The 72089-nt window shown below is 42.9% G+C and overlaps 2 protein-coding genes across 2 annotated transcripts; both read left to right on the forward strand.

Annotated features, from left to right (window-relative positions):
• Positions 1-427: 427 nt before the first annotated feature.
• On the forward strand, positions 428-45971 carry LOC311521459 (alpha-1,3-mannosyl-glycoprotein 4-beta-N-acetylglucosaminyltransferase C-like; the record flags this gene model as incomplete). The annotated part of the gene is made up of 5 exons (XM_084629793.1): positions 428-729; positions 10927-11108; positions 14605-14752; positions 17205-18283; positions 45954-45971. Exons 1-5 carry the CDS (start codon positions 681-683, stop codon positions 45969-45971), a joined length of 1476 nt encoding a protein of 491 aa, XP_084485919.1. The 5' UTR covers positions 428-680.
• RASSF10 (Ras association domain family member 10) lies at positions 41641-43783 on the forward strand. Its single transcript, XM_084630594.1, has one exon. The coding sequence runs from the start codon at positions 42028-42030 to the stop codon at positions 43432-43434; it is 1407 nt and encodes a 468-aa protein (XP_084486720.1). The 5' UTR covers positions 41641-42027; the 3' UTR covers positions 43435-43783.
• Positions 45972-72089: the final 26118 nt, after the last annotated feature.

Raw genomic sequence — 72089 nt, forward strand, 5'->3', positions numbered from 1 at the left:
CCAACCTGTTGGATCATATTAAAGAAGTTCTGTATTAAAATCACAAATGAGTTTGATTCCCCAGAGTTTAAATTCCAGGGTATTACTAATTAAGAGGTCTCTTGGTTTTTGGTACTGTTTCTCTCCCTCTATGTGTGAAACTTGCAAGCTGCTAATTGTGTGAGTACATTCTAAGACAGAGTCTGTTCTCAAAGCAATTCACAGAGAGAGAGACTCAAAGCAATACTCTAACAACAGAAACAGCACCCAGAGACTCCCCACCCTTTTGTTGTATTAACAATTGTGATTAAAATAGAGATAGAGGATGTATGTGGATGGATGCTTGGTGTGGATAATAACTGAATGATCAGGGAGGGGCCAGCCTAAGAATCCAGTGTCCATCGGCTGAAGAAGGCGACAAGTGGAAATAACCAGAGGACCCCCCAGAGGGCAGACTGGAATCCACCCAACAGCCTCAAGAATGGGAGAACCAAAGAACAAGATAACATCTTGGAGCCGTCAGGAATGTGCTATCTGCTGATTGATTCAGCAACAGCATGATGAAGCAATTCCCATAGACTGGCATAGGAAGAAATTCCTATAAAAATAGACTCTAAAAAGTGAGAACTTTGGGGTCTGATTCTGCAAACCAACTTCCAGGAGCATCAGATGAGCATCTGACAAGGCCCTGCTCCCTCCTCATGTCCAGGCCACCTGGCCAGTGGCTTGGCATGAGCAACTCTAAGGCTGGTAACTATGATAACAACCTTGCAGAACCTGTGTGTGTGGGTGTGTATGTGTGTGTGTGGGTGTTTGTGTGAATGAATGTGTGAATACTTATGAGATTGAATGGAATGTTATAGCTATAACTAACTGCTTACTATGATTCTTTCTGTATTCACAGTAAATGTGGTATTTTGCCTTTTTCCCTTTAATAAGATCCTGCTGGTTTTTATTTTATTGGTACAACAAACCAAGAGGATTTATGAGCACTCAGAGCCCCATTCCTGGTGTGTTTGGAGAAAAAAATCCTGTTGCTATCCCATATAGCCAGTCCTCATTTGATCCTTCACTGGATTACAGGATTTACTGAATTGGGGTCAGAGTGAGATTGGAAATTTTCAGATGTAGCATCTTTCAGCTTCAAATATGTGTATGCATATAATATGCATTTGTGACTCTGCAGAGTCCCAGGGGAGCCAACTGAGGTCACTCAATTAAGGTGAACTGCAAAGAATGGGGCAGACAATCACCAAAGCTGGCGGATATTTCAATACTTAGATTTACCAAGCCAAAACACATTTACCAAAGCCAAAACAGCTTTTATAATACCTCACTGGTTACCCAGAAGCCAACAACACAGTTCCCTTAAAGTAACCCAGCCATAGGCATCCACCCAGACACCCAAGTCAAATATGATGAGGATTACTGAAACTCTTATTCATCCTATAAAAAAGTTCCACCAATCCCAAAGGATTGGACACATTATCTCCCAGGTTAATGAATATTCCGGATCTTACCCAAATACATGCTTACAGCCTATTTTTATTACCTAAACTAAAATTTATTTAAAAAGAAAAGAGAGAGAGTATTAGTTAAAAGATCAGTATACATACAGATATGAATACAATTATTGCGATTCAGATTCGTAGCAGACATGTTGAGCTTTGTAGATGCAAAGAGTTCTTTCAGAATTAGTTCAGAGGTTATAGTCCAGTGTTTATATTCAGGGTGATTCCAGGTTAGGACTGGAGATCTCAGCTTTGTGGCTTAAGCATCCCCTGCATGAAGCAGCTTTGAGATGAAAGGATCAGGTCTCCGGAGCCTTTTATACAGTTTTCAGGCCTTCTTTGACAGGTCAGAGTCCTTAGGCAAACAATAGGCAATTATGGGGATTTTGAAGTAGATGTATTTCCTAAGCATCACCGGTAATTAGCTACACAAATCAACGTAACGCAATCTATCCATTAGGCAGTCTATCACAAACTTTAAAGAGTTATATAGACAATAACATTATTTCACCAAAGATTCCTCTAAATGTTAATATTCCCTTTTGATCTCTGAATCAATAGCTATAGTGACAGACAGGAACTGTCTGTTTACATGGCTAACATTTAACAAGATATAAGTACACACATACAATTAGCATCACCTCTTATTTCTAACAATATAGGTTTGCATTTTAAAGTTCTGGCCTATCTATCGTGGAATGGCCCAAATTACCATTTGCATACTTTTCTAACACGACTTTAAAGGTTGGCTCTGGGTCATTTAGCCTGCAAGCTGCTTAACTCTTTCTGGCTATATGTCACACTTTGTATAAGATTTCTTGCAGTTATATAACAGGGGTAGCAACAACGATTTGCCTGGTCATACTCTGATCAGATAATGTCACAGCATGTATATATGTTACATGCATGTGTGTTATATATATATGTGCAGATATAGTCCAAAACAGAAATTAAGCTTCTTAGACCTCCCAAGCTCTTGGTCATGTAGACATGGCCCTAGATAGATAGATGGCCAAAAACATGGGAGGACCAAGAAGCTTAATTGTTCCTTTGGACCACATCTGCAAATCTTTGGCTTGTGGTCCAAAGCAGCTATTAGAATTGTTGGCCTTCCCATTCCTACCAAAAGGTGAAGTCTTCATGGGAAAGTATATTAAATACTCCAAGCATTTATTTCACTAGGCTGAAAAACAATTATTGCCTCCGGTTTGTAGCTCGACTACCAGCTCCTTCCCCAACCTACCATTATTCTAAACAATACCAAATAATTAATATTTCAAAATATTAAGTTAAGTTTTGACTAAATTACAAGTGTTATGGTTCTTGTAGGGGAAAGAATCAGTCTGGCTCCTTAATACTCTGATGATTTCTATGAAATTCAGATGATATTACAATCAACTAAGAAGGTAGCTTTAGCAATACTACTGCAGGTAGGCAAATGATATTACCATGGAGATAATAGAATCCGGATCTGTCAGTATTAAGAGATTGGTTTAGGGGGAAAACAAATTCCTTTTAAGAGCTGATTTATAGTCCCCAATGCAGCACATACTTAACTTTAAGCACACGAGTGTATCCGTCCCTCTTTAAAGTTAAGTATGTGATTAAGTGCTTTCCTAAACTGAGGTTTGAACAGTGATCTGGCAATGGTTTGGGGTATAGGAGAATTTTTTCTAACGAGGCGTGTTGTACTTTTAAAATAACAGTTTGTTGTTTTTTCTACTCTGACTTTTTCCTTTCTTCTTTTCTCTTCCTAAATCATTCTTTTCTTTTCCTTTTTGCAATACTTTCATTTTCAAGGAATTCCTTTTGGTCTGCATGTAATTTTTCCTTATGTTTTTGTTGAACTAGCCCAATTTTTGTGTCATCTGCAAACTTCATCAGAGATGATTTTATGTTTTCTTCCAGATCATTGCTAAAAATGTTAAATAGCCCAAGGGCAGCAATCTCTTTTTATTTTTCCCCCCTCGAACTTCCTCACTTTCCCTCATTTGATGTTATTAATTTATCTTTGCCTCTCTTTAAAACTCAGGAAGCCAGATGCAGCATTGGTTTAACTCCACTGAAGTAAGAGTGAAGAGAGTGACACCAAGGCTGCATTTGGCCCATTGACTTCAATGGGAGCTGTTGGAAGCATCTGACAATCAGGCTTTTCATTTAGGGGCCTACATATGGATTTAGAAGCCTAAATTTCAGTACTATTTTTTTAAAATCTTGCCCAAAAGTTCCAGTTATCTAAGATCCTGTTAAATTTAAGGAAAAACAAACAAGGATAATCAAATACTAAAACATCTGGAACACAAGCATTCATCATTCAAGCACATAAAAAGGTTGTTACAAGGAGGAGGGAGAAGAATTGTTTTTCTTAACCTCTGAGGATAGGACAAGAAGCAATGGGCTTAAATTGCAACAAGGGAGGTTTAGATTTGACATTAGGAAAACAATCCTAACTGTAGGGGTGGTTAAGCACTGGAATACATTGCCTAGGGAGGTTGTAGAATCTCCATCATTGGGGATTTTTAAGAGCAGGTTAGACAAACACCTGTCAGGAATGGTCTAGGTAATACTTAGTCCTGCCTTGAGTGCAGGGTACTGGACTTGATCACCTCTCGAGGTCCCTTCCAGTTTGATGATTCTATGATTCTACCATAGACTGTGCCTGTGTGTCTTGTACAGCACATAGCACAAATGAGCCACCAACCTGACTTGGCCCTCAGGGCACTATTGCAATACAATTATTACTAACAATAACTACATCAGAACCCAAAGCTTGGTCTTCTAATTCATAAACTATAGATGATATGGACAAACCAAAACTGAAGAATCATTTATCTCCATCTAGTATTGCTCAGTCTTCACTGCCCCAAAATATTTCCCTAACTTTTAAAAATCACCCTTCAAAAATGTATATCTAATCTCTGCAGATGCATTTCCTGTGCAGCATCTCGAAGCATTACAAATTTGTTTAACATAAAATACTTCTGCATGCCATATACTTCATATACTATGAAGAGTAAAGGACAAAGTTCTTGTTTTGATCCACCATTAGTATTAATTAACATTGGAAAGACAGGGAGGTGACACACCATTTCTGTCGTTAAAGACAAATCAAATTTAACATCCAACAAAGAAACTAAACTAGTGGTGATAGCCAAAGTTTTTGAAGAGTTGGGGGAGGGTGCGGGGGCAATTATTGGATAGTCATTTTAGAGTTGCCAACCCTCTAGGCTTGTCCTGGAGTCTCCAGGAATTAAAGATTAATTTTTAATTAAATATTGTCATGTGATGAATACGCCCAACTAAAATTGGCAACCCTAGGTCAGCTTGAACACCTTAAGTGGGCCTGACTTTGACAGGATTGGTGCTCAGCACTCTATGAAAACCAGGTCTCTTCAAGGTGTCTTAAGTTGGCTGCTCAAAATCACTAGTCACTTCTGAAAATTTAGGCCTGCATTTTGATCCTCTAAACCAGTGATTCTCAAACTTTTGTACTGGTGACCACTTTCACATAGCAAGCTTCTGAGTGCGACCCCCTTATGAATTAAAAACACTTTTTAATATATTTAACACCATTATAAATGCTGGAAGCAAAGCGGGGTTTGGGGTGGAAGCTGACAGCTCGCGACCCCCTCATAATAACCTCACGACCCCCTGAGTGATCCCGACCCCCAGTTTGAGAACCCCTGAAAAAAACAGAGGAGAATTCAGTTTTTATGTATTACTACGGATAATGAACATACAAAGTGGTTGGACTTGGTAGCAGGAAATACGAAAGTGTGGCAGAGACTGCAGGACACAAAGGAAAAGCAGCTAAGAAGCTGGATGAAATTAAAGTTTGGGATGTCTGAGTAAAAATCATGCTAATAACCCAGTTTTAGAGACAGCTGCAAGGAGAGTTAGTTATTCCTGCAACTGAGGGTGTGCGTGTGCTTCCAAGAGCTGTAGAAAGCAAACAGTGGGAGCTTGGCAAATCTATTTACTTTTAGCTAGCTGAAATATTTCCAGAGATTTTTACCAGCTTTTATGATTCAGCCTCCTCCCCTAACGCAGGCAAACTGAGTGGGCCTTGGAAGTGTGCGACCCACAAACATACAAACAAGATCATAGGCCCTAATCCTGAAATGATCTTACTGTAGGCCCTAGTCTCTCTGCACAAAGCACATTATAGGATTGGGGCCATAAACCATGTCTATTAATTTCAAGTGGAGTCTACGTTTCACCAGCTAGTTTACTTCACAGAATGCAGCAAGAATTCTGCCAAGGCGAGTGTGTATTTAGAAAACACAATGCAAAGCTAAGAGTTTTCAAAAGACAAAGATTAAGAGATGAAGTTATAGGGAAAATGTTACAGAAAATAAGAAGCGAGACAAGCACGAACAAAAAGGGAAGAGTCTAGAGAGAGAGGGAAAATGGTCTCCAGATGGAGGATGGAGGGGATGCCAAAAGTCATGAAGACTTTTTGATTTTAATCCCAATTTCCCAAACAGTGGATGTTGTTTATAAGACAAAATTGTTTGTATGTTACTGCCTAACGCCCAAAGCTCTGGAACAAGCTGGGGTAGCCACAGCAGGGTTCCTTTTTAAGCATTAAATCAACGTGTTACATCTGTCAAAATCCTGGGGAGCCACAGGCCGTGATGCCAAATTCTAGAGGCTGAACTCAGCAGGAGCTGTGTGGAAAATTTGTGCATTTAGAATCAAAGTTTGGTTTATTAGCTGTCACCCTCTGGAAATGCTTTGGAGAAGCTTCAGTCAAAACCCAGAAACCATGAAGTTTCCATCCGTCTTCTTCCCATTATATTTCTGATATAGTAGATGATCTGAAAAACCCTGCATAAAACCTTATTGCTGACACTGATGAGTGGGAGCGTTGATCTAATATGTGTCCTTGAAAGCACAGATGATCTTAGCGTTGTTGTTGTTGTTGTTGTAATTATAAAGAAGAAAGTTTCTAGCTCTTTTCTCTGTGCTGAAAATAAGAAAGTATTGTGAATTGAGTGCTAGGCCTGAAATGAATAAGCAGCTGCAGCAGGAGCCTTGTGAATGGGTGAGCAGCGATCATTCCTCACACCCAAGTACACATGCTATTAATGTAAAACAAGCTGGCTAAGTGTGAGGGATAGCCCAAACAATCACCTTGCTAATCTTCTTCAAACTCCTCAGGTCAGCCTTGCCCAGAGTGTTGTGATCATGGTGCATGGGGACTCAGTTATGTTGGGGAAGGCTGGTTTACCAAAAAACCCTAAAGCCAGCTCTGCTTGGTAATATGTTCAGTCATGTCTGATGCTGGGGCAGAGCTGGCTACTGTACATTCAGGCCCCCATTAAGCAAAGCACTGAAGCATGTGCTTAAATCGCATTGATTCTCACATGCTTATGTGTTTTGCTGGATTGGAGCTTCATAGATAAATGGCTCCTAGCCCTTGCGCAAATGGGGAGAGGGGTAGGAAACCGTGAGGATAACCCCAGTTTGTAATCCCAGCATGCTGTGGTTACACTGTGTGCCTTGGACAGATCACAGCCTACCGCAATGTCCCTATTTCTAAAATGGAAATAACTCTTGCCTATCTCACAGGGGTGCTGGAAGGATTAATTAGTGTTAATGGTTGCACAGTCCATTGGCAATGTAAAGCCCTAATTAGTTGTGATTGTAAAGCTTTTGTAATTAGGAATTTTTGGTTAACAGGTGTGATAGCAGTGTGTTTTTCTGCGGCAGTGCAAGCTAATGGTATGAAACAGAGGGCATAATATATTGGCACAGCAAACAGGTTTACAAGCTACATATACTGTGGTGTAATGATGCCTGGGAGTCACTGGATATTACTGTGACTTCTGTTTATTGAGAGATCTGCCATATAAAGAAATGCTTCCAAAAGCCAGCTGTTGAGGAAGTCAGGCATGGTGTATGTGTCCCTCCTCTTTATCACTGTGCTATGCTGTAATGGTTAGTGGCAGGAGCACAGGACTTTTGCGAAGCTCAGCAGTTTTGGGTCATTCAACATTTCTTTGATTTTGCTTTGATTTGCATTGGTCCTTGCCCCTGATGTTCCACTGTCCTTTTCAGGTTTGAACCAATCTGCAAACTCAGCCCAAACCACTGAGCTCTTCCTGGTTAAACTCCAAGCCATTAATATCTTTCCATCAGTCTCCTCTTCAGTGAGAAAGCATCCCCCAATCCAACAAAGTCAGAGGCTAGAAACCCCTTTCCACAAGCAATGTCTCTTACTGAAAGTGACAGGCTCCCCATCTTCTAGGGAGGGGGTAGCCACCCAGAGGCCATTAGCACCATATTGTTCATGCAACCAGCAGGCTTCCCCTACTCCTGGGTTCTGTCAGAATATGTCAATTGGCTCTCTCCCTGTATCCTGGTCCCCTATTGAACGAGAAGGTAGGAGTCTGGCAGCTCTGAGTGGAAAAGGAAGGTGCATTGAGAAGGCCGGGTCTTTAGCAGGCTGGATATCTTTCAGGGGGAGGAGAAACCTTTTCCCATGAAAACCTGAGTGTCTGTCAGCAGATGAGACTCGGGAGCAAGTCATGGGAGGAAACTGAGAAAGGGAGGGACAGAGGCAGAGCGGTGACGGTGTGAGAGGCACCTAGCAGAGGAGGCTAGCAGGATGTGTGTCAGGGAGCCATGTCCAGGCTCAGGGGTGGGAGGTTCCGTGGCAGTTGGGAGGCAGCTAGTCTGGGGGAGAGCCATGTTGTCGGTTGGGAGCCTCCATGCCACGGCGCCTTGAAGGAAGCTGCTTCAGGAAAATGGACTGCGCCTAACCACTGTGCTGTGCCTTCCTAGTCCTGCCGCTCTGGCTGCCTGAGTCACCTCTAGAGTGTCCTGCTGGTGTTCGAACCTGGACAGCCCAGTAAGCGCCTGCTGATGCTGTTTCCCCATGTGGGCCTTCAAACCTACAGCTGGGATGAGGGTAAAGGGAGATGAGGGAGCGACTGAAGCTGCTGGTGCCACAACCTTGGAGGTGGTGCAGGGGGCCATTATTCCTCAGGAGGCACAATGCCTCCCCGAGCAGCTCCCAGCGTGTGGGGAGAGAGGGCACAGACTGCTGCTGCTCCCCAGGCAGTGCCCACCGCCCTTGCAGCTGGCTAGCGGCACTAGCCCTAAGGGCTAATCATAAAGCCCAGGGACTGTACTCATGGCTGGAGCCCGTTCAGGTGGAAAAGCCACCCCCTGGCCCATGTTGGCTTTTTTAACAAGAGGGTTAACTTCACAGCCCGCAAAGTGTTAGTTAGTCTGGGCATTGCTGTCCTAAGGGACTAAGTGACAAATGTGTCCCAGTGCCGATCCAGTGTGTTAGGCAGAGGCTGATAAAACACTAGCTCAACATATTGCCAGCTGCAGGGGACCCTGACCCAGAGTTAAATGTGGCCTACCACTCTTCAGGGCACTGACTGTAACTTGCCCCTGGTAGTTCACATTCAGGAGACTATGTGCTCCCAGTGGATTTCTGACCTCTCCCCGTATAGTGCAAACAGGACATAAGGCTGGGATTTTTCAGAGGGGTTTTAGGTAGTGCTGACTGGAAAATATTGAAATATGGGGAGAAAAAGCATAAATATGTTAAATTTTTCCAAGGAAAATTTTTTGATTTTACAGCGAAAAGTCAAAAACTGAAATAACTTGGTCAGGACATGCCATTATAGTGCCTCATGGAATATTGGGTGCCTCATGCTCTGATTCTCATCTATAAGTTGGGCTACCTGATTGGATTACATTTCCTATGATGTGCCATGGTCTCACCTCATTCTGAAGGCAGTCAATTGCATCATAGGAGTGCCTGGCTGTGGTGCATTATGGGAGCTATAAAATTTGGCTGAGGAGACCAGCCCATAGAAAAGAAAAGGGACGTGAGGAAAATGAACTTCAAAAACCCATAAGGTCTGGTGGCAGACCATTTCTGATGAGCTATTTCAGTTTTTGGATGTTTGTTTTTGTGATGAAAAATAAAAAATTTTCACAAGTAGGCACTTTTCATACAAAGTTTTGTTTTGTCACCCCGCAATTTTCTATTGAAAAACAGTTTTGACAGAAATTTTTCAATCAGACCAACTCCTTATTGACTTTTCCAGTATTGCCAGTCCCAAGCACTGAAAAATCATACACCTCATTCCCCAAGATCAGGGCTATTGCAGTACAGAAAAAGATTCGCTATGAGAACTGATGTGGAAAGGTTCAGTAGTGTTCTCAGACAGTGCTGTCTATTAAATGCAAGGAGTTATCTCTGTGAGTAGCATTTCCCTCTCATATGTCCCTGGAATCTATTGGTGCACAGTCTAATTGTATTCTTGTAAAGTAGTGGTTCTCAACCCGGGGTACATGCACCCCTGGGGGTACGCAGAGTTCTTCCAGGGGGTACAGCAACTCATCTAGATATTTGCCTAGTTTTACAACAGGCTACATAAAAAGCACTAGCAAAGTCAGTACAAACTAAAATTTCATACAGACAATGACTTATTTATACTGCTCCAGATACTATACACTGAAACGTAAGTACAATATTTATATTCCAGTTGATTTATTTCATATGGTAAAAATGAGAAAGTAAGCAATTTTTCAGTAATACTGTTCTATGACACTTTTGTATTTTTATGTCTGATTTTTTGTAAGCAAGTAGTTTTTAAGTGAGGTGAAACTTGGGGGTACACAAGACAAATCAGACTCTTGAAAGGGGTACAGTAGTCTGGAAAGGTTGAGAGCCACTGTTATAAAGGATTTTCCACAGAGCCCCAGTGGGAGGAACAATGATACAAATCTACATCTCTTTCCCTTCCATGCCCCACTCAGAGTGAACTGACAGATCTAAGGTCATCTGAGCTCAGAATCAGAGAGGACAATCCACACCTATGTGCAAATTTCAGAGTAACAGCCGTGTTAGTCTGTATTCGCAAAAAGAAAAGGAGTACTTGTGGCACCTTAGAGACTAACCAATTTATTTGAGCATGAGCTTTCGTGAGCTACAGCTCACTTCATATCCGATGAAGTGAGCTGTAGCTCACGAAAGCTCATGCTCAAATAAATTGGTTAGTCTCTAAGGTGCCACAAGTACTCCTTTTCTTTTTACCTATGTGCAAAGGTACAAATTCAGCCCTGATGGATTCAATGGAGTGGCACCTGCTAACCCCAGATTTGAATATGACCCATTGACTTCCGTGGAATTGCAGTCACATATGTGAGAGCAGGACTGGGTCCTTAATTTATTTTCAAAATCTAGCAGTGTTAAAGGTAATAGCTTTGTGTACAAAGAGGAAAAATTGGAATTTCATATGTTTCTGCTTTCAAGAGCAGAATGTATCCAGCGTGATCAAATATATGTTGTGTACTAAAATATATAGGCATACACTGAATAATATTATTCAGTACATACTATCTCACTGTGTTCTAGATTTTATTTTGGTTTCTTACCTACCTGATGCATTGTTTTTATTAAAAGGAGGAAAAGCGACAATGAAAACCCGGAATATACCAAAGGTACTAGCTTGGTATTGGAGAATCTTTCCAAGATTTTTTTTTCTCTTAGTGCTTTTCATCACATTGTTTGCCATTATTTGGAGCCAGAACAAAGAAGAGTGTAACTGCTTAAAAATGGGAAAGCCTGGATTAACGTCATTTCACGTAGGTAACAAAAGGAATGAGGCACAAATTCATTTAGAATTTGTTATTGGTGGAATATATACAATGAGTTGATAAAATCTCCCAAAAGGGGAGGAGGTTCTGAACAGCTATTTCAGAAAAAAAAATGCATATAAATCTATTTAATGAAAAATTCTGAATCTTTGACAAGACACTGCATTGTAAGTTTTCCAATGATGCAAACATTTTTCAGCAGTTAAAAAAATATGTAGACCTTTAATGGCAGTAGTGACTTGCAATACTCATGCTGAAAAAGGCCCTTTCCACTATAGGGAAGAGAGCTTTGGCAGTACTGACCAAGTAGATTCCTCTCCTTGAAATTTGTCATAACAGAACTCAGGCTGACTTTTGTCGCCATTATTCCTTGAATTTAAAAAAAAAAAGTCTGACGTTTGTTTAGGCTGATCAGGTCTGCAAAACCATGGTTCATATATTTTGGATCCTCCAGCCCTGATGCTTTGCAGTGTCTTGGGAGCTTATCTGTGCATGAGAGTGTCTGTGTGTCTGTGGAAGAGTGGGGAATAGAGGAAAAATTAGGTTACTTAACTAGTAATGAGGATTAATTAGCTAATGTCTGCAAAGCGCTTTGAAGATGAAAAGCACTATATGAGTGCTAAATACTATTAAGTAATTAAAGTTCTTTGATTGCCTGCTAGTTGATGGTATAACAGCAGTCCTTTCCACCCCAGCCCACCTTGTCTTGCTTGTGTTTCACTATTAATCTGACCTTGTTTCTGTTTGACTGTGCAGTGTTCACTACCAACAGACACTTATCAGAGTGCCAACTCTAATCTGTCACAGAATCAGAGGTGCTGGTAGGGCCATGGGTATGTTAAAGAGGGGTTTGCATTCAGGTCCACATTCCAAATATGAAACTTTCTAAGTCAAAACTGTGCCCAAAGATCAGGTTTGTACACACTATGAAAGAGTCCCCTGAGTCTTCTTGCCCAGATGGTGAGGGAACCTGACCACACCCAGTTATTTATACTGGGTGTCTTCAGTTCAGTCAGGCCCCAGCTCTTTACAATTTGCAAGGGGCCCTGGCCATTTGCAGATCTTAAGTCTTTCTGGTTTACCCTGGGAGTTTGTTGCACTTTCCATAGGGCTGAGATGAAGGGCTCCCAGCTGGAAGTTCCTTCTGTGGCTCCAGAAGACCCTCCAGCAGTCTCCTGCTCCATTCCCCTAGATTACTTCATTTTCCTCCCTTTTAAAGGCTCCCTCCCAATCATACATGACTGACAGGTCCGGAGGAGTGGGGATAGCCCTGTCCCCAGGACCTGTCTGGCACCCTCCTCACCAGTGTGTGGTCTATTCACCCTGTAGCACACACCCGTAGACCAGGGTGAAATAGTGAACTGTGTTATGGCTGACACAGTGACACTGTTCAGTGAGAAAATTTTCAGAGTTGCAGTGGGTGCCGAGGAGGAAAAAAAGCGAACATGGTATTGGTCTTCAAATGCAGAAAAATGAGGGAACCTGGCAACTCTTAGCTAGTAAGTTTAACATTAAGCACTAGTGAAATAACAGAACTACTATCTAGAGCCAAAACTCACAAAACACCTATAGGAGAATGGAACCCCATGAGCAATAAACAACGTGAAGTTATAAAAAACAAATCTTGTCAGACAAACCCACATTTATTTCAACAGAATTATGAAATTCTGGGTGATGGGAATAAGATAGATATAATCCATTTGGAGTTTATTAAAGCGTAGTTGCTTTCATAATCTTACTCCTTATTAATTCAAATAGGCTTGGATATAAACATTATCATATGGGATGGAAAGTCACAGAAGTTCTGAAAACAAAGGCTAATGATAGGCAGCAACGTACTGGAGTCGGGGAGAGTGTTTAATGGAGTGCTGCTGGGACAGGTCATGCCCTGTCTTATTTAACATCTCATTGATAACCTGAAAGAGGGAATAAACAGCAAATTGTTAAACTTCCTAGATATATTAAATTCAGCAGTGTTGCTACAAGGCGAGAAATAATCCAAAGAATGTTAAAGGGTTGGTAAAAGGAAAGAATATACTGTTGTGTTGTTGACAATCTTGTGGGATTTTACCTAAAATAAATATAAATGACTGGTACGCAGTATCTGCATAATTTCCTTGTATTTCCCTGTATCCACAATAAGAAATAATATAAATACTGAGGTGAGCTACCTATAAATTTTATTTAACTATCTGAGTCCATTGGCAAGTTTTATGTCCTGCCCCAAAATGAGAAAAAAGAAAAGGAGTACTTGTGGCACTTTAGAGACTAACCAATTTATTTGAGCATGAGCTTTCGTGAGCTAATGAGAGTCATCTTGGAGAAGTGAGTTAATGCACTTGAGGAAAAATAATCCAAAACACAGGTGTTCAGTGGAGAGAAACCTGAAAAGCAGTAATGCACAGCCGTAGGGGTGATTGTGGACAGCAAATTGGATATGAGATTACAGTGTATAAAGCAGCAAAAACTCTGAATGAAAATTTGGTCTACATGTGCAGGGTAGTCTTTGCTAGTAGTTACAGCAGAGGTTTGGAAGACAGGTCTCCTGGGTTTTATTCCCAGTTCTGTCACAGCTCCCTATGCACTCTAGCACAGGGGTTCTCAACTGTTTTCTTTCTAATCCCCCTCCCCCCGCCCCCTATGCTATAAAAACTCCATGGCTCAGCTGTGCACAATAACTGTTTTTTTGCATTTAAAAGGCAGGGCGGCATTAGGGAATAGCAAGCAGGGCAATTTCCAGGGGCCCCACACCACAGGAGCCCGCACAAAGCTACATTACTCAGGCCTCGGCTTCATCATCAGGTGGCAGAGCTCAGGCCCTCAGGCTTCAGCCCCATGCGGTGGGGCTTTGGCTTTCTGCCCTGAGCCTCACGTGAATCTAATGCTGGTCCTGCTTGACAGACCCCCTGAAACCTGCTTGGGGCCCCCTGGGGGCCCTGGACCTCAGGTTGATAACCACCGCCCTAGCACAGGTCATGTAACTTCTCTGGACCCTCAGTTTACTTATAGGCAAAACAGGTCTAATAATAGATACATCACAGAGGAGTTTGTGAGGTTTAACTTGCTAATATTGTATTTGTTAATTAGCCTGGAATTCTGGGATACTTGTTCTCTAAGTTAAGAATTCTGCTAGGGATTTTTGAGAAGTTGCATTTAATTTAAAGAAGAAAAAAAACTGCTCATCATAGAGAGCATAAAGCTTTTGCTAATGCGTATTATTCCCTCTCTATAAATATCTGTGAGGAAAAGGATTCTAACAGCACTTTTCTGTGCCCTGGTTCCCACTGCTGTACCTTGCTATAATACAAAAATACATAAATAGCAATAATAATGTCCTTCACGTATTGGAGCATTGGCAGATTGAGAGGTATAAAACAGACCAATGTATAGGAACAATACATATTATAATATGTATATTATATATTGTATGCTGTAGCTTGCATCAGTCTCACATATTATAAAGTAACAGTATTTTGTTTTTAAGGCCACAGCTGGACAGGTGGCGACGGCTGGCTTGGAAGCTCCTGTTCGTGAGATGCCACAAAATCAAAATTTTACTGTAAAAGAAAGTGTGATAGACCCTTTACCGATTCCATATGAATATCTCTTAGGCTCTCATCCTACTAAAAAAAGTGAGTGTTGATTGCAAGATGGACTCTGGTCAGCCCAGTCCCTTGCAGTTATATTCAGAACAAAAGTATTAACATGCGGTGCAAGCAAATTATCAAAATAACAAATGACCTTAAAAAGTAAGAGATCTGAGAGTTGAAATCACCCAGGTTTCCCTGAAACATCACAAGCCACAAAAGAGGGAGAATTCCATCTCTGTTTTGGTCCAAAGAAACTCTGCCCACCAAATCTCTCCAGCACTATAGCAACATAATAATACTGGCCCCAATTCAAGGTACTTAACCACATGCTTCATTTTAAATATGTGAGTAATCTCACTTATTTCAGTGGGACTACTCACAGTCTTAAAGTTAGGAATGTGCTTAGTATCTTACTGAATCAGGGCCACTATGATATCAGACCAATGAAACATTGGTTTTTCATCCGTGAGGAAAAACATAATGTAAGTTCTGGAGTTTCCCCTTAAATAAGAGCAGAATTTGGCCTATTCTTCCTAGCAGCTTCTGAAATTAATCTTTTAATGGATGTCATGTACACCATGTTTGTTACTTTCCTCTTTTTCACCTAAAACTACCAGTAAACAATGTACATATGGATATCCAGTACCACTGCATGTAAGTGCGTGTTGGAACAATCAAGAGTAAGGTGCTGATCTTGCAAGCAGCTCCACATGGCAGGAACTCCTGGGAGGGGATGGTTGGAGCACTCCCTGGACTGAGGCTGGGGAAGAGCAGGGTGTAGGGGCTCATGCACCATGGAGTCAGGCTAGTGGTGGGCTGGGGCAATGGCCAGTTTTTCTGCCTCTTGGAGGTGGCAGCCTTATTTGGACCCTGACCAGGTTTGGCCCTAGTGCCCCTGTGTGTGGGCCAAATTTAAGTGAGTGGCATTGCAGCCTGGCACATGGGGTCACAGCACTGCTCAGGTTTGGCATCCTAGGCAGCTGGGCCTCTTCTCAACACGCCTACCAGATGGTCATGGTGTAAGAGGAGGAGGGCTTCTGGGAGAGGTCAGGTTTCTCAGGTCACTTTTTGTGGTTCAGCTCATCCTTGACTTGTTCTTCCTCCTTGCTAGTGTCATGAGCCATCAGAGCCACAGTGTCCTCTTTGGAGTACTGGTGGCTGGCCACGAAGGCCACCCTTCTTCCCATGGGGAAAAGAATCAGCTTTCCTTTCAGCTCACTTGCCTGCCCAATCACCCAGTGCCTCAGAGACAGTCCCCTATTTGTATTGATTCAGATCAAACTTGTGTCCAGAGCCAGCTGAGACTCGGTGCCCCTTTTTCTTTGGAGCTGGTAAAGTTCCTCTCTTAGTCCTGACTGTTTTTCAAAAGGTAGCAAGGCATCTCTGGCTTAGGTATCCAATGTACTAATGTACTGGCTCTTTTCTGATTTTTACGGTCTCCAACAAGTTCTGCTTTTGGCAGGAACCCTCCCCCCCATAGCTGGAGAGCCAGCTGGACATGGTCAAGTTCATTTGTAAGTCACATTTCATAAAGACACCCAAGCATGTAGCCTACTTAGCAAACATTTCCCAGAACAAAAGAAGAGAGTGTGGGTATTAGATTTTTTAAAGCATCTAATTGGCATGCATATGTAAACTAAATATTCTAGATATATTAATATTAAACATATTTCACATTAGATTTTTTAAAAAGTTTTGTCTGAACTTTCCCTGATGGTTTAGAATAATTATCTTATCTGGAGATTTTGAGAAAGTCCTGGTGGCAGATCTGTGAAAGGTGAAAGTTGGATAAGTTGTTATTCCTGATGTCCAGTACAGTGAAAAAAACAATGCTAAATCCTATGGTGACCTGGGGTTCTGAAGGCTACATTTTGGTCAACAGTAAAAGGAAACAACCAAATCTCACTGCTCTACCATGTTATTTGTACTTGGCTGGCACAGGCATTCATTTTAGTACCAGGGAACTGAGTTCAAACTTGTATGCATGTGCCCTGAGCTGCAAATTTCCACTCCCAGACTAGGCACTGAATCTAGGGTCTTACACTGAAATCAATCAGTGTAAGCGGGAAATGACTGTTATGCAGGGTACTTTCTCCCTGATTCTCAGATGTATATATCTCTCGCTCTAGATATACACATTTACATTTATAATCACTAGAGTCTTAGCACAATGCTCAGCTCACTGATTACATATTATGCAGTTACACAAATAATAAATGGAGATGTTCTGATATTTACGGACTGTATATCACATGCTCTAGCTAGTTTAAGGAAGGTGTGTGTGTGTGGGGGGGAAATTTCCATAGTGCACAGGGCCCTAAAATTTGGCCCTGCATATTTCACTGAGCAATTGGAACTACTATGGGAAAACACAGGCCCAAACCAGCAAAACTATAATTTCACATGACTCTGCCTCTAGTTCACCAGAGTAGGAACAGTTCATAGAGGGAAAAAAAGAGATCCTATAAATTATTTCTGTTTTTACCTTTTGTAGGATATTTGTCAATTGGGATTTCCTCCATCCACCGGAAGAATAAATACTATCTAATGAGAACAATTGAGTCCATTTTTAGTCAGTCCAGCCCAGAGGAGTTAAAAGGGATAGTCTTAGTTGTCTATCTAGCAAACAATGATTCTACTCTAAATAAGCAAACAGCCAAGGAGATTAAAGATGGATTTAGTTCATATATTGATGAAGGAACTCTTCTTGTTATATGCAGCTCTCTAGCCAGTTATCCTTCTTTACAAGGTCTGCAAAGGAACTTCTGGGATAAAGATGAAAGCGTCTGGCACAGATCAAAACAGAATGTGGACTATGCTTTTTTAGTTAATTTTTGTGCCAGCCTCTCACATTATTATCTGATGTTGGAAGATGATGTGGTTTGTGCCAATGGTTTCCTTTCCATAATACAACAATTCATACATGAACGGATGGAACCCTGGACCACAGTAGCCTTTTCCACATTGGGCTATATAGGGAAACTCTATCACAATGAAGATCTTCCCAAACTGGCACGATTCCTGTTGCTGTTCTATGACATAATGCCCTGTGACTGGCTCTTAGAACTTTTCCACCAATCCAAAGCTCAGAAAGAAATCATTACCTTCAGACCTTCTCTTTTTCAGCACATTGGCAGAATTTCATCTTTTCACACTATGGAAACTATATTCAAAGATCCAGAGTTCCAAGAAGATTTTGGAGATTTTGGAGACTTCCCTGCTGTCTCCTGTTACACGGACATACCAGTGTTTGATGATTATGTGCCTGAGGAAGTTTGTCCACCTGGCAAAGGTGTCTTTTGGGGAAGGAATGTAACAACAGGAAGCTCCTTTACCATTGTTTTTGAAACACCAATAATTCTCCAGAAGCTTCAGATTTATACAGGATCAGCTGAATACAACCGGGACATTCTGTATTCTGGTTACGTGGAACTGGGCACAGTGAAAATAAAGGAAAATGATAATGCAACATGCAAGATCTTCAGGAGAGCAGGAGATTTTCGCAATGGAAAATTTGAATTGGACAACTTTGGTCAAGTTATGGAGGAGCAGATTCACTGCCTTCGAATACAGGTAACTGTTACACAAAAGGAATGGCTGATAATAAGGAAAATAAATATTTGGGTCAAAAAGGTTTAATGGGTTAAAACTCAGGTTCTGTTTTGCCCCTTCTGTTTAAAAATGGGAAGGAAATCCATATTACACATCACCTTGTACTACTCACTATGTAACAAAAGCAACTTTGTTATTGGTTAATGAAAAACAAATGACTTGGGAGGCATTTCTAGTTGAAATAAGCAAAATAAAACTCTAATACAATACATTAAATTTTTTCTCCCACAATGCAGTTGTGTCTATGAAAGGTCATTGGTAATAAAACTTGTATGCCCACTCTTTAAGTAGGATTCATCACCTATGTGGTGGTCATGAACACTTAGGCTATGTTTACACTAGCACTTACTGCGGTGTATCTTATGTCACTCAGGGGTGTGAAAAAGCCACCCACCTGAGCGACATAAATTACACCAACCTAAGCACTGGTGTAGACAGTGCTATGTTGGTAGGAGAGCTTCTCCAGTCAACATAGCTATTGTTGCTTGCAGGGCTGGAGTAATTAAGCCGACAGGAGAACTCTCTCCATTTGGCTTCGAGTGGTTACATTAGAGAGCTTACAGCACCACAACTGCATCACTGCAGCTCCGCTGCTGTAAACTCTAGTGTAGCCATAACCTTAGGGTTATATTTAGGTGTATATCTGCCTAAATCTAGGTTCTCTGTTCAGCTGTTGCCTAACCCTGTAGATGTCTCTCAAAAACAGGATACATAAGGGCGCCATGAAATAAGGAGGCAAACTTCTGCTTAGTCCCAAAACATAAATGTCTTAATTGTTTAAATGTAATTACTGACTCATCAGCATTCATGCATCCACTCATTCCCACACATCCTCACAACAATGAGGTCATTGTGACACTGGGAAAATATCGCTAAAAGGTGGAAGCAGAGTCTAGGACAAGTGGATAACTTTACCTTAATAGCCTTTCGCCTACAAACCAGAAAGCTGCTTTCAATATCCCTTAGAAATGCTAATTTTTTATTAAACATTTGGCCAACTAAAGTTACTCAAGCATAAATCCAAATATGGCCTATGTTCCATACACCACATCTGCATAGGAAGTCACAGACCCTGCACCAAAGAGCTTGCATTCTATCCATATCTATACCCTTTTTGTGTTGGGAGGAAGAAAAGAGCATGCTTAACATATATGTGTATATGAATCTGTGTACACATATGTGTATATGAATGTCTCTCAATGGAAATGCAACAGAATTGTGGTGACACTTTTCCACACTCCTTTTTTTGTGTGTGTACTATGCTTGTACAGTAGAGGGCACCAAAGCTTCATTAGCTGGCCTTCACAAACTGACCTTTTTTTCTGATGATGCTGACAATTTCATGCATGCCATTTAATTATACGTGCACAAACTCTACCTAAAATACATGTAAAATCAATCCCAGGAAAAAAGAAATTAAGCACTAGTTGCTTAATAAAGTAGCTACTGTTAACACTGGTGATGTTATGTTTATACTCTGTATATTAAATATATAATACATCAACTTTCCTACTGATAACAATCTAGCAGAGTAAACTCATGACTCATAGGTGTGATGGATACAAAAACTTTAATTCATGGTTAACATCACACCCACAAATTGGAAACTGAAGGAAACAATCCAATTTACCACCTGGGATGAAGTGAACGCTGTAGTTTCACAGTTCCTTATCTTCAAGGTGCTCAATAGTATAGACCCAAGATACCTAAAAGATCACCTAACACTCCTGAAAGAAGACCATCGCTGGCAATTTTACTCCTCTAGCACAATGGAACTTTCTAGCATAAGGGTAAAGCTTGTCTGTGCAGGAAACAGCTGTCTGAGAGGCAGGTCCAAGATTGTGGAATGAATTCCCACAGGAACTAAGGATCACACAAGAGCAAGGGGCTAAGGCACAGCTCTGGGCCCAGGGGATCCCACCCAATCACATCTGCAAAGCCTGTACAAGCAGGAGGCGGGGCTTAAAAGAGGAAGGAGAGCCACTCACATGGAGGTAGACAGTGGAAGGGAGCAGACTGAGGTGGTTCACTTGGAGGTGGAGAACTTGTTGCCTGAGGCCTGACAAGGCAGACTTGAGCAAACATACAAAGAGGCAGGTGACTGACTGTGCAGGTGAGCGACTTTATTTGAGGTTCTTTGATTTACTCTGTGGGAAGAAGGAGACTTAAGTAGAAAGTGGTCTGGGGTGTGTGTGTGTGGCTGCTTACCAGCTCACGGTGCAGGATGTAGCTACCTACCACTGGGGCCTGGACTGGAAACTGGTGGAGAGGGTGGGCCTGGGCTCCCCTACATGCTCCAAGAAAATGTGATAACAACAGGAGCCTTCACCCTGGAGGAAAACCCTGCTGGGGAAAATGGCTGTTCACAGGCCCAGACCCCAAAGTCTCTGTATTAAAGAGAAACCCTTGGTGGTGGGGTGGGGGTGGGGTGAAAATACAGGACTGTATTTTCAATAGGGAGATGACCTGACACACCCTGCCTGACTGCTAGGTGGTACTGTTGGTGGTCATTCTCCTTCCCCAGACTGTCACAAATCTCACCACCTTCTGCTCCAAGTGCAAGGTTCCTTTTTGACCTGCATTCTCCAATATAAATATATAGCTTGGGGTGGGAGTGGGGGCGGGTGGTGAGAGAGAGAGAGAGAGATACTAGTGATGAGAGCAGTACAAGAATCCGATTAGAATAGAGATATTTCAGTGGGGTTTGAAAACCAACTTCTCAATAGCCAGTGTGGACTGAACAAGATAGAGGCTTTGGCCTGCGTGGCGCTCTCTGTACATCTCTGCTCAAGAGAGAAAAAGAGGAACTGTATAGAAAAAGTGACTGGACCATCCCTAGGAGACAATGGCCACAGCTAGAGCTTTTCTTGTCTTGTTTTACCCTGGAGTAGAAATTTACCTTATCATTTCTGCTGGTTGCAAGTGTGTCTGTTATCAGGATGCCAAAAGCTGATGAAGGTCTTGAATAGGTCCTCATTCAGATGCCATTCTTCTTACCAAAAAATTAAACCATGGATGGTGGAAACTTCCATTTAAATGTATTTATCCAGATCTCATACATTGCTACACTTTTTACAGTGACCCTTGCCTATCAAAAGCCCTTTCTGAGCCTCAATTCTGCAGGATGCCAAGCACCGTCAACTCCCAGTGAAATCCACACGAACACTCAACTCCTTACAGTAGCACTCTACTCTTTACAGGATCAAGCCTTTCACTGACAAAGAGCCACATGCTGTAATCACACAGGCAGAATACACGAAGGTGGATGCTTTATCTGTGGATTGTCCTTAAGCATTTCCAGCTCCCATGAGAAGAGACAGCTTTGCTTCTTGAAGGGTTTTGAACTTAGTTTGTTGAGGGGGAAAGCACTATATTCACCCATGTCCTATTTGTTAACAAAATTGTACACATAACTTGCTCATAGCTTTGAAAATGTTTCCTTTAATATAGATTAAAAGCATGTGAGTCTCTTGCTGAGTTCCAGAGGCTCTGGAAACCCTGTACTTGGTGGCTTGTAAAATTATTTCCCTTCAAAAGAATTTTCCTGTGTACTGATTGCAAAAGGAAAGAAAAGAGAGTAAAGTAATGCTAATGGGATTTTGAGTCACTCCCTAGTTCCACTGTATATTTCTATTCATTCTGCATACTGCTTACGCAGCACTGCCCTGATCACACAAACTCTGCTTTCAAACAGAGCCAGCCCATTGTTTCAGCACATCTGGGCTGCCTGCTGAACAGCCACCGTCCAACATACACTGAAGACCACCCCACTGAAGCATCACCCATGGACATGTAACCACTAAAAGATGGCAATCCTTGAAAGAATAATCACAGCTATCACTGCCTCATCAGCAATGGGCTGATGCTATCTTGTCAATCCTGGGAATGATGCTCCAGGGGGAATAACAAGGTGGCAGCCATCTTCTCAAAAGAGAAAAGATGGTCTTGTGGTTAAAGCACTAGACAGGGTTTCAGGCCAATCTGTGTTTTGTGCAACCTTGGGCAGGTCATTGGGGGGGGGGGGGAAGGGTTTTAAAGGAAAAAAATGAGATTTAAGAGCCTAATGCCAATTGATTTGAGTGCTGAAATGCCCTCTGTGCCTATGAAAATCTCCCCCTTAATTTCTGTGCCTCATCTCCCCATCTGTAAAATGGGATAATACTAGCTTTCTCCTACCTTTTGTTTCGTTACTAAACTCTTCTGGGCTGGAGCTGTCCCTTGCTACATGTTTATACAGTGCTTAGCACAATGGGACCCTGATCTTGGTTGGGCCTCTCGGCTCTTCTGAAATAAAAATACTATAATAGTACTTGAGCTACCTGCAAGTCCCCAACACCTCCATTTGTAAATCACATTCAGCCCAGCTCCCTTTGTATAGGAAATGCTACATCTTAGAAAATGTCTGGCTACATTACTCAACATAATTGTAACTAACAATAGTTGATATAAGACCAGAGCAAGCTGCTTCCTGGGTTTAAAAGGTTTCACTTAATATACTTGTCAGCCAAATCCTGCATCAGGCAGAGCTCCTGGAACTGCCATTGAACGCAATGAGAGTTCTGTAGATATCTATATCAGGCTTTGACACAATGACCATTACTTTACTACTTAAGTGCCAAGCTGAAGGTACACTGCACCTCTCGCTATGTGGGCCAATGTGTATAAGAATATCACTGTCAAACACCCCTGATCACAGAACCTGTTTCCAGAAGGCTTCATGTAACTAATGTGGGCTGAAATCTGAATAACTACACATTCTTCTGAATAAGTGAATGATCAGACTTGAACTTCTCCTAGAGTAGGAGGACTTGAGGATTCTGCTGTATAGCTTTATATAGCTGCTCTGCAGATCCCATTGAAACCTATGGCAAGGGCCCCAAATTTCTTTGGATTAAGCCTTTCAAAAAGGTCATTTTCCTATATTTTTAATAAGGGCTTTGTTTTACTTCAGATGCCACACAGCTTATGCTTGTTCCTCTTTCAAGCTAGATTGCCAGGGGCTCTCTCTCCTGCGCCTCTTATTTTAACTTTATTTTCCACCTGCTTTCTGATTTTTGTCCAATTTTCCTTCCTTTGCGGGGGAAGGAGGGCTATTGTTTTGCTCCCCTCCCTTGGTTGCCTCCCTTCCCTTACACACTCTGTGTGGCTGGGCCATGTGCACCAACAGCTGACTTGTCACAGACACACAAAGCTTGGGCCAGTGGGGCTGCTTTGTGAGACTGTGGCACTCCATGCAGCAGCTGCACTTGTGGTCAGGTGCATTAGGAACAGCACATCTGAAGAGGATGCCCACCGTGTTACAAACAGCAGTTCATTTGCAGTGGAGATGCAAGTGGAACTAGGATCATGTAGCTTTTTCCACCCATGCTGGTGCTACTCCTCTCTACCCTGTGTACTCCCTTTCTGGACTAGTCTGGTGCCCAGTGTTGACAAATACTGTCAGAAAGCACTAATGATCACCATGTGGCTAATGTGGAGATGTGGTGGAGTCGTCCTGAATTGGAACGGGGGAAAAAAGCCAGAAATCCAAAAAGGGATTGGAGACAATAGATTTTATAATAAAATCAGCTTGGTCGTGTTGGGCAGGATCCTCTTGAACCTTTTCCACTATGCTTTAAAAATCTGTAAGTATATTTGACAAAAGAAATGTCTTAAGCTATTGATACATATTTTGATTGTCATGAAGCAAAGGTCCATACTGTGTGGTAGCGTTAGCCAGTCACCTGGCTGCGTGATTAGTTAAACCAGAGAGTCCTAGATTTTAAAGCCAATTTTATTATAATAAAAGATTTCAAATTAGGCTGCCTCTCAAACAAACAAGGAATTTTAAATAATAGATCTTAGAAAAAGGGGCAAATAGGTTTATGGATCCAGATCTTCAGCTGGTGTAAACTGGCATAGCTCCATGAATTCACTGGAGCTATGCTGATTTATACCCACTGAGGATCTAGCCTGAATCATTCTCATAGGAGTGCAGTATGAGATTTTTTTAATACAGACCAGAGGCCCAAATGTCAGCAAGAACATAACATACATTTGTGTTACCATTTACGCTAATTACTAATCTTTTCCAGAGAAGCAGAGAACACTGTGAAATGCTGGTGTTAGTTATCCAATTGACTAGCCTATTTTTTGACAATTTAACATTCATTACCACACAATTTCAAAAACAGGAAAAAAATACTGTAAAGGGTCTGTGGAAGGCATTGGAATAATCAGCTGCAAGCAGAATGTGAGTCTACACCCATCCTAGAAACCCCATGCAGTCTCCTTGAGGATTGTTTACAAAGTAACTTAAAGGGGAAGATGAGGGACTCTTTTAAATAACAAGAGCCCACTGAAGCGCAATGGGCTGATGATGGATGGCGTATCATTCTTTCTTGAATGACAAGTGAATAATGTGGGTAAAACCTAGCTGTTAATGTGCAAGCTAACCTGAAAAAAGTCTTTGAGGCAAAAAGCACAAGTATTATAAGGATGCACAGACAAAATAATAATGAAACACTTAACAGTTTGCATATGATACCCAGAAGATGCTGTAAGCACCTAGATCCTCTGAACACTGGTCACAGGGGACATAGCCTGTAGAAATAGAAAACATGTTTTAGGTGATTAAGTTTGTACCCCTGCCAGGGGAGGATTATTCCTGCATTGTAGTTACTCTGATGAAGTTATTACGGAGTGGGTCCATATGTAACCCAGAATAACACTAGCCTGTTTTCCTGCCATATGCATTACATTCCTAGCTAGTTTACTATCTGCTGTCACCCCCTTGCCTTTCAGCACCATTCCTTCCCAGACTTCTCCCTCCTACTGCCTTTCTAATTATTTGCCCCACAAGGTTTGAAGTTGAATCTAATTTTATTTTCTTCCCCCATCCTGGAACCCAAACTTGATCACATGACTATTCTTTAATCACATGAGTTGCCCTACTACAGCTTACTTGCTTAAGGAAGGGCTACTCCTGGGCCTTCTCTAACTCCCCTTGATGTCAATGAGATCTTGGGAGTATGAATACACTTGTTTGGGCCTCTTATTTCCACCAGCATTAGGTACCTTTTAGTGTTGTTTTTCTGTTGTCTCTAGGATTTACAGACCTCACTATGTACTATTTATGAATGTACCTGACCCACTGGAATTATTTCCAAAAGTTAGATTATATTTGACCAGATAAAAAAATCAATTTCATGTATGAACTACCAAAAATAAGAATGACAATAAATCTAAAACAGAGCCAAAAATGCCAATATTGACAAATTATTATAGAAGTTTTATAGTAAGGCTCTGGGGAATTCTGCATGTAAATGCTTTGAAAGATCAAGCCCTGTAATGGGAACAAAAATGGAGAGGTGGCAAAAGAATTTAGTGATCTCACAAGCCATTTTAATTCAGTTTGACTACATTTGAAATGTAAATTGTACTTCCTACATACGTATTAACAGCTATGCCCATTGCATCAATGTTTGAATACAAATCTATGCAAAGAAAGCTGAAATTAACTATTGGCCTGGAAACAGAATAGGAAAAGCAAACTGTGTCCTGACATTTGAACTCTTATAATCAGAGGGTTTCATGGTTTATTTTAGAAACAATGAGTGTTCTACTCATTCCAGCATTCAGAATATTCCTTTGTTCACATACTGATGTGCTGAACCTGATTACTTCAAGAACAAGACCTCATAATTGTTGGGGAGGGAGTGTTCTAGGTTTTTCATCAGCTCCCATACCATATGTGTAAGCAGAGTCAGGATGAGCTCCACCCTGACATCTGGTGGTGAGGTGTGGCAAGTTGCGGAAAAGAACTGCAGGGGTCAATCTCATTTGCATAGGCACACCCACCCCACCTAGAATGAGGCCATAGCTGCCCAAATGGCACTTTGGCTGCTGTGGGATCCCCAGTGTCTCTGTTATTGGGGCAGGAAGAATAAATTGTTATTACCCTGATTATGGGATCTGTCCTTGGAACTGTACTTGGTCTTTTGTTATGATGGAGGGACTCACCATCAACTAAGCAGCACTCGCTAGGCAAGGGTTGTGGGTTCCAAAACTCTATGAATTGAGAGAGACTGGGGACAAGTGTTAATACTTGGTGGCATGGGCCCCTTGGTGAGGACCTTACATGCTAATTGTACTTCCGTCTCTCTCCACTGTGGAATATCAGAGCTAATTTTGATTCCATTAGGAGTCTAGTTACAGGCTGCTGAGCTCACTTTGGGCTAATGGTGCACCAGCACTGAGGCTCCCCTACTACAAGCTGAAGTCACCAAAGAGCTGAACTGACTAAAAGCTGAAATCGCTGAGCATTGTGTTAAGTAGTGGGGGAGCCTGAAGATATATTGTGGAGCAGTTTGTGGGACGGCTGGAGTGCCTTGTGGACAGGCTGGTGGAGCAGTTCGTGGGGCAGCGGGAGCTGCTTGTGGGATGTGGAGCGGAGCGGAGCCCTATGGAGCTGCGGGGCCGTCAGCTTCAGATCATGTAAGGTGCCCCTTACCTCTCGTCCCTCCCCTCCGCACCCCCCGATCTCCAGCCAGGTTGGGAGGTAAAGCTCTGCAGATAAACTTTCGAACTCTGGGGCAGAGACTTTTGGGTCATTGGACTTTTGGGACTTTGGGTGATTTCGGGTTGCTGGACTCAAGAACCAAAGGGAAAGGACATGCCCCAATTTGCTTGGGGTGGGTTTTTTTTGCTCATGGGTTGTGTTATGAATCCTGTTGGTGGTGTTTCCCCAACATAATGCCACATTGTTTCTCTCTGTTATTAAAAGGCTTTTTGCCACACTCAGACTCTGTGCTTGCGAGAGGGGAAGTATTGCCTCTTTGAGGCGCCCAGCGGGGGTGGTATATATTTGTCCCAGGTCACTGGGTGGGGGCTCGAGCGCATTTTGCATTGTTTTATTGGAATGGATCACCGAGATATTGAACCCAGCCCTTGTTGCTGCCAACTCTGGCGGGCAGAAGGGTTACATTTTTGGGGGCTCATCTGGGATCCCTGGGTCAGTACCCCTCGCAAGCACCTGTTGAGTGATCCACTACATTGGGAAACAATTTATATTTTGTTTGTTTGTGCTTATATTTTGAGGAAATTACTGTTTGTATAATGGCTAATATGTCAGGTTTGTTGGGCCCTAGCTCAGCAGCTTCTAGCTCAGAAGCTAGATGATTAGACAAAAGTTCTGGGGCAAACACTGGAAAAGGTTGTGCTGTTCCATGCTGCGTCAAACTCTTGTCGCAAGTTAAGATTATTTGCTGGGGAGGAGGAGTTTGAACCCTGGTTAGAGCATACCACTGAAATGCTGCAAGAGTGGGCCGTACCAGATGCAGAAAAGCGAAGATGCCTCATAGAGAGCCTTGGCGGCCCAGCATTAGATGTGATTCGCACCCTGAAGCTCATTGACCCTGGGGTCAGTGTGAAGGACTGCCTAGAGGCCCTTGAACACACTTTTGGGAGCGTAGAGGGCCCTGAAGACAGCTACTGTAAATTCCTTAATTCCCGACAGCAAAAGGACGAGAAGGCTTCAGCCTACATACAGAGACTGGAGAGACTGCTTCAGAGAGCTGTCATGAGGGGAGCAGTGACTGCTGAGCAGATGGATCAGACCAGACTGGTTCAAATTATAAGAGGAACTCAGTAACAGAACCCGATTCTACTTCATCTCCAGCTAAGAGAACGACAGGAACATCCCCCAAGTTACTCCCAGCTGATTGAAGAGGTCAGAGAGGAGGAAGAAAGGCAGGTTGCCAGTGAGTTTTGGGAAGTCCAAACATCGGATCCAGCCAGCACAACACCACTGCAAATGGCCAGTGTACTGATGGTGAGCACCAGAGAGGAACTTGCCCAACAAATGCAAGTCCTGACAGAACGGATAGCTGAGCTGCAAAGTACCGTTGACCGAGTTAAGACTTCCAGGAATAAGAAGCCTCAAACTGTGGCGATTGAGAAGCCCACACTTAGAGCCACCATCCCACCCAGGCGAAGGAGGAAAGGTCAATTCTTCTGCTACCGATGTGGTCAGGATGGAAACAGTGCTGCCAAGTGCCATAATGAAGAAAACCCCTCCTTAGTGTATGGAAAGCTGAGGATCAGTTGGGAGAGATCCGGTAGCTGCCAGAGGGTCTGGGGACGGGGACCCCCCAGGTCTGCAGGATTTGAAGGTTCCCCCAGAAAAGACTGTCCAGCTTGAATCCCCGCAGGACTGATAGGGCCTCGAGTAGAGGTCACGGTGAGGATTGAAGGGGTGGAGTGTAAAGCAGTGCTTGACACTGGATCTCAAGTGACTATTATATTTCAGTCATTCTACCAACAGATGCTTAGGCACCTGCCTATACAGCCACTGACTGGCCTTGGCCTGTGTGGCCTCAGCATGGATGAATACCCCTACCAAGGGTATGTCATAGTGCACCTAGAATTCCCAGAGGAGGTTGCTGGGGTAAGAGAAGAGGTAGACACAGCTGCCTTAATATGCCCTGACCCTAAAGGGACCCCTGATGTGTCTGCGCTGCTGGGGACCAACTCCAGTCTCTTCAAGGTACTCACAGATTACTGCAGAAGGCGGGCTGGAGACCAGTACCTGAATACCCTGATGATCCATACGCTTTGTGCTGAAGCCTATAGGAAAATTGAGAGTGCTAAAAGGGACACATCTGAGTTACCGCTTGGGGCACTGAAGTACTCAGGCACGACCCCCTTAGTAGTGCCTGCAAGGATGGAGCAAGAAGTGCTTGTCATGAGTACCTCGCTGAAAGGCAGTAAAGGGACGTTAGCAATGACAGAGCAGCCGATGGGAGGAGAGCTCCCTGAAGGAGTGCTGGTCCCCAGTGGAGTCATAACCCTACCTGCTGAAGCCCAGGAAAGGGTGACTATACTGATTGCTATTGAAACGAGTCGTGATGTTGTTGTGAAGCAAGGACAAAAGATAGCAGACCTCTCTGAGCCTGAGTCAATTGTAAAACCCCAGTGTGAAACTCAAGTTCCGACAATAGACCCAGCAAAGTTTGACTTTGGAGATTCACCAGTGTCCAAGGAGTGGAAAGATCGCCTGAGGAAGAAACTTTGTGAAAGGTCCAAGGTGTTCTCACTGCATGAGTGGGATGTGCAAAAGGAGTAGAGCACAATATCAGACTACATGACTCTCGACCTTTCAGGGAGAGATCTAGGAAGATTGCTCTCTCTGAGATGGAAGATGTGCGACATCATCTTCAGGAGCTGGCTGCGAATGGCATCATTACAGAGTCCCGCAGCCCATATGCCTCACCCATTGTGGTAGTCCATAAAAAGAATGGGAAAATTCGGATGTGTATTGACTACCGCACCCTAAACAGCCTTACTGTAGTCGACCACTACACTATGCCTCGAGTGCAAGATGCCTTAGACTGTTTGCTGGGAAGCCAGTGGTTCTCTGTGTTGGATCTTCGAAGTGGATACTACCAAATCCCTCTGGGAGAAGAAGATAAGGAGAAGACAGCCTTCATCAGCCCATTAGGGTTTTATCAGTTCGAACGCACGCCCCAAGGGATTTCTGGAGCACCTGCTACCTTTCAACGTCTCATGGAGAAAGTTGTGGGAGACATGAATTTACTGCAAGTGTTAGTTTATTTGGATGACCTGATTGTGTTTGGAAGAACCTTAGAGGAGCATGAAGGAAGACTTCTTAAAGTGCTTGATAGGTTGGAGGATTATGGTCTGAAGCTTTCAATTGACAAATGCCAGTTCTGCAGAACCTCAGTGAAGCATGTGGGTCACATCGTGTCCCAAGAGGGTGTGAGTACTGATCCTGATAAAATAGAAGCACTCACTACCTGGCCACGTCCAAGTAACTACAGAGAACTCAAGACCTTTCTTGGATTTAGTGGCTACTACCGCAGATTTGTGAAAAACTATGCTACGATTGTAAAGCCTCTGAATGATCTTACCAGGGGACATCAGTCCATCAAGAACAAATCTAAGACCAAGAATAAGGGGAGGTCCCCAAAGCCTCCTGTGCAGAGACACTATGGCCCCTTTGAACCATTTGGGCCACCGTGGGATGAGCGATGTGAAAGGGCTTTTCGAGAAATCATTGCTTGCCTAACTCATGCTCCAGTCCTAGTTTGTGCTGACCCAAGCAAACCATTTATCCTGCATACTGATGCCAGTTTGGAGGGTCTGGGAGCAGTCCTGTACCAGGAAGTGGAAGGCAAACATAAACCTATAGCCTTTGCCAGCCGAGGACTGTCTGGTACTGAAACTCGCTATCCCACCCACAAGCTGGAATTCTTGGCCTTGAAATGGGCCATCACTGAGAAATTTCGAGACTACTTGTATGGTGCTCAGTTCCAGGTGTGAACAGACAACAATCCACTGACTTATGTGTTAACAAGTGCTAAACTGGATGCTACAGGGCAGAGATGGGTGGCCACCTTGGCTAGCTATGAGTTCAGCATTCAGTACCGATCAGGGAGAAGCAATATAGATGCAGATGCATTGTCCAGGCGTCCGCAGGGTCCAGAAGTTGCTGTGAGAGCTATTTGCAATGTGAGTCGCCGAGAGCCAGAGGCCCGTGAGAGCCTTCAGGGATGTGTTGCAGAAGCTTTGGGCCTGCCCCCTGAATGCATTCCTTCTGCTTCAGTGAACTATATTGCATTGGACCAATCTCCCTTGCCCATGCTCAATGCGGCTGACTGAAAAGAAGCCCAGTGGCAAGATATTGACATTCGTGATACACTACTTGCCAAAAGGGAGGGGCGAAGCTCAGCTGCGGTTGTCCCACCTAACCCGGAGGGTAAACTACTATTGAGAGAATGGACCAAACTAAAACTGATTCAGGGAGTGCTACACCGAATGACCACCGACCCTTTACAAAAGCAACGAGCACAACCAGTACTGCCAAAAGAGTACAGAGCCCTGGCCATGAGGGCCCTGCATGATGACTTTGGGCATTTAGGGATGGAGAGCACCCTGGAACTTATTTGTAGTAGGTTCTATTGGCCCCGAATGGCTGAAGATGTTCGCAGGAAATGTGAGACTGGTGCTCGATGTGTTCAAAGGAAAACTGTGCCCACGAGGGCTGCATATCTCAAGAACATCACCAGCACCAAACCTTTGGAACTGGTATGCATTGATTTCTTGTCTGTAGAGGTAAACAAGAGGACTGTTGGGAACATTCTAGTAGTGACTGACCATTTTACACGGTATGCACAGGCATATCCCACACGTGATCAGAGGGCCACCACCGTCGCTTGAGTATTGTGGGACAAATATTTCTCAGTCTATGGATTTCTGGCTCGGATACACTCTGATCGGGGCGGGATTTTGAGAGTCACTTTCTGAAGGAGGTGCTGAAGATAGCAGGAATTAAAAAGTCTAGGACAACCCCTTATCACCCCCAAGGTGATCCTCAGCCAGAGAGGTTCAACTGAACCCTATTAGATATGTTGGGAACTTTGCGACCAGAGCAGAAGGCAACCTGGAGCCAGCATGTCGCGTTTCTGGTGCGTGTCTACAATGCCACAAAGAACAATGCTACGGGAGTCACCCCATATCTCTTGATGTTTGGGCAAGAACCAAGATTACCCATAGACTTGTGCTTTGGTGTATCAGAGGATGGAGATAGCTATGAAACTCATCAGCAATATGTATCCCGACTAAGAGAAAAGCTGCGGGATGCTTATCACTTAGCTACCACTGCGGCTCGGAAGAATGCAGACTGCAACAAACATCGATATGATGCTAGAGTGCGTTCGCAGGAGCTCCAGCCGGGGGACAGAGTCCTGCTGCGAAATTTGGGTATTGCTGGCAAACACAAGATAGCTGACAGATGGAAGGCAATACCTTACCTGGTGATGGAAAAGCTGGGAAATCTGCTTGTCTACAAGATCAAACCTGAAGATAGTTCAGGGCAAATAAAGACGGTGCATAGAAACCTTTTGCTCCCTGTGGGGGAATTGGTAAGCATCCCTTATGAGATGGGCCACGACAGGGCAGCCGGGCAGAACAGAAGTGCTAGTCCAAAGCCGCCATCCAACACAGACAGCGGGCCCCCTGAAGCTAACTTACCCCTATTCTGCACATCTGAGAGTGAGTCTGAGGAGGAAGACACAACCCTGGTGTATCCTGGGATGGAGACAAGATTTCAGTCTTGATCAGCTGAACCAAACGAGAGTTTTCCCTCTTCCGCCCTAAACCCCATGGCGGAATTATTTAGGCCCATTTCTGACACCCCTGTGCCGCTGATGAGACCCCCGTATGATGACACACACAGGTTATTGGACAGTGGAGACACACAGGTAGAGGATGTCCTGGGCAACTTGGACCCTCCAGCATTAGAACTAGGAGTGCAGGGGCCTACGCCAGTAGCCTAGGGACCCTCAAAGGAAGTCTCTCCATCCGTCACTCAAGAGGATGTTCCCCCTACCTCAGCAACAGAGATTCTCAATAGACGAGACAGGGTGATAAGACCAGTAAAACGGTTAACTTATGATGCACCTGGGGTGACTAGTGAGGAGCCAATACATTTAGCACACAGGCTTGTGGAAGCTAAAGAGGGCTTCCTGAGGCCCTTTGGAGGAAACCAATGAGTTGGTATAAAGGGAGTGTGATTTGTCGGGATGACAAATTCTCGGCTGAGGGGGAGGATGTAAGCAGAGTCAGGATGAGCTCCACCTTGACATCTGGTAGTGAGGTGTGGCAAGTTGCGGAAAAGAACTTCAGAGGTTGATCTCATTTGCATAGGCACACCCACCCCACCTAGAATGAAGGCCATAGCTGCCCAAATGGTCACTTTGGCTGCTGTGGGATCCCCAGTGTCTCTGTTATTGGGGCAGGAAGAATAAATTGTTATTACCCTGATTATGGGAACTGTGCTTGGAACTGTACTTGGTCTTTTGTTATGATGGAGGGACTCACCATCAACTAAGTAGCACTCGCTAGGCAAGGGTTGTGGGTTCCAAAACTCTATGAATTGAGAGAGACTGGGGACAAGTATTAATACTTGGTGGCATGGGCCCCTTGGTGAGGGCCTTACATGCTAATTGTACTTCCTTCTCTCTCCACTGTGGAATATCAGAGCTAATTTTGATTCCATTAGGAGTCTAGTTACAGGCTGCTGAGCTCACTTTGGGCTAATGGTGCACCAGCACGGAGGTTCCCCTACTACAAACTGAAGTCACTAAAGAGCTGAACTGACTAAGAGCTGAAATCACCGAGCGTTGTGTTAAGTAGTGGGGGAGCCTGAAGATATATTGTGGAGCAGTTTGTGGGACGGCTGGAGTGCCTTGTGGACAGGCTGGTGGAGCAGTTCATAGGACGGCGGGAGCTGCTTATGGGACGCGGAGCTGGTGGAGCGGAGCGGAGCCCTATGGAGCTGCGGGGCCGTCAGCTTCAGATCATGTAAGGCGCCCCTTACCTCTCTTCCCCCCCCGCCAACCCCCCTGATCTCCAGCCAGGTTGGGAGGTAAAACTCTGCAGATAAACTTTCGAACTCTGGGGCTGCCCTGACCAGGGACAGAGACTTTTGTGTCATTGGACTTTTGGGACTTTGGGTGATTTCGGGTTGCTGGACTCAAGAACCAAAGGGAAAGGACACGACCCAATTTGCTTGGGGTGGGTTTTTGCTCATGGGTTGTGTTATGAATCCTGTTGGTGGTGTTTCCCCAACATAATGCCACATTGTTTCTCTCTGTTATTAAAAGGCTTTTTGCCACACTCAGACTCTGTGCTTGCGAGAGGGGAAGTATTGCCTCTTTGAGGGGCCCAGCGGGGATGGTATATATTTGTCCCAGGTCATTGGGTGGGGGCTCGAGCCGGTTTTGCATTGTGTTATTGGAATGGATCACCGAGATATTGAACCCAGCCCTTGTTGCTGCCAACTCTGATGGGCAGAAGGGTTACATATGTTTCATTGGACAAAAGAACGTCACTGAATCCAAAGAGATGCCCATATAGTATACTATACAAAGTAAAATATTGCTCAGACCTGTGAAATGTTGAAACATTGTCTTGTTTCATGTGAACTTCCAAATGAATGTGGCAATAGTATAGGATGATGAGAGGATACAAATCATCGCTATGGATAGAAATGTATATCATTAACTTCTCCTACTTAGACAATATATAATTAATATCAGGTTCTCTTTGTACCTGGAAGAACTGCATAACAAAAATGTACTGTATACAATATACCTGTGAGCACATGAGAGTTGGAACTACTTGCCAAAAACCTTGCCAAGGTTGGTCTTGGGCCTCCTTCTTTGCTGCAGCAGCGATGTTCAGTAGCTGCATTATGTTGCCAACATGAACACAACTTTTAGTTTTATGTCAGACTGACATGTTTCGAACTATCAACACTTCGGGCTCAGTCTGGCTCCCAGTGAAGTCAGTGACTCAAGTGGGAGCAGGAGCAGGTCCTTTATCTGTACTGTGGACAGAAATGGACTGAAGGGGTGGGTTTTTGCTTTTTTCCCATTCAGCGTCCATCGTCCAACTTAAGGCCTAAATCATCAGCGCCCTTCTGCAAATGTAAAATTGGCCTGCACACAAGGGCATTTGCATGAAATCAGCATCATCCTTTCCCCCTGAAATTTGCCTTGTCACCCTCAGAAACTGAAGAAATTTTATGAATACAAATGCTGTCATAGCATTATCTCACAGGGCCCCCATACAGTGCAAAGAGAGAGTTTAGCAACAGCCACTAGCTGCATTCTCTTAGGGCTGAGGCCAGGAAGTCACTCTCTTTTCTCCCTACACTCTCTTTCATAGTGCCACTGATTCACTGCCAGTTTCCTCGTGTTTCCACCTCCATCTCTCAAATGGCCTTCTGAGACCACAATTCTTCTTCATTAATTAGAAGGGGATCAGGATCATCAGATGGAAATTGAGTTGAAAAAAATCTGGACAGTGTTTTGGCCCTAAAGTAGTTACATATTCCTGATATAAGCTATTTGGGTGAAACAATGTATTTGTGTTTGGGTAAATTCCTAAACAATGGAAAACCTACCACCAGACGAGCTTGAGACAAATTCCCTAAGGGTTAGGGACACATTTAATATAAGAGTTGATAGACTACAAGAGCTAAATAAACAGACATATTTGCAGAGTGCAGGACTCCTGTAGATGTGCCTGCCATTATTTCCCAGTATTTGGCTCATTTTTTGGAACAATGAGGAATACTAAATGTGAAGAAAAGTGATGCAAGACAGAATGTGTAGGAAGTTGGGGAACTGTACCAGGAATCTTTGATGTACATTTATTTTGACTAGTACTGTAGTTGTACAGTAGATTGAATGTTTCATTCTTTGAAAATGACATAGTTATCATGTGGGCATGATTCTTATTTTCAACAGTTTTACACCTCTGACTTCCTGACAGTTACTTCTGATTAACATGTGTAAATGTGAAGAGACTAAAGCCCTGTATATCTGTCATGCAGATTATTGGGAAAGGCATTTGCTTACTTGTTTAATTAGATATCTGTATTTACCTCTTGGTAAGTATAGATTTGTTAGTGCTTCATAAAGGAAAGGAAACGTGAAGTAAGTTTGATAGTGGGCTTTTATTTTTCCATAATATTTGTTAAAGGCCCAGGCCACCAAAATGGCTGCTCTGCACCCTAGATCCAAACATGCCCTGCCACGTCCAGTTTCAATAAAGGAGGTTTGTTTAATCTTTGTCATAAAGGAATAAACAACCGGAATGAAGTCTTAAGTCAATAGCTGGCCCCCAGGCTTCAGGACCACTCCTCCCAGAGGCCTCTGACACTCCAGCTCCTGGCAGCTTCCTAACCTCAGCCAGCTCTGCTCCCCCTTTGCTTCCCTGAGCCTCCCCTTGCTCCAGAGACTCACCACAGGAGTTAGCTCCACCCATCTGTGGCCATTGCGATTCAGCGTGTCTCAGTCCTTCCTCCCAGGACTTGGCCTGCCACAGTCCTTCCTCCCAGCCTCTTTAATTAGCTGTGGTAAGCTCACCTGCTCCAGTCCAGGGGTTCTGGGCTCAATCTAACCACAGAGATCAGCTACCTTGTGACAGTATGTAACTAAGATGGATGAGTGAGTTTTTGAGGACCTGGTCTTGTGGCTATGGCAGTGGTCTAGAAATCAGTAGAGCTTGGTTCTAGTCTTTGTTTTGTGACTAACCTGGTGTGTGACAATTGGGCAAGTCTTCAGGGCAGGGACTGTCTCTTACTAAGTGTGTGTATATGGTGCCTAGCACATTGAAACCTCCAGGCTCTACTGCAATATAAATATTAATAATTTTCCCTTAATGGAAGTCAACAAAGAGACATACATGCATTTTCAAAGAGTTGCACAAGAACTTACCCATGCTGCCCCCATTGAGTTCAGTGGAAGGTAGTTCTGTCCCAGCATAACTGTTTGTAGTATGGGTGGAACAGGGTATGCATTAAATGAAGAATAATTGGGATAAAGGCATCAAAGAGGTCCAATCCAACATCAGTGCCCATTGTTCATACAGAGATCATCACAGCCTTCCCAAAAGGTATCACATTAGTGAATAAAAATGATTGATTACATTGAATTGCAATGATTATTTCCTTCATATATGTAAACTCAGTTAATTATAATTTACTAATATACAAATTGAATGAAGGAAACTGAAGGAAACACAGAAGTAGAAATATCTATCAAAAGTGCAAGTTCCTTGGATGGCTGCAACAGAAGTAATGAGTTAATATTCTCATTTTGAAACTGATTGGAAACAATTTCACCATTACCAAGGCAAGTCTAAAACTCAGTCTGTAAATTGTTTCAGCTAAAATCTATATACTCCTGTTGAGAGAGGTTGTTCAAGATTTTCATGACATGCATTCTAACTAGGGTAGCAGATGTTCATGGCACTACATGATTTGGTGATTGTGTTTTATGCTTTCAGGAATAAACAGGTATGAAAGAGAGAAGCATCTGTGAAAGAATAATTTGTAAGTTCAAGTAGCCTCTTCACTATTCATATACCTATAAGCTCAGGCAAGCTCTCAAAGAATCTGTAATAGATCTTATTAATAGTCTAATTGTGTCATAGGACTGCATTAATGTTTGTCTCACAATCACAAAACAAGTGTAAGGGACCTATCGCTAAACCTTGTAAAATAAGATTAACAGGAATTCAGGGAGGGGAACAGAGCAAATAGCTGCTGTTCAAGAACACAACAAAGACTAACTTCACTGCCTTTATGGCTTGATGGAATATTGGTTGCAACCTGCCTTCACTTATCTAATTTATACTATATTCTTTTTCAGTAACAACAGCAAAACAATCCTATCTGAATATTAAGAGCAACTCTACCTGTGGGCGAGGGGAGGGTGTGTGATTTCATCTCCAAACATCTCATTTTACAGTTTAAACCTTTGTAAATAAGTTACATTCTTTATTTAGTTCTTAAAACATTCACGCACCAGCTACTCTGCTTTATGAACTGACAGGCAGTAAATGGATTTGAGGGTTTTGGCTCTGATTATTTAAGGTAAGTTCCTGCTGACACCATTTGCTTTTTGTTTCTTGAAGTAGCAGAGCTGCAATTAATTTCTGGAACCTCAATGGAAAAAGAAACCAACATTTTACTATCAGAAACACCTAAAATAAAAGTACAAGTCACACCACTATCGGCTGTTCTTATCATAAAAGAGTATTTGTATGTTATTTTATGCCCTCTTGAAATATAAAGGAGAGAGAACATTTATATATAGTGACAGGTTATGGCCAATATATTGTCACAGTTGCCCTGCTTTGTCATACTTATGGGGAAAGTAAAGCAACCACTTTTGCACATGCTAAATTGTAGCTTTGTCTTTAGATTGAGATTTCCAAAGGAGCCTAAGGGAGTTAGACAACCCACTCCCATTGCCTTTCCATGCTAGCAGCTAATAAGGCAAAATCAGTGAAAATAAACAAGGCCCCTCCAGTGCTATGGGTGGCATTTAGTGACATAATTTTACAGTTCAAAAGCAGAGTCTACTGTCACATGTGCATTGGTATGGTTTTATACAAAGTAATCTGATGGCTACCTGGGTTAGGGAACATTCTGTATGTGTGTTAGCTTTCAAAAGTAAGAAGGTTAAACAGTATGGAATGCTTCTTTTAGGATTTATAGGGGACTTGACATTACTGCTGGTGTGGGAGAGAACTATCTTCCCTACCCATTGCATATAAGCATGTTACCTCCCTTTAGGCCTGACAACCTGCAGTCTGCAGGTGTTGGACTGTAAGATGAAGGAGGTTTCTTTGCCAAGGGGATGTCACAAACTAGCTTGTGTACTTCTGCCCTCTACTGGAATATAGAAGACTTACTTGTACATTCTTTTGTTTACTAAGTTTGCACCTTCATTTGAGCTGGACCTTTTATTTTAAAGCCAGTGCATCCTTGCAATATTTTTTTTTCTTGGCATGAGATGACAGAAGGAGAGAAGGACAAAATCAGGAAGGAAGGAGGGGCAGTCCAGTCTAGTGATTAAAGATAACTGGAAAACAAGAGACCTTGTCTCTGATCCCAGCTAGTATCTTGCTGTATAACCTTGGGCAAGTCCCTTAAGTTTTCTGTGTCCCAGTTTCTCTTTCTGTAAAACTGAGATAATAATGCTACCCCCTTTGTAAAATGCATTGGAATCCTTGGTTGAAGTGCAATAAGGCTGCACGTACTCCACTACTACATGGAGACAGAATCTGCTGCAGAGCCCACCTGTTGGTGCAGAACTGTGCTGCAGAATTTTAACTTTCATTTAAAAAAAATTAAGCCTCTAGATTTTATGGGTTTGAAGAAAACAACTTTCCAAGTATAACTGATGCAGTGACATCTGCAGTCAGCCTGAGACAATGGTTCTGGAGTGTTAACTTTGAAATCTAATAGTGCAAATTCTAATGTCAACTACTTCACTACTGATCATTTAAATAGCCATCAAATGGGCTCATCCTGCAAATTCAAGCCCTTCCCCACACTTTGCCACGTGCCAAAACCCAGCTGTCCCCAAACAAACAACTTCAGTTCCTTCCTGATAGAAGCTGGCTTAGGGGACTCTCCAGTGGCACAGAGCCAACATGACAGCTCTGGGCCAACACTCAGTGCTGGGGGCATATTCCGGGGAAGATGGTACAGTAAGAGTGAAGCAATGCTTAGGCTATAGCTGGCTGCCAGAATGAGGCCATAGACAGCCAGACTCAAGTTAGAGCAGCCTCTAATTAATCCTTTCTCTGTAATTTACACTTCCATGTACCAATTAGGTGTGTAGAACTCTGTGGCAAATTCACCCTGAGGGACTGCAGGGCATTGCTATTCCCTCTCAAGTTTTCCAGCAGGGTGATGATGGGAGCAGCTCTCTCCCTTTAGAGCTCTTTAGATGCTGTGTCAGCAGGAGCCTTTGAGGTGAGGAGCTGAAACTGCAGAATTCTTGGCCACATTCCCTCCTTGGTCAGCACCATCCAGTTTTGGGGCAGAGTTAGTTATCCCAGAGCTGCCTCAGAGATGCTGCCACTTTGTGCCATGGCAGCCTGGAGACTCTCTGCTGCTGGGATCCTCCTTCCTAACCCCCGATGCTAATCTAGCCCTAAGGCTGAAATTCACTAACGGTGCTTAGAGTAATCAGACTGTGTCTGGAACTTCATGAGAGTTGATATATACCCCTTCAACTCATGGATAGCACATGGCAAGGAAACACAGCCTCTCTGTGGCAGCCACTATCCCCCTTTAAAAAGGGGAATCCAAAGCGTTAGTATCCCTGTCACATGAAGATAACAGTAATCATTAGTCAGCAGATTATGACAGGGATATAAATTTGTGTTAGGGGGCTGGGCCCAGGAAAACACCGTCTTTTACCATCGCTCCTGTGTTTTATGCCTTATTACAACACCCACCAGTCTCCTCAGTTTAGAGGAAAAAAATAAAGTGAGAAAATGAGTGATTCTCATCTCCAGCAAAGTTGGAAACAGTGAACAAAGTGGTCTCAGCCCACTTCCCATTTGGACAGCAGTTTGCATCATAAGAACCACCATCATACTTGGCAACCTTTGGAGTTTTAGCAGCAAGAAGACTGAACTAGACCATCATCTGTGAGGGTATTCCCTCCAGAGCAGATTAGAAAGAACATTTGCTGAGAAACTTTCTCAGCCACTGCCTGTGCTTAGCTTGGCTTGGCTGGATAAATGGAAGAGGTTAGTCTCCAGGACTGTTAATCCAGCATCTTTCACAAGCACTACATTCATTATTTTTTAAAAATGTAAGAATTGTGAGATCATGGTTGTTGGGCAAAACTAGAAGAGATATTATTTATAATAATGATTTAACTGACATTAAAGAAACAATCTTTTGCATCAAAATATGAACCAGGTCCACTTAAAATGCTCCCCATATGACATTTTTACCAACACTGGAAATTCACACATCAATCTTCAAAGTTAGGAGAATTTTCCCAATTTAACAATTAACTTTTTAGTCATTTAAAACATAATTGAGAAGTGCAACGTTCCCTGATTACTTGGCAATTCTAGAAATTGTTACACACATCACAACATGAAAAAACAGATTTCATGACCATTTCTTCAATCTCATTTACTGCATTCCATACTACAGCCCGCTCCCGTTCCCATCAGAGTAAATGGCAAATTCCCATTAAACTCTGGCCTAGCTCGCATTTTAACAACACTCTGCACATTTCACTGTCCTTTGCACATTTCATCTGCAGAGTGCTTTACAAACATAAACTCTGCCTAATTATAGGCTGAAGGTTTATTAAAATCCTAGAAATCCTGGCCCTGGCTTTTTATGTTAAAGACCCAGTGTTTGCCCCAACCTCTCTAGTGTGTCGGGGTGGGGGGCAGGTGGGAGGACAGTCCTAGAAAGATCCCTTAAAGCAGTTCATTTAGACTCAAGCCTGGAGCTATTGATGAGGAAGACCCAGGGCCAAAGGGGCCACTTGTTCCCCCCTAAAATGATCTTCCAGGAGCCCCAAACTTTTGTCAGAAAGGCCAACACATACACAGTCTCTATCCTTTATAGACAGTATTTTGTTGTGCTTTAAAATGACACTAGCCCCCCAGAAATCCAAGATTCCCCCCGAGGTCTAACTAACCCCTGGATGGCTGTTTTGTTTCCCCCCCCCCTCCCCAGTAAGGGGATCCTGGAACCGGCAGCGTTTGGCATACAAGGAAAGCTTCCCGCAAGCTACCGCCTCGGCTTGTTTCCGAGCGCGCTGCCCGGAATACCTGCATGCTGGGGGCTCCGAAGGCGAGGGAAAGGTAGCGCGGCTCACTCCCGCCGCAGCTGGGGAGGGAGGAGGCCGTCACGTGGTGGGGGAGGAAAACCCGGCAGCCTGGGGAGGGCGGTAGCAGAGCGCGAGGAGGTGACACGGCAGGCAGCGGGAGGAGCTGGAGCGCTGAGGTTGGCAGTTTCCCTGGGCTCCTCCTGGCGGGTTACAACGGCGCGGGGAAGCAAACGCACCGAGGCGGGGAGCTGGGCGCTGAGCTGCCTCCTCTGCAGCTGAAGGCTCAGATCAGCCTCTCTCCGGGGGAGACTTTGCATCAGTTTAGCCGCACGTCCGGTGCAGGCGGGAGGCGCTGCGTGGAGACGGGGGGGGTGACTAGCTGGGGAGAGGAGTCCTTTCCAGCCATGCCCAGGCTGGGCGGCGGGGCGATGCAGACGGGACCTTGGCTCCGTACCCTACCGTGAAGGCTCCTATGGGGGATTTCCCGTCTGCTGGGAGGCGCAGCCCCGTGGCCAGGTGGCCCCGGCCCCGATGGAGCCGGAGGAGAGGAAGATCTCGGTGTGGCTCTGCCAGGAGGAGAAGTTGATCTCGGGCCTCTCCAGACGCACCACTTGCTCGGATGTGGTGCGGGTGCTGCTGGAGGACAACAGCCAGCGGCAGCAGCTGGCCGCCCTGCAGGAGTCCGGCGGGGGGATGCTCTCGGGGCCCCCCGAGTCCTACTGCATCGTGGAGAAGTGGAGGGGCTTCGAGAGGATCCTGCCCAACAAGACGAAGATCCTGAGGCTCTGGGCTGCCTGGGGGGACGAGCAGGAGAACGTCCGCTTCGTGCTGGTCCGCAGCGAGGCGTCCCTGCCCAACACGGGGCCCCGCAGCGCGGAGGCCAGGGTGGTGCTGAGCAAGGAGCGCCCCTGCCATGGCCTCGGGGCGGCCCGGGCCAGCCTGGTGCTCACGCAGGAGAAGCAGCGGCGGGTAGTGAGAAAAGCCTTCCGGAAACTGGCCAAGATCAACAAGAAGCGGCAGCAGCCGCTGGCCAAGGAGGCGTCCTCGGCGGAGAGGATGGAGACCCTGGTGCACCTGGTGCTGTCGCAGGACCACACCATCCGCCAGCAGATCCAGCGGCTCCGGGAGTTGGACCGGGAGATCGACAGGTACGAGGCTAAGGTCCACCTGGACCGCATGAAGCGGCACGGGGTGAACTACGTGCAGGACACCTACTTGGTGGGGGCCGGCGGCTGCGAGCTGGAGCCGGGCCGGGAGCTGGGGCCGGGGCCGGGGCCGGGGCCGGAGCCGGACGGGCAGCTGGAGGAGTACGCCAGGAAGTGCGAGGAGCTGCTGCAGCTGCAGGAGCAGTGGGCGCGGCAGGAGGAGCTGCTGGAGCACCTGGCCGGCGAGATCCAGGAGGAGCTGAACGAGCGCTGGGTGAAGCGGCGCCGGGAGGAGCTGGCCGCGGCCAAGGGCTCCAGCTCCAGCCTGTCCGAGCCCGACTGCAACACCGCGGAGCTGAGCGGCGGCGCCGGCGGCGGCGGGCTCCTCGTGGAGCAGGAGCGCGTGAAGACCCAGCTGAGCACCAGCCTCTACATCGGGCTGCGGCTGAGCACGGACTTGGAGGCGATCAAAACGGACCTGGATTACACGCAGCGCGCCCGCGAGGACAAGGAGCGGGAGCTGCAGCGCCTGCTCGAGACGCTGAACACGCTGGACTTCGCGGACACCCAGGCGGCAGCTCAGATCCCCCTCCCCGAGGAGCGCGCTCCCGGCGGCCCGGCCTTACACGAGGCTGGGCTGGGGGCTCCCGTGGGCAGCTCAGACGCCTGGGAGGGCCAGGCCAGGGGGCGGTGCAAGGACTGCGAGGAGAACGATGAGGACTCGGATACAGGACTCAGCTCCATGCACAGCCAGGACTCTGACTCTGTCCCAGTCTGTGAATCGCTAATATAGCTGCCTCCTTCCTTAAGTAAAATAAGCTCAGGGACCCACCGGGAAATACAAACGTGTGCTTCCTCCTTAGCACTCTTAGAATACAACTATCTGTTTTCATAGCCGCCAGAAGAGATCCTAGAGTGGACTCCTGTGATATATTTCCATTAGAACAAAAACGTGTGGGGTTTTTTGTTGTTGTTGTGGGTGGTCTGTCCTTTTGGGGGAGGAGGGGGACCACTTTAAAATCCAGATGCCAGTTAGTGCCATCTTATGGTAATTTATTCAAACTGATGACCAGTTATCTGGGGATAACATAAGCTAATGGTAAACGACACAGTTGAAGAATTAAACGGATTAAACCATACAATTTTGATTCTACAGACAGACTATAACTACATTTTGCTGCCTAGCGACTGTTGGAAAAGAGGTTTGTTGTCCTAGGTACTGTAAGGAAAGAGTTGGGGGGGGGGGGAACTTACACTGTAAAATGCACTCATAAAAAGGAAATACACTGAATCTAAATTTATGTGGCTTAAGTTTAAACTTGTTAAAACTAGTCGTCACCAGACACCTTTTAGTCTGTTTCCTCACTACTTTCATCTTTTAGAAAAAAACACGTTTGCATTTCATTCAGTATTGGAATTACCTTTTTCCTAAATTCCTGCCTTTTATTTCACCTCAAAGGTGTTCTTGAATGGAACCCTTAATCCTATATTGCTCCAAAGCAAATACAGTCCAGTATAGATTTCTTTGCATAGTCTTTTTGATGGAATGCTGGAACATATATTCTCTAGTTGAAACAAAAATTCAGCACCTTTATATTTCCTCAGTGTTGCAAGCCAACTGTTATGCTACAGTATTTGCCACTTAAGAATTCAGTAGGTTCCTCTTAGACAAAAATAAAAAAAAAATATTGAAAGTACAGAACTTTCAGAACTGGGTGATTGAAAAATTAGCAAACAGGACATCTGTCAGTATGTTTGACATGGATGCCAGTTTGTCCTAATCTATAAACTTTTGAAATATATTGTACTATTTTTTTTCCATAAAAAGTGATAATAAATAATTAAACTAAGAACTGAACAAACTAAACAAATATAAATTAGCATGAAGTATCAGCACTCAGCTGTGGATGATGCATGTTCCCATGCATAGATAATAGCACGTTTGTTGACAGATAATTTAAGAGAAGTTGTAAATATCAATGTTCACTAGATTAATTTAAAACAGTAATTAACACAGCTCTGTCTCTTCAAATTTATTTTCTTTATCAGGTTAGTTGATGGTCTGCTGAGTTTAGTAATGGATAAAAAGTACTGCATCAGCTTAAACTACCATTTCAAATATGCAGTTCAATTCAGGCTAGCTCAGAATCTGGAGATCTGATGTCCAAGGTATAACTCAGCTTGCTACAGTGCAGCTGGGTGAAATAATTTAATCTGTTATTCCAGTGAAAAGGTACAATATCAGGTGTAACATGTATTTCAGTTAACTGGACCACCAAATTTTCCTTTGCAGATTAACCAATGTCTGGTATACTTTTACAATAACGAGTATTATTTGTGTTGAGACACAATGTTTTGTGTATGAGAGAAGTGTCACTATAATCTGTTTAATGGTAAAAGATCAGAGAATGTTCAGTAAGGTCTGATTGACAACACAACATTTTAGAAAAACTCTGACAACAGGTTATCTATGAACATTTGCTTGTAAGTTATAAGAAAGTACAAAGATAGATGTGTCATGGACCAGGATCCTCAGTCTGTGTACGTTTGTGTAGTCCAATGAACTCAGCAGAACTACACTGATTTACAAGCAGCTGATATGGGGGGAGGGTGTTTTCCAAAGAGAAGTGTTGCTCTTTAACAGTATTACCATTGGGAATCATACTGAACAGCAGAAAAATAGATACAGCAGTAAATCAATTTAAAAATAAACTAGTAATATAGATGTAAGTAAAAAAGCTCTAAAATGTCCATTAATGCCATTATTATTGATAAATTATACTGAAATAAGTGGTCTTCATAACATTTTTTGAAGTCTGATTATAAAATTATGGTTTTTGTATTTTAGGTGGGCTTGGAAAATATTTGCATACCTGTTTAAAGCCTAATAAAATACTAGAAGATGAAATAAGAAAAACGAAAAGGAGTACTTGTTAGAGACTAACAAATTTATTTGAGCATAAGCTTTCGTGAGTGTCCCCAGATTGCAATTTGATCACATTCTCCATTGCCTTGCATCTTGGGAGTCATTTATCCTAGTGCAAAGTGCGTGGTAAGATTTTTATCCTCATTCTGTATGGAGTAAACAATTCTACAAAGTAAAAGGAAATGGGGAATCAGACCCATCATGTCTAACATAAATAGACTGAGTTTGGAGAGGTTTGGAAATGCTCACAAATGTACATGAAGGATCTAGCCCACTTTCAGTTCAAAGAATTTTTATGAAACTAGATCTGAGGATTTTAATGGAGGTGGGGGTCAAGTCAAGAGTAGGGACTATGTGATTTTGCTGTATTGTTTTTATCATTGCAGATGAAATTGAGCAAGTGACTATAGACTGCCTCTCCAGTGAGTGGCTGATGTAAGCAGTAAACTTCTCCAGTGAGTGTCAAGTACCTTTACGCAAGTTCTCCCATTAGCCATACCAAGCAAATAAAAAGGAAACCACATTATAGAAATAAGTTGCAATAGGACTTGAATTATTATGCTATTGATACTCACTTCAGGTATGTTGTGAGCAGGAGGCCAAAGCAGCAAAGACAGGAAATTCAAAGTTGTGCATTGAGGAGCAAATTCTGCCTATTTTTCCTGGATCTGGAGGGCCCTTTCTGCAGCAGAATTATTTCAGTTTCAGTGCACAGGGGGATACTATTCCAGAAGCCTGTGCAATCTGCACCAGAGGCATCTCAGCACACAGGGGTCATTGGAGGAACTTTAAGGCTGATGGGTCTGGATTCCCCTGTAGGGACTGGGATGTTATTGCTGTAGATGGCACTGCAGTCCTGAAGTTACGGTAGGAGCTGTAGAGATTTGCCCATGCATGCATATATTGGAATGTTCTTACATCTAAAAAAGACCACAAACATCTGCTTGATAGTGTTTAAATCATGGTATATGCAGTTGAATTGATTTCAGTTTCTATCTCTATTTGCAATTTGTATTTATGCGTATTTGCAGTTCTTTGTCTTAGAACACTATTCAAAAGTTAGTAGGAAAGAGGAAATTACTGTTTGCGCTGGATCAGGGCGCTTTTCCCTTCCACATCCTCTTTTGTGCTTGTGCATCCTTCACTGGCTACTAAAGACAAATGATGACGATGTATGGATTTGAGTGGAATTTGGCCCTAAGTGCTCAGCCAGATCACTGAATGTTGATCAAGTGTCAGTAATATAGAAGAGTATCATTCTACCACTTGCTGCCTACATTATGAGAACAGAGCCTATTGGTAAGCAGCAGGAAAAACTGCATTTATTACTACATATTGACAAAGAAGTGATAGTTTTTTACCTCTCCAAACTCCATAATCTACCGGAAAGCTCTAGATTCTGACACTTATCACTTTAGTTTTTTGTATACCATTCTCTAGAATCCCATTTTCCGTGTTCTTCCTCCCATGTTCATCTTACATGGAAGCATCAGAAGCAAGATTAAATGAAAATCTAACTCCATTAAGAACCCTGCTTTAGCTACCTCCGTTTATAGCACTGCATGGCTCCAAATAGTAAAAGCCTTATACGCTTCTCCAAAGAACTGTTCGGGGGCCAAGGCCAGCTGGCCTTTCTCAGGCAAAATGTCTTTGGAAGTCAATGGGAGTATTGCCTGAGAGAAGACTGCAGAATCAGGCCCCAAATCTGTCATCAATTTGAAGATAAGAGGCCCTGATTTAGATCACTGGTTAGCTGGTGTCACTCCACTGACTTGAATGAAATAGCACTCCCTTACATAAAATTTGAGTTGAGTAGTTTGGCTTTTAACCTTGACCTAGTTTCAGAAATCCACTACTATCAACATCATCAGAAAATGAACAAGAACTTCATGTCAAATGCAATACATTGGTAACAGTTATTTCATGTTGTGGACCTGTCAGTTTGAATACTGTAAACTAGCTGCTTTGTAGAGTTCTCTTTGAGGCCTTAATGGCAGAGAGATAATTCTTAATACAAAATGAATAACCTATTAACTATTGCACCTTGTATTACGGTAGCACTTACAAGTCCCAGCCACAGAGTCCCATTGTGCTAGGCAATGTATAGACTTACTGTAAGGCTCCCATCCCAAATAACTTGCAATCTTAGTTTAAAACAAGACATACGAGGTGGTTGAATGCGTAGGAGTGAAACAGGATAGGGTAACAGTAATGCAAGCATGTTTGTTCATAGACTGGCTGCATGCACAATGTATTTTCATGATTCATTTTTAAAACAAACTGTACCATTGTCTGGAGAGAGGTATAAGGCAAAAGTTCTTTCCAGGTATGTACTTCAGGTATGTATTCTTTTCTTTATTTGAACTGAGCTGGGAATATAATTCAGTCCACCAAAGCAGCAGCCCAGGCTGTGAAATGAAAGAACAGGTCTGGTGAGCTATGCCAGTTACCAAGTAAAATACAAGCCTTTGTGGATTCATGAAGCAGTTGTCCTTTGAAGTCACTTCATATCATTGCTCCACAGAAGGCACATGAAGTTGATAGAAACAAGCATTACAAAGCACAGGGAGTCTGCAGATGGGTTCCTGCGGTTATATGAACTATTACTAAACGAACTCAGAAGCTTAACTAAGGGGGTCGGGGGAGAGAATTTAAATAAACCCAAAGCAAAACCAGGGTAAGTATATAGTATAACCAAAACATCACCCAGAAACAATAATGACTGATCTTAGAAACGTTCACCAGATAACTTATTACATTGCTTGTTTAAATGTTCCACAGCCCTTATGGCCAGGTTCTCACACCCTTCCTCACAGTGAGGAGTGCCTTCCTCCCATTGATTTCTCAAGGAGCAAGGTACTGCTCAGTGTATCAGAGTCTGGTCCTAAATTAAAGCCTTTTCAACTATTCAGGATATTATCTAAATGCCAATTTATTTCAGCTGTACCACTTGGGAAGTTTTAAGAGAGAAACTCTGATCTAAAATGATCCACAAATCCAACACCACCACTCTGAGCAGCATTTCCTTCCCCTTGTGTATTACTCTCTCTCCTCCCCTATTCCCAGCTCCCACTTACTGTGATTTATCACCCTCTGAGCCTGCAGACTACTCATATGAATAGTCCCATCCAACCCAACAATGGGACTACTCGTGCAGGATTGGGACCTTTGAGCGTAACCTACTTGAGGCAGGGGCATTTTTGTCTCTGTCACTGTAAAATAGCATACACCTATGGTGCTATATAAATATGGAGTCACAGCAGAATGATTACATCTTTGAATGCAGTATTAAGTATATGTCCTTCATATGTATACCATATCATTGGCTCATACAGTGTCTGATTTCTCCACTGCCTTTCCCCTTGTGCAGCTGTTTAAACATAACTATAGGTATGCGATAGAAATAAGTAGCCACACTGAACATGCTGCCAGCCGTTCTTTAGAGGAAATACTCTGGCAAAAGAAAGTCTTGGGTGGCAGTGTGGCCCAATGGATCGGAATAAGGAGCTGCCTAGTCTGTTAGCTCTGCCAATGACCTATGTGATCTAGGGCAACTCATCTGTTAGGTTTGAGCTCTTTGGGACAGGAACTGTCATCTATTATATGTTTGTGCAGCACCTAGCATAACGGGACCCAACCCGGTTGTGGCATTCAGGTGCTATTGCAATAGAAAGGGAAAATAAGGCACAGAAAAAGTAGAAATTAATAATTCTCCCACCTGTAAAATGGGGATAATACCCTCCTTTGTAGGGTGCGTTGAGATCTGTGGATGAAAAGCCTGTATATAAACAGCTAAATATTTGTGCAGTGTGATTGCCAAGATCGTATTTGCCTTAATTGCCCTTTGGAGGGTTTAGCCTTTATTGAGAATACCTATTGTTTAATTATGACTCATAGGAAGCAAGCTCTTGTATATCCAAAACCTACTGTTCATTGACTTACTAACTACAGAGTTAACGTGCCGTAACTATGTGGTTATTTAGCTTATTATTTGAAAAAGAAACTCTCTTTTTGTCAGTTAAATTGTGCTTCAAAGCAGGTTTTTGGAATACATGTTAATAGCCTTAAGGAAAATAGTTGGTGTTCAAATTTGGATAAGATATAATACCTTTGTTTTAATCTCTTAGAGCATAATTTGTACATGTAAGCAGGCTACCAGGTACGTATTTAATAATCACTGTAATCTTACAAACTTGTCATGTCAAACATTTTAACAACTTAAATCTGGAAGTGGGCCTGAATCAAAAAACAAACCTAAGCTAAGTTTGGGGAAGTCTGAATCTAGATCAAAAGTCTGTGCCCCTGGCCCATCTCTGTTTCAAATACATACTTTTTTCTACATGCTTTTAACTTGTAACATTGGGAACAAACATGACACTTTTCACAAGGTAACAAATGTTCAATGTCCTGCGTTTCTACCACCAAAATAGATTATTCTGTTTCTAGTTGCAGTTGAAAGGTCACTGCTATATGTTCTCCCCTCTTTCACAGATTCTCTTCACTCACCCTACATTGAATAAGGCTCCTACATAGTTCTACTATATAATTCCTTCTCTAAGTGACTGGATGTCTCAGGAAATCACAAGTGTGTCAGTGGGTTTTAGACCGGAAACTGCCCGCATCATCTAATCCTGCCACCGCACAGTCTTTGCCTACCCTACCAGACCGGCTTCCCCGGGCCCTTTAAAGTGCCACCCGAGCCCTGCCACTGCTACCCCGGGGCTCCAGCAGCCGGGCTCAGGCAGTGATTTAAAGGGCCCGGCGCTCTGCTGCGGTAGCGGTAGCTGGAGCCCAGGGCCCTTTAAATCGCTCCTGAGCCCCGAGGCTCCCAGCTGCCTCTGCAGCTGGGAGCTCCAGGCTTGATTTAAAGGCCCCGGGGCTCCCAGCTGCAGCCCTAGGGCCTTTAAATCTTTAAAGGCCCCACCTCTTCCGGTTGAGGCCCCGCCCCCGCTCAGGACTCCAATGTACGGGTAAGTCCTTTAAGTTACTTTCACCCCTGCAGGCAGTAGAGGGGCTGCCATCTGCTCTGATTCCACCACCCTCTGAAAGCACAGACCTCCAGGTCTTCTGCACCTGGGATGGCTGATCTGGTCCTCAAAATGGTATGGTTTCAGCTAAAGTGAGCAGATGTGGAGATGCATGTGTTCTTCCAGTACTAAGGTCTGAAACATGCGCAGTTGAAGTCAATGTATTATGTATAACTGATACAAAACTTACAGAGATAACTAATGCTCCTGAGCATATGGTATTTAGATGTGAAGCCAATAAGACATTCTGACTACATGATGGTTTATTTTTGTAGGACTATTGGCTTCAAATGCAAAATGTAGCTTTAAAAAAAACCCCAGTATCTCCCAAAATGTGCTGTACGTGTTACAGCCATACAGGAACTCAGAGTCCCTACCCTGGAGAATGTACAATCTAAGATGACAAAAAATGAAGGGCGAAGGAAAGGACTATAATATGCAAAAAAAAAAAACCAAAAAAACCCCTAGTCAGGACAATGTTTGGCACGTGACTTGTTAGTTTCTTTTTTGTGGGGAAGAGGGAGCAACACTAAGTTGATTTATAACACCCCCTAAAAAAGGTAGGAGTGTGGTATGTTAGAGGCAAGGAGACCAAAGCAGTGTCAGGCTAAAAGGGAAATCAAGGAGTGAGAAACAAGAGAAGTGGCTGGGAGGAAGGAAGAGGAAATGACTTAAGCAATAAGGAAGGAAAGAAATGTGGAGTTGGAGGGGGTGGGAATTAGAGGACAAAGGCAGCAAACAGAGAGAAAATATTTAAGTTTACATATGAAGTAACTAACTCCTGCACACCAACATGTCAATAAAGATCAAAGTTTGTGTTAACTATAGTTGCTCAACTGCTCCCATGCATCTAAACATCACATAGCACTCCAGGGCCAGGCATCAAACCTGAAGTACTGGAATGGTATATTAAGTAGCTTCATACCCTAGCCAGGTGAACAGGAACAGGAACGTTGCAGGCCCATGGCCTTGCTTGGGTTGCCATCCACCCAGATGAATCAGTAATTGGGATGCTTTGCAATATGGTAACATAGTGGAAAATCTAAGGAAGGATCATCACTCTAAGTTGCCTTGCTCTCTTGCATTTGGCTCAGATCCTTGATTTTACACAAATAGAGGGTTTTTAAATAATGTGTTTCTCTAAATGATATACTTGTATCTTAGCTTTTTCCCCTAAATAGCTGCTTTCTTGGGGTGTTGAGAGTTGCATTGATGACGTTATGCTACCCTAACCCTTCTGCCTAAATGCAGTACCAGGCACAGTGACATTTAATAAACTAAACAGAACATTTAGCTTTTTGATAATCTTTCTGAATTTAATATTAAAGATTAAGGTAAAAGCAAATCCAGCCCAATTACTTAATTTGACAGAGATTATTTTGTAAAACATACATGATGAAATCTCTAAGTATGTTTTGCAAAATAGTTTCTGTAAAGAGAGCCAAGTAGGCTGGATTTCAACTCTAGTTGTTTAAGGTCTTCTATCGTGTGTCACTGAAGTGATTCACCTTTAAATCACTTACTCTGGTTAATGGTCACAATTACCATGTTTTGATTATATTAATTAGATCTGCACTTAAATCCTCTTTGCATTTTACCTCAACAACCACTCCCTTAATTACTAACTCCTATAGTTTTAGAATGATGAAGGGTTTTTTTTGTTTTTGCACCTTTGTGGAATACATATTTCACTTAATTTCTGTTTTTTCCCCTTAAAATTTCCCAAACTATTTTTTTTTTTTTGCAATCCTTCCCACATGTTTCATCTGTCAAACCAATATAAGGGTAAGGCTGCCAGTCTGCGTCTGGAAGTCACCCTCAGCCCCTGCTCACTTGTGACTTCTCACTGTTCTGTTGGCTGGTGTTCACATCAGAGAAATCCTTCTAACATTAGAATTTTGGGCTTTTTCTTTCATATATGGACGTGGGAAACATGCATACCTTCACATTTCTTTGAGTGCCAGAGATGTGCAACCAGAGACTGGGGCCCAGATTCTCAGCTGGTGTAAATAAATACAGTGCCACAATTTGGCCCAGGATATCTAAGCTCCTTCATAAAAGGGGTCAAATATAGTTCATGTGGAAGCAGGCACAAATCCATAGACTTTAACAGAGCTGCACCCACTTACACCAGGACTGAATTGGTCCATTTTCAAATAGTGATCAGCTCTGTTCTTATTTCTACCAGGGTAGCACCTTGGGGCTGTACAAAAAAGAGTGGGGTCCCATTGTGCTAAGCATTGGACAAACACATAGCAACAGACAGTTCCTGCTCCAAGATTTTACAATATAAATAGACAAGACAGAAAGAGGGAAAGAAGGGAAAGGCACAGAGATGTGAAGTGACCTGCCCACAGTCATACAGTGAGTGAGTGGCAAACGGAATAGAGGCCAGGTCTCCTGCCTCCCTATTCACTGGCCCACACTCTCAAATTTCATAATGGTACCAAACCTACAGTTGTGTGCTATGAGTAGTTATAGTTTAAGGTAGATTTGATACATCTGAATAGTAGTGCCATTATCAGCAGCTGTTACTGTAAATCCTCTTTAGTTCTCTACTTCCTGGCTAGCTACATGGTCTTGTCAACAATTTGGATATCTATCTATAGGAGAGAACATAAAATGTTTTCAAACATCTGTTCACTCCATATTCAGATCCAGGGTCAATGAACAACTGGCCATATGGCAACACCACAAGTGCTATATGAAGTATTGTAATCAAATTTTATTCAGGGCATCAGAAGCTCATCTTGTTCCTGATGGAGCACTGCTACCTGTGGAAACTCACCGGTCTCAACCGTTACTCTAGTGTTTGCTGAACACACCAAAAGGCAAAATTCTGTGATTAATTAGAGTAGTATAAATCCTGAGAAACTCCACAGAAAACAGAGCAGACTTTGGCTGAATACTGATAATGAAACTCAAATGAGCACAAAAAATACTAACAAGCAAGTGTGACAGGGCAAGGCCAGATGGCTATAGAAAAGTAGTGGGAGATAGATATATTCATTCCAGGCTAAACAAATCTCTGGTACCAGGATAAGTGAAATGGCAGCTGCTCCAGGTCAATTAAGACACCTGGGGCCAATTAAGAACTTTCCAGAAAGCAGGGAGAAGGCTAGGTTGATTGAGACACCTGAAGCCAATCAGGGGCTGGCTGAAACTAGTTAAAAGCCTCCCAGTTAGGTGGGTGTGCATGTCAGGAGCTGTGGGAGGAAGTTGTGCTGTTGGAGAGGCTGTGTAGTACACACCACATCAGGCACAAGGAAGGAGGCCCTGAGGCAAGGGTGAAGTGGAGCTTGAGGAAGTGAGGGCTGCTGTGGGGGAAGTAGCCCAGGGAATTGTACATGTCATGTTTCTAAAAGGTCAGCTACCATAGCTGATACTATTAGGGTCCCTGGGCTGGAGCCTGGAGTAAAGCGTGGGCCTGGGCTTCCCCCCCCCCACCTTTGCCCCCTGATTAATCACTGAGACTGGGAGACAACAGAGACTGTGCAAGGAAGGATAACTTCTCACCTCCCTCGCTGGCTTATGATGAAAATGGCTCAGTAGACTGTGACCCTTGTCCCTAGAGAGAGAAGGGTTATGTGCAGGGTCACAGCAAGCCTCTGAGGCTAGTGAAATCCCCCAGGAAACGCGAGACCCACGGAGGCAAGGACAGAGCTTTGTCACACAAGCCAAACCATTACACTAGGGAAAACCCCTTCATGGGCAGTGAATTCATTTTGTGCATTATATTGTGTCTGTATGAGAGACTACAGCCAATTGGAAAAATTCTGATGAAACATTACTTCTCCTGAAATTTGTTGAAATGGAACTGTTTTGTCGAGATGGTTCAATTTCAGCAAAGCTTCTCCAGAAACCAGGCACATTTCAAAGTCTGCCTGCCAGGCCTGGTTTTCTGCCAGCTCACCTGCCTATTTCTTTGGCAGCCCGGCTCTCAGGGTCTGGCAGCCAGTGCTGTAGACTATCCCAGGGCTCGGGTTCCATTCCCTTTTATGGAGAATTTTGAAATGTCTTGTTTCCAAATTAAAAAATATTGGAATCTTCCATGAAAGGAAAAGACCTTTCTCTGCCCCATCCTACTAGAGAATTTTACCAAAAAAAGGTGGGTGGGTGGTGGCATGCAGGGAGTGGGGGAGAGTGTTTCTGGTAAAGTTTCCAAGTGTAGACATGGCCTTAGGAGAAAATCCTCCCCCTTTTGTGGTGTGGTTCTGCTGGAGAAGGGGCGGCAGTGTGGGGGAAACATTGTCAGCACAAAGCTCCACTCTTGGTATACTAAAACACAGTGGATAGCATTTGCTGATGTATATAAGCACCACCACCATGAAACAGAGGCTGTGTGTGGAGGTAGTTTAGGGTTCCAATGGCAGTGCAGCCTCAGAAGGAGGATTCTTTCCTCCAGTTAAACAGTCCCCAGCCTACCTACTTGAATTAAGGATCTGAGCCCTAATCATATTAAACCTAATGCTGCTAAAATGAATAGCATCATTGCAGAGAATTGTAACTGAAACAATAGGCTTGATTACACTCATGTGCAGTGCCAGGAAAGAACAACCATGCAAACAACAGAGTGAGGTTCCTAAAGATTGCAGGCACTACAGGCCCCCAAGAGGTACAAGTCCACTGAAGTCAGGGGGCTGACAACTGCTTAGTGTACCAGTGAATAGCTTCATGTATTCACACAGTATCTTAACTCTGCTTATTAAAATTCTTCATTCAAAGAATAGTGTGAGATTAATTGTGGAGAACTTTTAAAACATGAAGAGTTACCTGAAAAGAGAGAAATGCATATAAAGTCCAGCTTTGCTTGATGTTCAGGAACAACAAAGGTATAAAAAGGGGCATTAGCTTTGTCTCTTGTAGATCAACAAATACATATGAATTTATGTTTGAAGAAATATCAAATAACAACTTACATAATCTTAAATAGCTCTTGGGAAAAAGGCACAAGGGTAGCAAATCTTATTTTCAATACTTCTCTTCTGATCAGGATGAGTGATACAATCCTATTTATTATGTAACACAACCTGACAATTATTGTATGTATTGTGTTATCACATAGGACCCTCTCCTGTACCACCACCCCATTCTGAAGAACAGTATGTCGAACACAGAACAAAACAACGGTCCCTGCCCCAACATCTTATATATAACTTACACAGCATGACCTCCTTACACAGTTATACATCAAACCTGAGACAATTCAGTTTATTTAAACCTCTGATGATCAAAGACATGAATAAAGGGACCTAAACATAGCATCTTACCCTGCAAGACTTTTAGATATTGAGTCCTGTGTGGTGAGCACTTATAGGAGCATGCTCCAGAGTTATATGTTATGGGCAGGGGGAAAACTAATAGGAGCCATAGAAGAGTAATGTAAATGGAATTTGTATATTAATATTAACCTTATTTTATTATGACATAGGAAAAGGGCATGTTTAAACTAACCTATTACTTTGCCCCTTTTGGATTGTTTCCCACAGCAGGCAGGGATACCAGGCAAAATAGATTACATTTATCTGAAAAAGAATATTTCCTTTGGAGGAAAATAACTTCTCTTTTCCCTGTGCTACACTATGAAGGAGCAAAATCCTCACAGCCAAGCATTTGATTTATGACTACAGCTTGTAGAAAAGAAAGTGGTCATTGCAATTTTTACAACCAGCTAAAATACAGAATTAGGGCTTTTGTAAAATCTTCCTGAAAAAAAGTTATTTCATGTAAACATGCACACAAGTAGATAAATTCATTGAATATTTAATTGAGCGCAGCAGCCATAATGATAAATATTATTTACTACTTAATTCATGAAGCAAAATAACTAAAATCCTGCTCAGAATTGTGAGTAGATGAGCTCATACACATGAAACAAAGCTTTATTGCTATGTTTTCTTTAAACCTGGCAGATGTTCAGGGCTTCTTTAGAAAAAGTAAAGATTCTCTTTGCATGTGAATGTACATGTCAGATTGGTGAAACAGGCTTCCAAATTATTTTACAATTCTCAACAAATTATTCTATCAGTGTAGTCTATGTGATTAGAGTTAATCACAAGCACCTCCAATAAAGGCTAACTATGGTTCAATAAAAAGATTAATCTCTCTTCCTGACCCATTATATGAAGTGTGAATATTATTTAGACATCAGACAATAAAAAGTATGTCAATGAAGGACAAACACACATTAAAATTACTAAAAGGAGAAATTAAGTTAATTTTGGTGCAGAATGTTTGTAAGCAATGTGTAATCAGAGTCTTCTGTTAATTAAGCCATCTATTATGTTCTCTGGTAAATCTAGTCCAAACATGTGCAAACACAAAAATCTAAAAGAATCCAAATGCCTTTGGCATTCAAATAGAAGCAACTTTTTAGTACATTATCACTGGCAAAAATATATTGTTTTTTCCCCTGAAGGGTATAAAGTGCAGATGAGCAATCCACAGTAAATTTCACTAATAGCAATAAGGGCCAAATTCCAATCTAAGGTATGCATGTTAAAATTCCACTGACATTGAGTGTCACCAATGTATATCTGATTGCAGAATCTATCCATACATGAATTCTTTAAACATTTGTAGACATTCTAAATGTTAATGAGAAGTCTACTGCTCATTTGTCACTCTTTACTGAGCCACACCTATGCCTCAAACTGATATCTTCTGAGCTGACATACAGTAGCAGAGTTCTCCTACTTTGTTAGGAATTAATCTACTTTAGAATATTACAGAACAATGGTCCAAGTGACTGCATTCAAACCTCTTTCCTTATGCTCAGCCAATATCCCACCATGTGCAGTGTTGAGTCTAAATGTGGCCCCAGTCCTACCAAGGGATTTGCTTGAGCCAACCATTATGTCAGCACCAAGTGTCAGATTCCAAAGTGACTCTACCCTCAAACTGCAGGATTGGGGCCTGGTGGGGGGTGGGGCTATGAGTTAAAGTTTCAAAAGTGCCTAAATCCCATTTTTAAACACTTATATCCATAGCACCCTAGCATGTCCTGGGCTTACAAGGTCTACTTTAGTCCCAAGCCTGACCAAGGCCCCAGCCCCATGCAGAGCCACTGCATGAGGCAGTCACGAGGCCTCATACAAGTGCCCAACTAACCACTTTGTCTGAGGAAACTGTGTTGATGCTAAATTCTCAGAAAAAGGAAGATCACCCCAACTCCTGCCCTCTCAGGGGTCAGGAGCACCAATCACCCCATGTCAGTTTGATTTCCACCAAAGGAAATCTAACCTAATCTAATCAGCAACACAGATGCCACTAGTCTCAAGCTTAGCTGACCTACCTCACCAATGACCAAGATTCTGACCTTATCAGCTCCCAGCATCAAGGAGGTATACACCAATGGGATTCAATAGTCAAAGGCAGTTGGCAAGTGATGCCCTCCTGCTTCAACATCCAATCCCTGGCTCAGCGGGAAGAAAGCTCTTGTATTCTACCAACGTCTTTGATCAGGCAACAACCACGAGCCTGTTTGTGCCTCACCTACTGTAAAAGCAGGTCACCCAATACCAGCACAGATGACAGAATTGCCTCCTTAGTGTAGGCAGCTCCATTTAGCTCAAATGATTGGCTTCATTTCCTGTCCACATCCATATTCTGTTAGCAGAAAGATGATGAAGTTGGATGAGTTTGAGCAGGGGCTGATACTGGAGCTAGCAGATCCAGGGGCATCTGCAATGACCTGCTGACCATACTGCATTTTGAAGTGGGGGCCCTCAAAAGAGGTCATCATGAGTAATGACCCACTATTAATGATGTTCCAGACCAATTTCGGCTGTTCAGTTGTCACAGCCCTATGCCTTCCCAATAGCACAAACTGATCAAATATGGTCCTGAGCACCTTAAGGCTGCCGCGGATGTAATTAATCTACAAGTACACCTGTAACCTGTTTGGGTGCATGAGCTACTTCAAACTGAAGCCTAGGGTTCTTATCCCAAGCATAAGCTAAGGGGAATTAATAATTATTGTGTAATGTCATGTGTTATAAATCAGTCTGGCCACAAATCCAATGCCTGTATCTCCAGCATTTTCAAGGGGGTTGAATAGTTAGAGATTGAGAGGACAGGAGTGTTCCCCTTGGAAATAAGAAAGCAAATTGGTAGGATGCCTGGATTTGGGGATGTTAGATACTACAGGAGGTATTCCCCCCCCCCTTTTCTGTCACTTTCTTCTTCACTTTCAGACTCCAGCAAAGGAGGGGGTGTTAACAGGCTGCATGTACAGAAAATGGCCCATGTACAGAGAGAGAATTATTAAATGTTGTGTAAATATTGCCATTAAATATTCTAATTAAATACAGTGGAGAAATCAACCTAAATCGTGTGTGTGTGTATATATATATATATATTAGGAGAGACAGCAACTTTAATCTTGTGCCAGTAAAAATAATGTGGAGGGGTGAAAGCCACTTTACATAAGAATGACTATACTGGGTCAGACCAATGGTCCATCTAGTCCAATATCCTGTTTTCTGACAGTGGCCGGTGCCAGATGCATCACAGGAAATGAACAAAATAGGGTAGTTATTGAATGATCCTCATCCCCTGTCATTCAGTCCCAGCTTCTGATAATCAGAAGTTTAGGGACACCCAGAGCACAGGGTTATATCCCAGACCATCTTGGCTAGTAGCCATTGCTGGACCTATCCTCAATGAACTTATCTAATTCTTTTTTGAACCCAGTTATACTTTTGGCCTTCAGAATGTCCCCCGGTAACAAGTTCCACAGGTTGTTGGTTAGTATGTGTGGGTGTGAGAGAGAGAGAATTTTCTTTTGTTTGTTTTAAACCTGCTGTCTATTAAGCTAATGGGGTGACCTTAGTTCTTGTGTTATGTGAAGGGGTAAATAACACTTTCTCCACACCCGTCAGATTTTCATAGATGACCTCTATCATATTCTCCTACCTTAATCATCTCTTTTCTAAGATGAACAATCAGTCCTTTTAATCTCTCCTTGTATAGAAGCTGTTCCACACTCCTAATAATTTTTGTTGCCCTTCTCTGTACTTCTCCTAATTCTAATATTTTTTTGAGATGGGGCAACCAGAATTGCACCCCATATCCAAGGTATGGGTTTACCATGGATTTATCTAGCAACACTGATATTTTCTGATATCTATTCCTTTCCTAATAGTTCCTAATATTCTGTTAGCTTTTTGACTGCTGCTGCACATTGAGCAGATGTTTTCAGAGAACCATCCACAGTGACTCCAAGTTCTCTCTCTTCAGTGGTAACAGATCTCATCATTTTGTATGTCTAGCTAGGATTATGGTTTCCAATATGTATTGCTTTGCATTTATCAGAGCTGAATTTCGTCTGCCATTTTGTTGTCCAGGCACACAGTTTTGTGAGATCCCTTCATAATGGATTGCAGTCAACTTTGGACATAACTATCTTGAGTAATTTTGTATCAACTGCAAACTCTGCCACTTCAAAGTTTATCCCTTTTTCCAAACGATTTATGAATATGTTGAACAGCACTGGTCCCAGTAGAGATTCCTGGGGAACACCACTATTTACCTCTCTCCATTCTGAAAACTGATCATTTATTCCTACCCTTTGTTTCCTGTCTTTTAACCAGTTACTGATCAATGACAGGACTTTCCCTCTTATCCCCGACTGTTTAATTTGCTTAAGAACCTTTGGTGAGGGACCTTGTCAAAGGCTTTCTGAAAGTCCAGTACACTATATCCACTGGATCACCCTCGTCCACATGCTTGTTGACTCCCTCAAAGCATTCTAATGGAGTAGTAAGGCCTGATTTCCCTTTACAAATTCCCTTTACAAAGCCATGTTGAGTCTTCCTTAACATATTATGTTCATCTGTGTCTGATAATTCTGGTCTTTTCTGTAGTTTCAACCAGTTTGCCTGGTTCTGAAGTTAGGTTGACTGGCCTGTAATTATACAGATATGTAAATAGGAATGTATGGAGAAAAGTCTGAGTCTTCTCACCTGTAGGGAAATACAAGAGACCTCATACTATGAAATACACACAGGCTAGAAATCTAGTTGAAACTGATATATAGGAATTTAGGAAGCTCCTACAGCAATAAACATTCATGGAGGGGAAAAAAGAACTACCAAGAATTTCACATCCATAAACAGAGACACGTACATCTCAATGCATAGATATAGAGGAAATCCAATCCAATATACAGAGGGAGCGTATATATCAAATTCATAGATATAATCCTGATCTCCTGGCTAAACCATAGATATTTGTAACCTGGAACAAACATTTAGGGAGCATTCAGACTGGCCTTTGCAAAGAGCAATTAACTAACTAGAAGTAAACACTAATGTCAACATATCCAAAGCAGACAGTCATCACCCCTGGTTGAAAGGCGTGCTTATGGAGCTGCTGCTGCCTGGGGAAAAAGCGGAAGCCCTGTTGGTCTGAATGAGAGCTCGTGGCAAGGGGGCATTCAAACCAGGAGAGTTTGGGGGAAGAACAGGGCTTGAATATCAAGAGTAGCCATAGTTGAGCTCTACTGCCAGCAGCAGCCATCAAGGGGTAATGAAGGAGTGGGAGGATTTTATCAGGCTCCTCCATCAGAAGGGTGAAGCTGGAGCCTTGCGCAAGGGCCAGAAAAGTGGAGCAGCAATGGTACAGAACAGGATTTACAACATCAGAAAGTGGATCGAAAGACAACAGTCTCCATCTGCTGCTGTTCCTTTATAATTGGACATCTTGTCAGCCAACCAAGCCCACTGCTTGAAAAAACTAACCACTGGCAGCTTCCCGAATGTAGCTTTTTATGCTGATGTGCAGTATGAGGCTATTGCACCATTGTTGATCTATTGCCTTTTAACGTGTTCTTAATTGTTAAACACTAAAGCAGACGTGCAAGCACTTACATCAAACACTCAACTTCCACCCATGGGAGCAGTTTTTATTAACATGAACACCACCCAACCCAATAAAATTCTACATACTTTCATCTTATGAACAAACTTTTATAGAACAGCTGGCAGGAAAAATAAGTTGGAAGTAAGCGGCTATTAAATTGAAAAATCCAAAGCTTTCCCATTTCAGTTCCAAACACAAGTGTGCATGGTCTGTTCAAAAAGGTCCTAAGTGTGTGTTTTTTTTAAAAAAAAGCTAGAACAATCATCTGTTAAAAATGGTATTTTCTAATGACATCTTCCAGTACAAGGTGAATTGTTTCTTCATCCAGCATCTTTAGGTCATTCTAGGTCATGAAAGCAATGCATGCTTTCATGTAATTTACCATTTGCTGTTTTATGACTAATGGTTCTGGATACATGTTCAATGCATCATTTCTTCTCTCATAATTGTGGTGTCTTGGCAAAGGTTCCCTTTATACAAACAAAAATTAAACTTTATATAAATCATCTTCTACAGTACAGGCAATTTATATATTTTGGGAGCCATGGGAATTACTACAAGATATAATCTATCTTTAATGTCTCAATCCATTCATTTAGTCTCTATTTTAGCAGCGACCACACCTGCAGTCATCTCTCAGCCCCCTCTTCTCTTTACACAGCTGCACTCCCCTCACACCTGCATTCTCTCTCTTTCTACTGCTTCTCTTATTCTCTTCCTGCTTTCGAGTCAACCCATCCCTGGCCCTTGAGTCTTTCCAAACCTTACTCCCTCTGTACTGACAGCAGTCACAACTGCAGTTCCGCTATTCTCAGGACTGCAGCGCTACTAGTATCTATTGGTGTTCTCCAATATAGCAAAGAGGGGTACATATGTTAATATTATTTGAGTCCAAAGGATCTAGTCACCTCAAAGAGGGGTGAAACCATGAGATGGTGCAATTGACATGCAGCTAGAGGTGTAGGTGTGCTCCTCCTTAATGCCAGGTTTCTCAGGAAGCCCTGACCCTGGAGCAGTACAGTTCAGCAATGCAGGCCAGCATCCTATAGCGATGATCAGGTCCAACATCTTTTCTCACAAGTAGAAACTCTCCTGAGGGGATTTCTGTCCTATATTCATGAAGTGATATGATGAAAAACAACAACAGGTAACAGTTTGCCAAACTATTCCCTATCTATTAGTATTATTTGACACCACTTTGTTACTGTTATACTGGAGAATAGAACTGTGCAGGTGAGCAATTTACCATGCACCTGAAAGCCACAAACTTGGATTAGGGCTAGTTAGTTGAGAGTCATCCTCATAAAATATTTCATATAAGGGTGGAGGAAGCAACCATAAGAAAAGGTGGAGATTATATATCAGTTCCCTTGACAGAGGGTTTACTTGGCATTTGTTACGCAGATATACCACCTAGGGTGATAAGAAAGGTTAGGGTCTCGTTGGAGCCCCAATTTCTTCTAGATGTTCACGTAGTGGCAGTAGTCAAGAACACTTTTTATCATTTGCACTTGCACTACCTTGTGACCTATTCTTTTGGAAACTGGCTTTGCTTACCCACAACTTTGTCACCTTACTGGTGGATTTCTGCTACACACACTATCAGGCAGTACACCTTAAAACCACCCTGAAACTTCAGCTACTAAAGAATACGGCATCACACACAGAAAACATCACATCAGTGCACTGTGATCTACACTGGTTACTACTTGATTTTCAGGTAATTTTAAGGTGTTGGTTTTGCACTACCAAATTGATTCTAGGTTCTGACTTAGTACCATTTCTTCACGCAATGCTATGGCAGTTGTGATCAGCCGTGGCACTAGATCTAACAGTCGCCTGGTTTAAACAAAAAAGGGCAAATGCCAGGACATCTTTGGTTTCTGCAATTTTATCTGATAGATCCTAGATCTTACGATCTGCAAAGCATGCTACAAGACTTGTCCATTTTCTGGGCTATTCTGAGATGGAGAGGTAAAAAGGGTATGGAATGGAAAAGAGTTTAAGTGGGTTGGAAGATCTTTAAAGTGGTTTGGCCTAATACATTTGAGAAGATTTCAGATCCATTTTTAATACTTTTGGGACTAGAGTGTTTCAGATGGTACAGATCTGAGTAAGGATCAGTGAAGCACACAGCAGCCCCTCCCTACTTCTTTTTTGGGTTATGTGCACCACGGGGGGTGCCTGGAGGAAACAAACAGTTCCTGCTTTCCCCCCCAAGCACTGGGATGAAGACTTCTCTGGCTATTATGTGGTGTGTGTGTAAGACAGAAATCTTGAATCCCACCAACTGTAGTCATCTGTGCAAGGACCAGTCACAATCTGAATTCACTATCCAAAAGTAATTTAAATTTAAAGTATTTGTAGACATATTGCACAATAGTAGGATCAGGCCATAGACCTCATGCATGTGCCACATTTTTCATACTCTTGTCAATACAAATTCCAGAATGCACTATAAAATTAAGTGGTAACTTTTCACTACTAGTTGTAAATGGGAATAAAAAGCTCTTTACCATCTGCTTACCCAAATCCCAATTATAAATCTTTGTTGTATACTTACACTTGCAATATGTACAGTATACAAGTATCTGTTGTGCTGTGTTTATACACCACCAGAACGACTTCTCAAAGAAAATCACTTTATAACTTATTTATATTACAAAAAGCCTCCGTCCAAAATTTGCCAGTAAACCTGAAAGTTCAAATAATTACTGGGTGTACAGTAGTCTAAGATCCTCATATAAAAGACTTTATATAAGTGCATGTCAGTAATAATAATAATGTATAAATACTGAGTTGAACTTCATGTTTTTCCAAATTAATGCACATTTCAACATTTCCAAATTAATGCACATTTCAACTTGTATGTGGAGGCAAAACATTCACTCTATAATCAATAAGGAAAAGTCCTGGATACTTTTTCCTCTTTGCATGCCAGCTTTAATTAGCCTCTGATTGAAGGAGTGCATTTTAAATCCAGAGCACACAGAAGAAAATCAAAACTGAATACATATAAAGCGCCAAATACTTCAAGACTCCAAAGGCTTTGCCTAGATGCCTTCTAACAAAAGTTTCACCTTCCAAAACCTCAGAATTAGCGAGAAATAAGCAACCACAAATAAGAGTTCCATTTGTTTTGTCAAGCTCTGCTCAATGCAAAGAAGTTGCTTGAAAGGACCCAAGGGTGCTGTGTTGCTAATATGCAAGGAAACCCTCACAGTCTTTTCCTAGTTTGTATGTTTTCAGTTCCCATGCAACGCTTTCTCACTGAGCTCATTAGGCTTCTCATGGATTGTCACTTTGCAAGCTCAGTCTAGTTTTAGACAGTGATCCACTACTCCTGCTACAAAAGCATATGACCAGCATGTATTTGGGAAAGAATTCACAAGCTAGCCACCAGAACACATGGCAGGGTGAGAAAATGGAAAGTCTGCTAAAACCCATGCAAGGATCAAGTGAAGGGACAAAGAAAGGAAATCTGCCATTCTTGCTCTTATCCTCCATAGGGAAGAGGGAGAATGTGCCAACCCCCACTATAAAAGGTATCAGTTAATCAGGAGTTATATCCCCCTGGTGATTTATGTTAAGAGAAGGAAGAGCAAGTGACAGCATATTGGGATGAAAAAAAGAGTGGAAGGAGAGAGAGATAAAAAACACACAGAGAAAGAAAGAGGATTACATTGATGGGTGCCCTATCAATGCTGTAATTAGACAAGATAGGAAATGTAGAAGACTGATGAAAAGAAAAAAAGGTAAAGAAAAGTGACTAATGAAGGAACATGGGAAAATGGAAACAAAAATAGTGTTAGCACCAAATTGTGCTTTCAGATACGGTGACAGGGTGGGACTCACCATGCTAGCACCTCCTGCCGCTCATCTTGCGGATCAGCTCAACAGTTCAGTATGCCAACTCTTGGTGATGTCTCGCCCGCTGTTGTTTCTGCTTCTAGACTTGTGTCACTCCAAGGACCACAGAGTCCTCTTCAGGACACAGCCCTCTGACTGGGCCACACTCTGGGCTCCTCCCTTCCGGGGGACAGTACCGCAGTCCAACAGTTCAGCCACTTCTGCAGTGGCAAAAGGGAGTGCGGGAGGGGGTCCTGGCCCAGGAACCTTGTAGATGGCAGCCGCATGCTGCGTCCCCTCCAATATCTCAGTCTACTTCCCTGGGCCGCTTCCCCGCAGCCCCAGCATCTTCTCCGCCCTTATCTCAGGGCTTCAGCATTCCAGTCTTAGCAGTCAGCCAGGAGCTTGCTCTCACTCCTCTGATCCTGCCCAGCACTGCTCTGTCCCAGATGCTATCTTTCCTCCTCCTGAAAAGCAACCAGTTCTCCCTCCTCAAACTCCAGGGAGCAACCGAACCTGCTCTGCCCTGCAGCTCTTCTTATATGGGCCTGTCCAGCCCTGATTAGCTGCTCCTTGGAACCCCTCTCCTTGCAGTCCCCTCCTGCTTTTTGTGCAGCCTCCCCAAGGCTCTATTAACTCCTTACTAGCCAGTGTGGGGTGGGTGCCTCATCACAGATACCCATATGTAACTCCTTCAAAATAACTTGAGCATGTTTGTATGATATGCAAATGTCTTTATAAAGGAGGGTATAGGAGTCCTACAAACTACTCCAATATTCCAAGGGCTTCTTAGTGGAGCTACTTGTCAAGTATGGCAATGGAAGCCCCAAGATTCGTTGTCCTGTGATATTTCATTATTCATATGGCTCAGACTGCCAAAATACACTAGTGCAATATTTGGTGTCCAGTAGGGCAATCAAATTCTTATTCAGCTGGATGTATACTGTACTTGATCTTCAGCCTAAGAGTGGATATTAATGGTATAGTAAATTAAACCTCTGTCCTGATCTGACCACCACTTTTGTAAAGAGTCATGAAGTCTCTCACCATCTGGAGAGGGGGACTGACTATTCGGGATCACTCCAGGAGGCTCCTGGGGCAATGAGCTTCCAAAATAACCTAGGAGAAAAAGATGTCTAGCAGAAAGACTCAGGATGTGCCAGAGATTTGGTGGGACATTATAACTAGCATATGTCAACCAACCATATTTTCAGAGATTTTAAAAGCAGGAATGAACCATTTTGATCATTAATCTGAAGTCCTGCAGAACACCGTCCATAAATTTTCACCCAGTAATTCTTGCATTGAACATATAACTTATAGTTGAGCTAGAGAGTACTTTTTAGAAAGACATTCAGCCTTGATTTAAAGATTGCAAGTATTGGAACATCCACAATTTCCCTTAGTCAACTGTTCCAATGGTTTAATAACTTCACTATCAGGAAATCTGCACATTATTTCTAATCTGAATTTGTCTAGCTTCAACTACCATAACTTCTATCTGTTATGCAATTGTCTGCTAGATTAGAGACCCCCTATATTGTCAGAAACCTCCCCTCACATAAGCACTTAAGCACCTAAATATATCTGAGGATCTCTGCCTAACATTCATTTCTTTCAATGGGAATTAGGCACCTAAATACATTTGAGGATCTTGGCCTTGTCGTCTATGATGAAATCACCTCTTAACCATCTCCAGAATAAACTGGATAGATTGAGCTTCTTAAGTATTTCACCAAAAGTTAGGTTTTCCAGATAGAAAATCCTTCTTGTAGCTCTTGACTGAACCCTTTCAATTTTTCAACATCCTTCTTGATATGACGACCCCAAAACTGGACACAGCATTCCAATAATGGTTTTACCAATGTTGTATATAGAGCTAATACTTCCCTGCCTCTACTCAATATTCCCTTGTTGTTTATACATCCAAGAATTATATTAGCCCTATTAGGGCTAGGTCCTCATGCTCAGTTAGTTATCTACCATGACTCCTAAGTTCTCTTCAGAATCACTGCTTTCCAGGATACAGTCCCCCCCCATCCTGTAAGGATGACCTACATTCTTTGTTGATAGATCTACAACCTTGTATTTAGCTGTATTACATGGATGACATTTGAATGAACCCAGTTTACCAAGCAACTCAGATCTCTTTATAACAGACTTGTATTGATAGCTAGTAAACAATGATAAAAGACAGGCCCCAAAACACCTACTTCCATCACATAATCCCAATCAACTAACATAGTTTGCCAATTTATTGTATCAGTAGAAGTATGAAGGCAGAACACCAGTGGTACAAGATTGCTAGCACTTGTAGATTTCAAAATCAAGTTACATGGGTCTAACAAACTAAAAAAAAAAAAAACTTGGAAAGTTATATTGCACTTTGGTACGTTGTTCAGAAGACTTAGTTTGTGGAGCCTCAGGCCAGTGTTATATAAACAAAAGCAAATGAATTTTCTGCACAATTCTTTGTAGTGGTATTAGTTTGGTTTCAAGAACACCACTACATTTTACTGTGCAGTGGTTTGGGGATTGAATCATCTAATAAACTGATCATGTACCATTACTTCAATGAAAAGTGCTTTTACTGCTGACCTAAAATGTTTCAAGGAAGAACTAACTACAAAGTAACAGCAGAATGTGAATAAATAAAGTCCAATAAAAGATGCTTATATAACTATGCTATATGCTCTCATTAATGTGAAGGTTCCAACTAGTTAGAAAATGGCAGGTAACATTACTAAATTTTATGAAACTACATTTCCCATATTTCACCTTACAATGTCACATGGTATAAAGTCCCAGATCCTCATCAACCAGAGCATAACTCTTTTTACAAATCAAAATGCAAGGTTTTTACATTTCATTATAACACATCTATTAGAAAATTATATGAATATTTACTGTACAAATATATTTTCTAGTACACTATTGACCTCTATACCTGTTGCAGCTTAAAATCATGCTATAATTCCTCATTTTATCCTATGCTGAACTTTTGAGAGTTATATGCATTCAGTCTTGTGTTTGTATAGGATGTGCCATATAGCTCTGTTGGTGTTTTCTAACCATTATCATACCTTTTTGACTGGTGTCCTGAGCACTACTCCTAGACAGTATTATACATTGCTATATCTCACACAAGATATATTGAGGTTGTAAATAGGTTTTAATTGTCGAGCTTTTTAATAGTCACGGGAAAGGCAAACTTTCTGCTTTCTCTGCAAGCAATGAATCTGTTTCATCAATAAGAGATCCTGCCACACGTAGTTGGGTGTGGCCCAGCTTTCAACCTTCACCAACTCTTTTGGCTGCTAGAACAGACATAGGCACATATGCTACTCTGTAATTATACCTGTACATATTACCAAAGGCTACTTGAAAGGAAGATGGTCTGCTCCTCTGGAAGTGCACTGTCTGCATTGTTAGGAATCCAAGTTCAGGTTCAAGGTTCCCTATAGGATGGGAGAAGTCCAGAATTTGATCCAAATGTCTTTTTTGTAAGTATGTTGCAGTAGGATGCTCCTTGCATCTCTCGATTCCAGCGGTGCCAAGCCAGGATCGGTCACTCAATTCCGCGGAAAGACGAATAAGGGACAAGGCTTAGGGACCCTCTTAGCTGCAGAAGCCTTGGGAGGCTGTCACTTATCTGACCAGCAGATGGATAGTGAAAAGCACTCAAAAATCATGGTGCTGTAGGTCCCCTACTTATACCTCTGTACTCCTTTATTCTCTTTCTCCTTTCTTATGCCAAATTGAGGCTGGTCTGTCTGGGTGACGCCAGCTTTCGCAAGAGTAGTTTACACTTGCAAGGGAGAGAAACAATAAGAAACAATTTCCGCGGAATTGAGTGACCGATCCTGGCTTGGCACCGCTGGAATCGAGAGATGCAAGGAGGGTAAGAAGCACCCACACCTGATCTCCTATCTTTAGTGTATACATATTTTGAAATAGAGCTCTATACTTTGTTTTCTTTCTTTGCGATTGTGGCTTCAGTTTTGTAACTTGTTTGTGTGTGTAACATCTCTACATTTAAATAAGTAGGCACTAGCAATTTTGTAACCACATGATTAGAATCTAGCTTAATAAATTTTGGTAACCATTTATGCATAAGCCTGACTTGTTTTCTCTGGTTTACTGTAAAGCAGCCAACACAATTAAAGAACCTCAGCCGTTTTGGCTCTAAAGCCTGGCCATTAGGTGAGAGTACTAAGAGCCTAGCGTTGAGTTGTGCCGCCTCCACGGGGCAAACTCTTGGGGCACCTGTCAGTCAATCCTGGCTGCCCGCTGCGAAGGAGCTCTGAGCTCTAGCAGTTAAAGTCACGGGTGGTTAGGACCTTGGGGCATCCGTCAGCCTAGCTCGGGCTGCCCGCCGCGAAGGGACAGTGCGTCCTAGCGGTTAAAGTCACGGATGGTATAAACGGGCATAGCTGGCACCTCACCAAACATCCTTGGCCATCGGCTAACAGAAATTGGCGTCACGAACATTTTACATATAAAACATTGAATGAAATAATGTAGAACCATACTAACACTGTTCAAACACATAGAACATTTTAATACAGTAAATACAGAACAGTAATACAGTATAAAACAGAGTCAATTACGCTAAACTTAGGTAGGGGCGGCGGCTGGATTTTCTTGGGCTGACTTTTCCGTAGCTGGCTTTTTCATTGTAGAAGTCTTAAAAAAGGATTTTATCGACATCTGCTCTCATGCATGAATCTCTGAATGATAGATCTCCCTGTAGCAAGCCACTGCATTCAAAGCCCTGGAGACTTTGGCTATCCTTTTTGTGAACAGTCCACCACTCTATAGGATTTCAATCACCTCATCCAGCAATCCAAAGAAACGGGAGAGATTCTGTGTCATCAGACTCCTGGCTTCCTGCCCTATGTTATCATCATCCTTGCTTTCTTTGGCTATGCATTATTGGTCCAGCTCAATCAAATCTTTTTGTCAGTTGCTCAGCATGAAATTCCAACTCCTGTACATCATCATCCTCCACCTCCTCGAAGCTGACATATTTCACCAACCTGACAATTTCTTGCTCAAGAGCAGGAACAGCATCAAATCCCACAAAGCTGTGGACAGCATCTGGCCCCAAACGCAGTTCATACATTACGAAATGACCTCTTCCCATGATGCGTCAATGTTTTCCACACCATTCAAGATGTTGTAGGACTTCCAAAACTCCTTTACACTGGGCTTTCCTTCACCTGCCATCTCCTTAATCAGCATGGAGAATGTCCTCCGTAGGTAACAACCTTGAATTTGGCCACTACACCCTGGTCCATAGGCTGCAGCAATGATGTGATGTTCGGTAGCAAAAATAGGACCTTGACATTCGGGCAGAGGGTTTTGTAGTCCAGTTCATGGGCACTTGCGTTATCCAACAGAAGGAGAATCTTAAAGGCCAAATTTTCCTTCTGACAGTAAGCCTTAAATTCAGGGACAGCATGGTCTACAAACCACTTACGGAAAATATTGCATGTCATCCAGGTCTTTCTGTTCAACTTCCAAATTACAGGGAGACGAGACTTGACGTTGCCCCTCATTGCTCTTGGGTTTTCACTGTGGTAGACAAGCAAGGGCTTCAGCTTGTAATCACCTTCTGTATTTCCCCCAGGCAAATGGGTTAAGCCGTCTTGTGAGGCTTTGAATCCAGGAACAGTCTTCTCATCCAGGAGCAGTCTTCTTCTACTGACAAGAAATAAGTCCTCGTTGGCATCTTCTTCCAGTAAAGGCCCATCTCATTGACATTAAAAACTTGTTTCGGAAGGTGGCTACTCTCCAAAGCAATTGTGTTTAGTTGTATAGGAAAGATTTCAGCTGCTTCTTCATCCACACTAGTCACTTCTCTTGTGAGTTTTACATTATGTAGATTGGCACCCTTCTGAAATCTGTGGAACCACCCACGACTAGCATTGAAGGTCTCCTTTTCTGCTGTTGAGCTCTCTCCCTATCTTTCCTTTAAATTGTTATATAGGCTTTTGGCCTTCTCCTGAATTAAGCTTAAACTCACAGGCATTTTCTTTTCATGGAGGTCATCAATCCAATCAGCCAGAAAACATTCCATCTTCTCCATTCTACTGCTTCTCTGTTTCATTATCTTCATTAATGACAATTTCGTAGCACTTCTAGTGCTTTCATGAATTTGATCAGCACTCTTACCATCTAAGGAGGCAAACCAAGAATATGAGCAATGTTGCCTGCATGCTCACCTCTTCCAATACGCTTTATAACATCTAATTTCATTTCTAATGTTACACTCTTTCGTTGCCTCTTAGCTCGCCTACCCCCGCGTAGACCAGGCCTAAGTTACGCAACTTCAGCTACGAAAATAGCATAGCTGAAGTCAACATTCTTAGAGCTACTTACCACGATACCTGTACTGCGGTAGGTCGACTGCTGATGCTCCCCTGTCCACTTTGCGTACGCTTCTCGCTCCGGTGGAGTACCGGAGTCGACGGGAGAGTGCTCGATTTATCGCGTCTTCACTAGACGCGATAATTGACCCCTGTTGGATCGATCGCTCCAGAGGTAAGTGTAGACAAGCCCTTAGACACAGACCCACTCTAACAGGCCCCGCCCCTTCCCACCCAGTTCCGCCCTCTCCTCCGAGCACCCCATCCCCACTCCTCCCCCTCACCTCACCTGAATGCCACTTAACAGCTGATTGTGGCAGGCTGGGAGGGAGGGGAGGAGTTGGTCGGTGGCCCTGTGGGCTCCTGGCAGACACAAGTACAGTACTGTACAATGGGGAATGTGTTCCAATTC

Source organism: Lepidochelys olivacea (genome assembly GCF_965140295.1).
Source record: "Lepidochelys olivacea isolate rLepOli2 genome assembly, chromosome: 6".
Lineage (NCBI taxonomy): Eukaryota > Metazoa > Chordata > Testudines > Cheloniidae > Lepidochelys > Lepidochelys olivacea.

What these genes read in the sequence shown, in the direction of transcription:
- RASSF10 (XM_084630594.1), top strand. Translation starts at nt 42,028, where the DNA reads ATGGAGCCGGAGGAGAGGAAGATCTCGGTGTGGCTCTGCCAGGAGGAG.